Source organism: Apium graveolens, chromosome 10 (assembly GCF_009905375.1).
Source record: "Apium graveolens cultivar Ventura chromosome 10, ASM990537v1, whole genome shotgun sequence".
Lineage (NCBI taxonomy): Eukaryota > Viridiplantae > Streptophyta > Magnoliopsida > Apiales > Apiaceae > Apium > Apium graveolens.
The window spans coordinates 241920292-241992380 of record NC_133656.1 but is presented as its reverse complement, the minus strand read 5'-3'; the positions used below and the strand labels follow the sequence as shown (position 1 = coordinate 241992380).

The window sequence follows — 72089 nt, the reverse complement described above, 5'->3', positions numbered from 1 at the left end:
TATTTCTAATATATAGGATTTTGGTTCCGAGAAATTGGAAAAGCAATTGACCATCTCGGTCACGGTCTCCAATACAAAAACTACTCAGGAAAGGTGCTTACTTTCGGTCTCCAATTTCTTGTTATATCCCTCTAAATCGAAAAATGTCCATACGATTATGTTGATTTTATTATCAATGCCCGTTGGGTTCTTGATGGTGAACAAGAAAAGTAGATCTTGTAAGATGGATGTTATGGATATTGTACGAATCTAAACCGGATAGACCAATACTAAGTTCACGGCGTTGATCTATATTTGCATTTTTCATTGACGGTATATTCCTTACTCAAATGAATAATTGTTTAATTAAAAATTAAAATATTGAACACATATTTGCAAATATGTATTGATTTATTAACAATAATGATTACATGAAATGATATTCCCTTATTCATTATGTCTTGGTTGTCCATAGGAAAATTGTTGTTTTTGTAATTTTTTTTGAATTTTTTAACTTTCACAATCATCAATATTATTATATAATTTTTTTAAAAAATATGTTTTCTTTAATTTATCTTTAAATATTAGGTATTTTTTTGCTAATTGTACAAACAACTAGCTACACCATGTAAATGATGACATGGGTGTTAGGACAGTTGGCCTTTCAGCATGGCCCATAAATAAATCAAGACCCCGAAATTATGAAATGCCAGCATTTCAATAAACTAAAATAAATGGGATCTTGATACCTAAAAAAAGGATTATGAGCAGTAAATCAAAAATATTTTAAGAAGATTGCTACTTCAACAAAAAAAATGCATTATATGAAAAACAAAATTTCAAACCGAATCAAATAAAATTTAGAGCTGGTAAAGACGTGCACCGCAAGCAAAATTATTTCAACCCGAAACAAAGTTACCGAAAATTAAATATGAAAATTACCGAAAATGTAAATAACTAAAAACAGCTAGAGCACTACATAACCATTACATAAAATGTCATTGAAAAATAATAGATAGATAGTGAATAACGCTTTCTTAATCTTCGGTCTTTAAGACTATGTCAAGTTGAGGTCGGATAACCGGCATCAAAGACCTCCGGGCTCTTGGAAATAAGAGCAGTCATAGACATAGGTCCCAAGGTACTAAGCATAATAATATTTGAACAATTGAGCATGATATTTTTTGAGAGGAGCAATTTAAAAATATTATAGAATGGTGAAAATAAAACAAATACGTAGATTTTGCAGAAATTATAATAGAAAAATGTTAATTTTTGGATTGAAAATCATCTATAAACCGTGGTTAACTGTATTGATTTATAATCTCCCTCAGTTAGTTGTCCAAAAAATGATGTGAAGTATAGCTCAGAGTCGGGCGAAGATGTTCAAAATATTCAAAATCTGAAACCAAGTCGGATCCGGTCCAGAAAAAAAGTACGGTCTCAGCTCGTCCCGAGATAGGGACCTTCAACGAGTCTTTTTTTATTTGAAAGTCGACCCGATCTAAAACCTAAAAATTCGTATAAAATTCCGGTTCTGAAAAAATTGGATAGTTGGCCAGATTAAAAGAAGCATTGTTCGACCCAGATAAAAGTTGCTTTATGATAAAATTCTTTTTCTATATAATTTTTTTGATAAATTTTCAAATATATATTATATTATTAGGACTTAGAAGTTGAATACGATATATTTTATTAGTTGTCAATTTGATACCCTCAATAACAATCGATATTTTGTTAGTTGTCGATTTGATACACTAAATATTAGAATTTAAGGTTAATAAATAAGATAGTTAAATGTAATATAAAAAATTATTTGTTTTAGTATCAAATTATTTCTCATAGTTTAAAATATTAGTTCTTTGACAAAAAAATACTCCCTCCATCTCATATTATGTGTCATGTTTTGACTAGTCAATAGTCAAATTATTTAAATTTTGACCGTAAATTATGCATAATATATAATTAAATAATTTTTAAAACTAGTATCATTAGAAAATAAATCTAATTCTCTTTCAAATGTATTTTTTAGTTTTTAAAAATAATATATAAAATTTTGTCAATTTGATCATATATTAGTCAAAACAAGACACATAATATGAGATGGAGGAAGTATATTAATTCATGATATCTAAAACACTCAGCACCACTAAGGCACGGAATATAAACTAGTATTTTATGTATAAAATTCAACTTATTTATTTACGGGCCTAACTTATTTAACTTATCTAAAACACTCAGCAGAGCTAAGGCATGAAATATAAAGGTTTTAGTAACATGCATCCACTTTTATTCATCTAATCACATAATCAACTCTTAATAATCATTATATCCAAACTTTTAAGCATTAAAACTTGATTTGAAACCAAAAACTCAAAGAAATACCAAGTAAGTAACGTGCACTCTTCATCACATCATATTTACACTAAATCACTTCGAAAATCACATTTTTACAAAGTCACCGGCTCCCATTTGGTCACGGCCGGTGGTGGTCGAACTTGAGGGTGCCCATACACGGGTCTCCCTTCGAGTTTTAAACCTCAAAATCATACAATCTATCTTGTCTAGTGTATTATACACTCTTATGTAAGGTTGTGCATCCGGTTTGGTTAACCGAAAACCAAACCGAATAACGGATATTTTTTCGGTTCAGTTAACTAAAATATTAAATTCGGTTCAATTTTCGGTAATGATTTTTTAAAATTTCGGTTTTCCGGTATTTCGGTTTTTAACCGCTGTTAATCGAAAACCGTTAAAATTAACCGAACTAATTTATATGGTATAAAATATTGATTATTAATATTATTACATTTGTACTACTATACTTAATCTTACATTTCTACTATACTTTCTAGTTTCTTTACAGACCAACTGCCGACTGCCAGCTGCCGACCTCCTCTTCATCTATATAAGTTGGTCATCTATATAGTTTAAAACTTTTGACAGTAGCATTTTTGTTATCTTCTGGAGAATAAGAATAGAAATGTAGGTCAGTTAATTGTATGTTCTATGGTCTAATTCTTTCTATTTTTATCCTTGGCTTATTACAGACTTGCAGGAGTAGTGCAACATGTGGCAGAAATGCAGAATCATAGGAGCTCTGGTCTCTGGAGTCTGGAATTTGGACTGGAGTATCAGATTCCAGTTTCATCACCTGCCAAGTGCCAAGCATTGCAATTTCCTTATATTTCAGACTCATATTATATTAGCCAAGTTGTTAAGTTTTGAATGCAAACTAATGTTATGAAGCATCAAAAGCTTATATTTCTGTTTGTTTTAAATTGCTGCTTGTAAACTTTAATTCTCTCATTATTTTTTGGATAAATTTAGCCTTTTCTTTTGAAATTCGGTTTTATATTTCGGTTTCGGTAATAACCGAATTATTTATTTCGATTTCGGTTTCAAATCGAATAAAATTTCGGTTCGGTTTTCGGTAGTGATTTTTCTGGTAATTCGGTTTTGGTTAACCGAATAAAAATTCGGTTATGTTCGGTAATAACCGAATGCACTGCCGTACCCTTACGAACATACACTAAAAAATTGTATTTTTCTTGAATATAACTAAAGAGATGATGTTACAAAACTTGATTAAAAACTTACATGCAAAATGTGTGGTGATAGAGGATTAAAAAGGTGAAGGTTAATGGCAAAATCTTTAAAATCTAGCTAGTATTTGATGTTGCATGTAGGGGGGAGAGAGAGAACTCAGGAGAGAGAAAGAAGAAAAGAGAGAATGAGCCGAGAGAGAGAAAGAAGGAGGAGAAGGTGGGGGAGGAAGGAGTAGTATATATAATGGAGTGGAGGGGCAAAAAGGAAAATTGCCCTTTTTGTTATTCTCTTTTTTTTTATTATCAAATTACTAGGAAATGATTAAATAATAAAAACAACTTTGTAAACCCGAAAATGTCACAAATTCATTTTTAATATGAGTAATATGAAATTATCTCTCTCCCCATATTTTTAAATAAATTTTTGAGTTAATAGATTATTTGTTATGGATTTTTCAAATAAATCTCAAATAATAGAATTAAACCTCGTAAAAATCATTTAAAAAATATCAAATCACACAAATAAATCCAACTATAATTTTTTTAAAAATTCTCCTGAACTAATTTAAGAGTAACAAAATAAATTTTGCACCTTGATCACATTTCTATAATTTTATAAAAAGTTTAAAGATCAATAAAATCCTTACACATACACGAAACAACATGCAAACACACAAGATCATCAAATATACTTTGATCCCCTTTTTAATACACGTTCCGTTCAACTTGACGGCCCGACGACACAACTTAATCCCTTAGTTGACTCATCAAAGTGGAACCAGTTACTTTATGTTCCGAGTTACTATTATGCAATAATGGCAATTGACCACAAAATCATTTAACCTTTTATTTATTCACATAAATCCACATAAACCATAACTATAGCACAAAACCATACTTTATTCATTTAATTACATCGCGAAATTCCCCGTCTTTACATTGGTGAAACTAAAGTCTCATTTTCTCTAGTTACAAACAATATTTTATAGCATATATTTACAGAAAACAACAAAATCGTAACAAAGAACTTTAAAAAGTTAACACTTTTGCTCATTTTCCTTTATTTAATTAATTCATAAATAAATAAATTTCATAGAAATTTTAGAAAATTCAAACAACACATCTCACAAGATAACAAACACCCATATTTCCCAAAAAAATATTTTCCTATACTTTTTCATAAAAAATAATAAGAAAATATTTAATCTACAAAATATGTTACACCAACATAACATATATTGACACACAATGTCAAACACAATAAATCACAAAGTTCCTAATTTTTTCTTTTCTAGGTAGCGCTATAGCCTTCAAATATAAGTATTTAATTTTTTTTAAGAAACATAATTTTTTTTAGAAAAATTGCGAAACGATTTTTTTTAAGAAAAAGATGAGCTATATAATTTTACAATTGAAATTAACCAAAATTAATTTTAAAATCAACTTGGAAATCTAGGAATAATAATCATGAGACTATTCTAATATAAACCAATTTTAGAATATAAAATAGAAACTAAATAATATTTTTTTAAATCATTTCAAAATATATCAAATACGATATGCAAATTGATCGTTGAGTGATGGAGAAAAATACACTGAAGTCGAATTTAAAACAAAACTTAACCTTTGACGGGAAAAATTAAATTAAAAACGGAGGGGAAAAACTGAAATTATGTGTTGGAGGGTGCAAATTAGTTGAGTGTGTTGTTTTGATGGGGCAATTAGATTAAATTGATCTAATAGTTTAGATTAATTTCTAATTTTTATTCTAAGTTTAATTTCTATTTGATCATTTACCTAATAATCATATTTAGTTGAAAATTGTATTTAAGGTTGCACCCAACATACAAAATCTTTTAATTGTAATTATAATTGTATTTGGTTGGAAGTTGCATTTAAGAATCTTGTAATTGTAATTGTAATTGTAATTGTATTTGGTTGGAAGTTGCATTTAAGATTGAATTTGTTAAATTAAATGTAATCTTCTTAGGGATTGTTTGGTTCAGCTCATTTTGATATCATGAGTATCGTTCATTTCAAACTCGTGTTTGGTTAACAATTTTAAAATTAGATACCTGTTTCTTATACACATCCGAAATTAAATTTGAAATCAAATTTGATACATGTGGGTTTGAGAGAGTGGTACGAGGTATAAATCAAATTTCATTATCTAATTTTTATTTATAAAGCTAAATATAATCTTAAAACAAAGATCTTAAATATCATGTTTTAATCTTAAATAAGTTGTGCTTATTTTTATTTAATACAGATTATTAATATTTTATTTTATTTGTTTTAAAAATTATAAATGAACATTGAAATTTTAAGATTTAAATTTTTTAGTCACATATATTTAATTTTTTTGTTTGTAAATTGTGTAACAACTTAAATTCGACATATGCAATATATAAAAGTTTGATTCAACCAATTAACCAAAAATATTTAAATTAAATAGATTTTATTCCAAAACCGAACCAAACACATGATATCAGGAATGATTTCTCAACCATATACGAGTATAACCCGATTAGTTATTCCAAACACATACTGTCTTCTGAACCAAACAACAATTTACTTTAGCGAGTTTATTACTTTACCGGGATTAAAAATACACCGTATCCATTATGTTGAGACCGAAGAAAAATATTATTTTAGCGATGTTATTATTTTATCGATAATTAGTTTATTGAGGTTTAACTGTATTTTCACAAAAAAACATTCTCCTTTACTTTTCCAAAAAAAATAATGAGAAAATATTAAATCTACAAAATCCGTTACACCAGCATAACACATATTGACACACATTGTCAAACACAATAAATCACAATGTTCCAAATTTTTTCTTCTCTAGAACCCCCGAGATCACACCAAAAAATAAATTTATATCTACCACCATCAAAATAATAATAATAGAAAAAAAATCCAAAAAAATAAAATAAATCACAAATTATATTACAACCTGGGGCTTCCTTGTCTGATAAGAGACACACTTGCACTTCTCGCCACCTCCTACAGTTCTAATCCTTCTTTCGACAACAACTACTACATCTTGGCGATTTCCGAGGTATCACTTTTTTTACCCCCAATCTCATTTTTACTGTCTCTAAATATTTGTTTTTAACTTCTCTTTTATAGTTTTTATAGTTCGGGTGATTATACGTAGTTTTTGAATTTTAATTGCATGATGTTAATCAGGGTTTTGAATTTGTGATTATTTAGATTATTTTACTGTAGTTATTTATTTTTAACTCAATGTTGATATGATTTATTTTAATTGTAGTGTTCGTTTTATAGTTGGTGCAATTTTCCGTGATTTTTTTTTAAATTTTGATTGCGTGTTTTGAATTTGTGATTGTTTGTTGTGTGTTGTTGTTTCAACTCCATGTTAATGTAATTCGTATCGAATTAAGCGTTGGTTTCATGTAATTTACGTGATTATTGATTGAGGTTTTGAATTTGTTATTGTTTGTAGTGTGTAATTAATTTAACTCCATGTTAATGTAATTCATATCAATTTAAGCTTTGGTTTCGTATAATTTAGGTAGTTATTGATTTTTAACCATTTTTAAGTGAATGATGTGGATTAAGGTTTTGAATTTGTGATTGTTTATGGTATGTAATTAGTTTAACTCCATGTTGATGTCATTAATTTCGATTCAAGCCTTTGTTGCATGTAATTTATGTAATTGTTGATTTTTAAGCATTTTTAAGTGAATGATGTAAATTAAGGTTTTGAATTTGTGATTGTATACTGTATGTAATTATTTTAACTCCCCGTTGATGTCATTCTTTTTTATTCAAGCCTTTGTTTGCATGTAATTATTTATGTGATTGTTGATTTTTAAGCCATTTTTGATTAAATGATGTAAATTTGGGTTTGAATTTGTGATATAATTGGTTTATGATTACATATATGGAGCCAACGGAAGATTGGGGAAACAAATCATGGATGGTGGTTTGTGTTTGTGGAGTGAATTTCGATGATGGAAAGGAAATGGTGAATTATGATGAGTGTGGAGTGTGGGTGCACACGAGGTGTTCGAGGTACGTAAAGAGCGAGGTATGTAGGAGGAAGAGTTAGAGGGGTGAGAATATTGAGGATGAGGTTGCTGATAGTTTGCTTGGAATGGCGAATAAGAGTGGGGAGAATGTGGGGTCTAGCAGGACGACTTGGACAAGGAGGGTTCTGAGGGAGGAGAGGGCGCATGTGCAAGGAGTGGTTGGTGGGGAAAGCGCGGGAACGGGGATTTTTGGGTCGGCGTTGTGGAGGGCGAGCGGGTATGTACATAAGAAGTTTGGTTTTCCGTATAAGGAGTTTGATTGGAATGACGGGAATGAGACTAGTGGTAATGAGGGTGGTGGAAATGAGATTGGTAGTGAGGGTAGTAATGGGGGAGCGTTGTCTTTGTTGAATAATTATAAAACTGGGGGTGCTGGTGGTAGTGTAAGTTTTGGTGCGGGGAAGAGAACAAGAGATGAAGAAAGTAATAAAAAGAAAGGAGAGGAAGGCGAGGAAGTTAATGACTAGAGCAGCCAGCAGAATCGCTCGAAAAAGGATAGGAGTTCCATAAAATCTATTATGAATTACTCTGGCAAGTGTAAGAAAGAGGATTCACAAACTTCTGAGGATGTAAGTGCTTGACAAATAAACTAAACTTCTCTTCATCGTATAATTTGTGTGGGTGAAATATATAATAGAAAGCGTGGCTGAAACTTGAAATATATAATAGAAAGCGTGATATTTTTAGGGATCTTCTAAATTGCAGAAGGGAGCAGTCCTACATCTAGTGAAAGTCTCATAATCTACAAGATGAAAACCAATCAACTTTATGAACTTTATCATTTACATGGTTGAATACTGAGCTTTTACTAATTGCTAGAATTGTTTTACTAACAGCTGGTCGGTTAAATTCCGTCTGCTTTTTGATTTAGAATTGGATTTGTATTACTTGTGCTAAAATTTCGTGTCAATTATGCAATCATTATAAGTTTATCGCCTGGTTAGCATATTATTGATTATCATCTTTTGATGATTTGTTATGGTAGTCAAGTTGATATCCTATTTATATATTATCTTTGCCAATTAATCAAGAGTAGAAAATGGTAATTTTTACTTTTACTCCACACATATATATAGTATATTCTACTCCTGCAGTTGGTTTATTTTTTCCAGTCTAAAATATATTATACATGTTAATTCTTGATGACACGCTTGGTATGATATCCAAATACTAAGGCTGTGATATGATAAAATGTTCCCAATGATGCTGTAAACTGTCAATTACATTGCTGTCGTGTGAACTCTATATTTGTAACTTTCTTAATCATTGGTGCATATATCTCTCCGCTTCTATACAGAATATAAATTTTACAAACTACTTTCTATTGCTAAACTTTCTGCAAGAGTTGTAAACTGTGAGAATTGTTTTGATCTAGTGCACAAACTACTTGCCAAATAGAAACATGTCAGGGAACTAGGAGCGTGGCTGGCATCTTTTGGGTTTCTTCGATTGGTCCACTGAAAATAAATTAAAAAAACTTTCATGTCCATCAGGTCCTAGTTTGTGCAAATTCAATACATCTGTCCTACGATTTCCCTTTTGTTGATGGGCGAGATGTTTTTTACTCGGGAATTTAATGTTCTCATATATGTAATAATTAATATTATGTAAAAATTTCTATATTTGAAAAAAGTGAGAGTAGAGATTTTCACATTTGTCACTAGTGACAAATTAATGATTTTACCAATTAAGTGTACTGTGTGTAGTTATTAGTAGTCTCAAACTACTTGTTGCAAGATACATGTTTAATCAATGTATTCATGCTAGCTATATATATTTTCCTGATGTGCGCCTATTTTTTAAGCTCAATGTGTATGTTAAACAAAATTGCAACTTGGTTCGATGGATGAAATATCTTGCTTGTAAAAATTACATGCTTTAACTTGGAATGACAGTATCTTATTTTTTTGTCAGGATAATATAGACCTTGATAAGCTGAAGGACAGTGAAAGACGTATTAATAGGATTGATCAGATTAGAACAGAATACCTTCTTGAAAAGGGAAGTGTTGCACCCCTTGTTAAAGATTTGCAAAATGATTATGGTTCAAATGGTAAAATGTCAGTTAGCTGTTCTAAAAAGAATGAAGCACAAGTTGATATAAATGATTCTGTCGGTTTCCCTCGTGTTCAGTGTTCACCGTGTGATGAAAAATTGGATGGCTTTGAGCACGGTCCCGTTCCCCAAAAACTCAGCGACCTTGACAAGCACACTGTGGCTGCTGATTGTCAAATCTATAATGTAGTAGCTACTTCTGAACCCGTTATTTTCCAAACCAATGGGCAATTGGTCGGTTTAGAGAATTCTCATCTATTCGAGGAAAGTTCCTCGGAACTTGAAGAAGTCAGACATACAAGAGAACCATCAGTATCATGTGATGCGACTTTTATTTCTGCAGGTCAGCTTACTAAGGATAAAATAGTAGTTTCTTTAAGGAAATCCTCTTCAACCTAAGCAACCACTTTGCTTTCCGGAACCAAATATTCTGATTGTGATAAGACGTCTGATGCTCAGAATTATAAATTCAGAACTCAACAAAAAGTTGTGTCTGAAAAGAAAACAAGTGGCAAGAAAGACAGTTCTGCTGGTGGTTTTGTTAAGGACAGGGAGAGGTATGAAAAGTCAACGAGTTCTGCAAAAGAGCTTCCAAAATCTTTTGCCTCTTCTGTGAAAACTTCAAACCGAAGCAAGATTTCGGGTTCCTCTAATTTCAGTAAAACCTTGTCTGAATCAAAGGAATCTGTTGATGGAGGAATCTGGTAATAACAAAGATTGAGGTTTCTTGCCGGAACTAAGATCTGTGACGGTGGTTCTTACCAGAAAATTAAGCGATGTATGGTGATTTGTGGTTGGTTTAGGCTGAGATTGATCAAAGTAAGTGGTGGCTCTCTTATCAGCTCTCAACTTCTTACCCTCTCAATGTGCCTATGTACCCTTTATATAGGGATCAAGCCTGACGTAGTTCTCGTAGAACAAGAAATCTAATGGGCTTAGACTTCTTAGTCCTAGGTCCAGTAGAAGCTCATCCAAAGTCCGTCTTCCGCTAGCTTTAGGAATGTCCAACTATGAGGCCCAACCGCGAAGGCCCAAGGCTCGTCCGTAATCGCAGGACTTCATGGATAGTGCATCTCCCTGCGCAAGGATAACACTCCGCTACAGCTATTTCCCTTGATGTACGGACACAGGTATAGCCACGGTTCACCACAAATGCCAGACGCGTCCCTGTCCCCCGAATGAGGATAACCCACCAGATAGCAGGACAAGTGATCCCAAGCTCTTGGGTGCAAAGTATAGGATGACTCCAAAGTTCTCCAATAAGGACACCCGTTGAATATAAGAACAAAGTTCCCAAAGCACACACCAAAGTTAACCCCGCATCCCCAATGAGGACACCCGTCGAATATAGGAGGATGCCTTCATTCATCAGGCATACCCCTGGAGGCTTTCAAGCTTTTCACGGACATCCCCCTCCTTGACCGTCTCAAGGAGGGAATTCTTCCAAGCGTACCTGCAATAAATACGTTAGTAAAAATAACCTCCATTGCTCCTCTCCATGAAAGCTTTGCCATGAAGTCACCCTTGAGAACACATAGAGCAATCACAGGACGCGTCCTCACCTTTATGAGACTTGCACCGTCTCCTCAAAAACCGTCATGCACAGCATTCCACTTCCTATGGCGCGTCATGGTAAATACAGGCGCGTCCTACAGTGTTCATTGCCATAAGATCTCATGTGCCAAACACTTTCATAATCATTGACGCGTCCACATATCTTGGGCGCGTCCTCAATTGACCATGCACTCGCCACGCTCCGTTACTACCAGACTGTAACACATCTCCTCACAAGCAGGCACGTCCTCTGTGCCTGGACGGGTCCTCGTCTTCTACAATGTAATATTGAGCTTGAATGCAATTAGCTCACGTTTGACCCGAGTCAATCCAATGCCAAATTTTGGGTATAACAACTACCCCCCAAATTTCATTTGTAGTTAAAAAAAAATTGAAATTTTTATCCTTGAATCCACAACGAAATTTAGCCCACAAATATAGGATACGTCATATGTTAAAGATGCGTCTTTTATTCTCCTTATACCTGTGGCGTACAGCTGTCATCCACGTGGCCGTCCTTCTCCTATAAATACCCCAGTCACATCAAATCACTATCACCATCCTCCATTCTCTCTCTCCCAGAACCGCCATTACCGCCGCTGCAAGAAGTTAAATCCAAAAACTCGACGATTCCACCGACCATTACTCGATTCGTCCTGCTAAATCCAACCCCCAACTTACGAGGTATGCCAATCTTCAATTATCTCTTAATTTCACCGAGTAAATCGACTAGAACGAGCAAAATATTGTTTATATACCTCATGCTTCTATGAAATGTTCGTAGTTTTTCTTGTATGTATATGTGTATATATCTATAATTGGGTCATACTTTGCCTTTTTTGATTCCATAATTACATGTTTCTAAGTTCTTAAAAAACTCCCCCCAAATTGATTATAATCGATTGAGATTCAACGGCATTGCAACCATATTAGACACACCTTCCCGTCAGGGCGCGCCTTATTTTCCTTTGTTTAAGGCACATATTTAAGCCATTATAACTAAAGGTCGCATAGGGGCAACACTTTACTAGGACGCGTCTGCGTAGTGCATTTCACATGATAGATTCTTACGACGCGTCCTCGAATATCTCTAACATCTTTCTTCTTCTTCATCATTCATTCATTCATTTTTTTTTGTGGACGCATCCTCAATTGTTTATTCCTTCTTTTGCAGCTGGAGGACGCGTCATCTTCATCACCTTTCCATCCGTTCAAAGTTCTCAATAAACACCTTGGGATCTACTCTCCATACTTAATCTCTTTCAAACCCAATTTTCCTGAATTTCACAGGACGAGTTGCTTCCTTAGAGTAGAGAGACACGTCTTCGACTCCCTCAAATCAAAGAACTCTATAATGTCTGATTCCAGTTCTAATTCTGTGGATCATGTCCCCATAAGCTCAAGAATGAAAAAGAAGGGAACTAAAAGGCAAAGAACTCAAATTCTCCATGCTAGGGCCGCCATCGAAGATTGGACAGATGATGAGATTATACTCACCACTAGCCAATAGCCCCAAGGAATGGCTGTTTCAGATGAGGACGTGTCCAATTCTCAAGGCGCGGCTCCTTCTCAGGACTCGTCCCCTCTCAGTGTAAGCAAATTTGAAAGGAGGGTTCCTGACCCCGAGACATATCCTGTGTCCCCCCAGAAATCTGATTCTCCCCTGGAACATTGGGAACCTTCAGATGTTGAAGTGGATTGTAACTGGACAAGACTTGGTGCTATATCTAAGGCAGAGAAAAATGCCAGAAGGAAAAAAGACGGTAAGCTAGCCTGTGTAGCTCTTGACTCTACCGCGACTGACTGGGAAATCCAATGGCATATGAAATACTATGACATGGAGGGCATCTAGGTGCGCCCTCTTCGAACCATGAGGCCGCACATCTTCCACATTGGGAACCAAAGGATCCCAAGAATGGTGCTTACACCAAAATTAATTTCCTTGGGTGTGGGCGCGCCCTTGCATCCATACATTAAGAAAATTTTGAAATGGTACAACGTGGCTCCAGTCCAACTATCACCAAACTCATACAAGCTAGCCTGGGCTCTGTATATTATGTACCATAACCTGAGATTGGGCGCACCCTCGATGAAAGAATTTAGCTTCTTCTACAACATCAGGAAATCAATTCTCGGGTACCACTTCCTGGTTGTTAATAAATGGTTGAACAATAAAGGATTTAATGAAGGTAAGATTAGCCATGAACGAGACTGGAAGGAGCCATTTTTCTACATTTATGATGTCAAAAGGACGCGCGTTCGCTTCAACTTAGAACCAAGTAAGCTCAATGTCTTCGACGCGTCCTCTGAATCAGGGCACGTCTTCCGTTTTATAACCTTCTCTCTTTTCTTTTTGTAACCTATTCTCCCTTCTCTAGACAAAAGGACTCAGAAAGAGCTAACAGGAAGGAAGAACAAGAGAGCAGTGAAGGTATTGTAGTATGTTGAGAAGCATTTCAACCTCAAGGACATGATTACCAAGGAGAATTTGAAGAAAATAGGAGCTTTGTCCCCACGAGTGGGTTCTCTCTACAAATTTCGAGATTTCCATATTGGGAAACCCATTCTCACCGTTTCTGAAAAATTCAAAGGGCTCCAAGCCACAGAAATTATTCAGCCAGACATTAACAAAAAGGTGGACTTAGAGCAAGGTAAGGAATTCTTATACATAAGACGCGTCATGGCTCTAGGACGCGTCACTTTATGCTCACCTTTTTCCTTTAATTTTAGCCTGACTTATAAACGTTACTTTACATCTGCGCTGTCACCTTGGGCGCGCCCTACCCCCGGGCGCATCTTTTTATAAAATTCTGTGACTGCTATTAATATATTACTTATGCCTTTCCATATATCCAAAACGCGTCTTAGTTAAGACACGTCACTTCTCTATGACGCGTCATACTCGCACATATATTTATACATCTTTGCATTCGTTTTACTTGACACCTTTCCCTACACTTACACGTCTTTATCTGTCATGCATGTAGAATTTTATATCATAATATGGGCGCGTCTTGTATTCAGGACTCGTCTTCTTGTACTTAACTAATACCTTTTCGTGTTTATATCACAGATATGGCCTCTCTTCCCAAAGGATTCGCAATTAGGGCCTCCAAAAAGCTAAGGGCCAAGAAACAGGCCCCTGCAAAGGTTGATCCGAAGGCAAAAAACCCCACTCCTGTTGCAACTCCTTCTCCTCCACCAAAGGTAATTGACACTACTGTGGAGGACGCACCTTCCAAACGTCAAAAAGTAGTGCCAAACGATCAAACCTTCGTGCTTCGATACCTGGACGCGTCCTCAGCTGGAGATTTCACCGAGGATGAAGTCAGAGGCTGGACCTTCAGGACAGAGCAGCAGACAGAAGAGGCTATGGTTAGGGCTGCAGCTGAGCTTCACTTGCATGTCAGGCAGAGTGCTAATATGTCTGCAAGGCTCAGGGCGCGTCATGCTGTCACTGATACTACTAAAATCCAAGCCGAAGACAAGGTAAAATCTTTGGAAAAACATATCAATTTGCTTGCCCAAGAAAAAGATGCTGAGATCAAACGCCTGGAGGGGGAGAGGGCGCGTCTTGAGGCAGAAAAGGCCGTGTTAGAAGGTAATGTCTCCTCTTTGGAGAAAATGATAGACAGTGTTATCGTACTGAATTCCACCATGCAGCTGGAGCTTGACACTCTGAACAATGACAGGCTGCATGGATGGACAGAGGAGAAAAAGTTAGTTTACCAGCATGGCTTCAAGGCTGGGTTTGATGAGTGGTGCTCTGGGTTTATTGCAAATGACCCAGAGTATACCTTTTCAAAGTTTGATGCAGACACCCAGATATAGGTCAAGGATTTCAGGGTCAGGGCCGCAGATTCTATCAAAAGCAAGAGAATTTTTCTGGGCTTAAAGGAAGAGGACGCGTCCCCTACTCCTAATCCACTTCAAACTCAACCTCCTCATGTAGGAGACCAAGACAAGCCACATGACGTGCCTCCTGCTTAGGACGCGTTCTATGTTTATTTATGAAGTTCTTTTTTGAACTACTTTAGGGTACGGGCCCTATGAAGCCTTGCAAGTTGTAATGATTTTTTTTGAACTTCATTCGCTTGCACTTTTATGAAGTTTCTCTGCCTTAAATATGTAGATTTTTACTTAAGTATTCTATTCTGTCATTTATAGGGGCGCGTCCTGTATTGCGAACGCGTTACCTTTGACCTATTGTTAATTTTTCTACTATCACAGGTCAAACAAATGTCCGTTGTGGGCGCGTCCTCTCTAGTTGAACGCGTCTTTGTTTGTTTTGGAAAATACATGAGCATGGCACCATGCTGTACCTGTGTATTTAGTCAAGGCACAAAGCACAATGGGGCGCGTCCTAACGTTTTGATGTGCCTCACCTTCATCCGCAAAAAATACTTCATCCTTCAGGCAGGACGCGTCCTTAGCAAGGACTTGTCTTCCTTTTTTAGTTATGTTTTGTCAAAATTAAAAGAGCATCAACCAAGATAACTTGGGCGCGTCCTTGGAAATAGTACACGTCTTAGTTCCATTTTTACTTGAGTTTTATTGTTCCGTTTGACAGCCACTACTTCAACTAACATCTATGTAAAACTATCACTCAGGGCGTGCCCTATGGCTAGGACGCGTCATGCAACCAAGCAAACCAAGCAAATAACTTTTGGAAAATTTCATAAATTTTTATTTATAATGTGCTATGGTGTCAAAAGTGCACCAGTCCCACAGCTACTATCCTCTGTGGGGAAATTATTTCAAAAAAATGACCCTTCAACTAGTTCTAAGGTAAGTAGTACATGCACTACCCCCTAGGCTAGGAGGAATTTATTTAATTCTAGCCTATAATCCGGGCATAGCCCTAAATATATAATAAAAGAGGTACGTAAGGGGCCAAAGCCGCGCATTACTGGTAATACTTTCGGAAATATTCCGCGTTCCACGGTCGCGGAAGCAGCTTCCCATCCATATCTTCAAGGTGATAAGTCCCTTTCCACAAGATCACCTTTATTCTATATGGTCCTTCCCAATTAGCTCCAAACACTCCATGTTGGGGGTTCTTCGTGTTGGGCATCACTTTCCTAAGTACCAAATTTCCCACCTTCAGTAATTGTCCCTTTAGCTTCTTGTTATAATACCTTGCGGCACGTTGCTGATACGCTGCGAGCCTTAGCTGAGAATTTTCCCTTTTCTCTTCCAAGAGATCCAAATAAAGCCTTTGATTAACTTCAGCATCTTCCTCTGTATGATGGTCTCTGCGAAACGATCCCGAACCAACTTCCACGAGGACCATAGCTTCATAGCCGTAAGTCAGTATGAATGGAGTTTCTCCCGTAGTAGATCGTGGTATAGTGTTGTATGACCACATCACCTTCGGGAGTTCTTCGGGCCAATTTCCTTTGCGTTCTTCCAGTTTGGTTTTGAGGGTGTGCTTTATTATTTTATTAACAGCTTCTATCTACCCATTGCTTTGAGGATGATAGACCGCTGTAAACTCCTTCTTAATTTTCAAGTCCTCACATAGTTGTCGCAAGTCCTTGCTATCAAATTGATTTCTGTTGTCAGAGACAAGCTTGTAAGGGATTCCAAACCTGCACACGATGGAGTTGAAAACAAAATCTCTGATTTTCTTTGCGGTGATAGTAGCCAATGGCATGGCTTCCGCCCACTTAGTAAAGTAATCAACTGCAACCACTACATAGTTGACGTCCCTTTTAGCTTTAGGTAATTCTCCGATAAGATCAATTCCCCACATGGCGAACGGCCATGGGCTTGCCATAGGCTTGCCATAGGCGTCAAGAGCGTCGCCGGCATAGACGAGTAGTTTGCAAAGCGCTGGAAGCGATAGCATGCCCTGACAAAATTTGTAGCATCCTCTTTCATTGTTGGCCAATAATACCCTTGGCTCAAAACTTTTATCGCCAACGAGGTACCCCCGAGTGATTGCCACAGATTCCCTCATGTACTTCCCTTTAGATGTAATCTCCTTCTTCTTTATCAACACATCTAAGATATGGTTGATTGAATCCTCTTTTGTACAGAACTTCATCATATATCACGTACCTCGCAGCCTGATAGCAAAGTCGACGAGCCTTAAACTTATCCTCAGGGAGTGTTCCCTTGTGGATGTAGGCCAGAATGGGCGTCATCCATGTTTCCTTGGGAGCTTTATCCACTTGCATAATTTCTATCTCAGGGATACTAGGAATCTCCTGGATTTCAAAGGTGATAGATCCCAACAACACAGCCTCTTGTTGCGACCCCATTTTTGCTAGAGCATCCGTGTTACTGTTCTTCTGTCGCGGAACACATTCCAACCTAACTTCTTTGATGATATTGGGTGCACTATTTCTCAAAATTTTCCATAAATGGCCAACACCCGAGACATAAACATTGATAAAAATATTAATAAAGAATGACACATAAGCGATCAATATCAACCAATTGGAAGGATGAGATAAACATTTATGATGTTAACAATACCTAGTTTTAGTTATGGAAACATAACTAAAATAGTACTTTGTTTTTTATCACGTTTATGGAAAGTTTGATTCTTAAAGTTTAAAGTTTGATTCTTTAAAGTCTAAGTTTAAAGTTTTATCACGTTTATGCGCTTTAAAGTTTGATTCTTAAAATAAAGTGATTTTAGAGTTATATATCTAAGACATGTCGCGCAAGATATTACAGTTATATAACCCAATTGAGGATGCTCCATAACACCTTAGGATTTTAATTATAGATGGTTACTTAACACCCTAATAGTACTTATCACGTTATATTTAAATCAACAAGGATATAAAAGGAAAAAAAATCAGTACACAACTAACTTAACAAGGACCAACCTTACCAAGGGCGAAATGAATATTTGTATTATTTAAGCACAGCGATTAATGTAATTGAGAAATCACTAGTATAAATGAAATTAAAAGTGACATGTGCAACTTACCGAACCATGGTCTTTTCCCACAGAATTTGATGGTGACTGCTTCATGAGCATGCTTGCACCAGTCGGAGAAGCTAACTGGGGTAAACTACTAGCATGCCGCAAGCGTGGCACCCGCGAGGCTCTTGCAGATCTATTAAGCTCCTGATGCAATAATAATGCAAGCTGCAAAATATGAAACAGAAATTAGCAAAACATTAGCAGAGGAACTTCAAGAAAACATGATAACAAAATGCCAGCTTGACTCAGACCTTTTCATCACTTATTGTTGCAGGAGTGTTTAGAGTGCTCGACTGATCCTCTTGTAGTGTGAGGTTGACCTTCGATGATAGTTGACCTTCAACTGTCTTCTATGCATCAACTTTGAAGTGGTAGTTGTATTGTCAATATATGATCCACTCTTAGGTTGCAAGGAACTAGCAGATTCACAAGACACAGGATTACCTATACTATTTTGTAACAGTGATGGTTTAGCAGATCTAAAGGCAATAGATTCCTTTAATTCAGACAAGGTTTTACTGAAATTAGAAGACCCCGAAATCTTGCTTCGGTTTGAAGTTTTCACAGAAGAGGCAAAAGATTTTGGAAGCTCTTTTGCAGAACTCGTTGACTTTTCATACCTCTCCCTGTCCTTAACAAAACCACCAGCAGAACTGTCTTTCTTACCACTTGTTTTCTTTTCAGACACAACTTTTTGTTGAGTTCTGACTTTATAATTCTGAGCATCAGACATCTGATCACAATCAGAATATTTGGTTCCAGAAAGCAAAGTTGTTTCTGAGGTTGAAGAGGATTTCCTTAAAGAAACTACCATTTTATCCTTAGTAAGCTGACCTGCAGAAATAAAAGTCGCATCACATGATTCTGATGGTTCTCTTGTATGCCTCACTTCTTCAAGTTTCGAGGAGCTTTCCTTGATTAGATGAGAATTCTCTAATCCGACCAATTGCCCATTGGTTTGACAATCAGCAGCCACAATGTGCTTGTCAAGGTCGCTGAGTTTTTGGGGAACGGGACCGTGCTCTAAGCCATCCAATTTTTCATCACACGGTGAACACCGAACACGAGGGAAACCGACTGAATCATTTATATCAATTTGCGCTTCATTCTGTTTAGAACAGCTAACTGACATTTTACCATTTGAACCATAACCATTTCACAAATCTTTAACATGGGGTGCAACACTTCCCTTTTCAAGAAGGTATTCTGTTCTAATTCGATCAATCCTATTAATCCTATTATCCTGACAAAAGAATAAGATACTGTCATTCCAAGTTAAAGCATGTTATTTTTACTAGAAAGATATTTCATCCATCAAACCAAGTTGCAATTTTGTTTAACATACGCACTGAGCTTAAAAAAAGGCGCACATCAGGAAAATATATATAGCTAGCATGAATACATTGATTAAACATGTATCTTGTAACAAGTAGTTTCAGACTACTGATAACTTCACACATTACACTTAATTGGTAAAATCATTAATTTGTCACCATTGACAAATGTGAAAATCTATACTCTCACTTTTTTCAAATATAGATATTTTTACATAATATTAATTATTACGTACATGAGAACATTAAATTCCCAAGTAAAAAACATCACATTGTTGGGCTTTGCTGAGCATGCCTAACTCCATATTAGTATGATATTGTCCGCTTTGGGCCGAGCCCGCACGGATTTATTTTTGGGCACCTCCCAAAAGACCTCATACTAATTGGAGTTATCTGGCTGCTTATATTCTAGCAAACTGCCCCTCCCACATCGTACGATGTGGGATAACTCCTAACAATCTCCCCCTTCACATATCGGGCCCGACACCTGTCGATTCTGCCTCCTTCAGTGTGACCAGGCTCCATCTGGCTATCTGCTCCCCCCAGGCCCATACTGGAAGGCCCGTCTGCCTTTTTCTTGAGCTCATTCTGGGGCAAGACCTGAAGCTCTGATACCAATTGTTGGGCTTGCTCAGCAGGCCTAACTCCACATTAGTATGATATTGTCCGCTTTGGGCCGAGCCCGCACGGGTTTGTTTTTGGGCACCTCCCAAAAGGCCTCATACTAATTGTAGTTATCTGGCTGCTTATATTCTAGCAAACTGCCCCTCCTACATCGTACGATGTGGGGCAACTTCTAACAATCTCCCCCTTCACACATCGGGCCCGACACCTGTCGATTCTGCCTCCTTCAGTGTGACCAGGCTCCATTTGGCTATCTGCTCCCCCAGGCCCATACTGGAAGGCCCGTCTGCCTTTTTCTTGAGCTCATTCTGGGGCAAGACCTGAAGCTCTGATACCACTTGTTGGGCTTTGCTGAGCATGCCTAACTCCATATTAGTATGATATTGTCCGCTTTGGGCTGAGCCCGCACGGATTTATTTTCGGGCACCTCCTAAAAGGCCTCATACTAATTGGAGTTATCTGGCTGCTTATATTCTAGCAAACTGCCCCTCCCACATCGTACGTTATGGGACAACTCCTAACAATCTCCCCCTTCACACATCGGGCCCGACACATGTCGATTCTTCTTCCTTTAGTGTGACAAGGCTCCATCTGGCTATCTGCTCCCCCAGGCCCATACTGGAAGGCCCGTCTACCTTTTCCTTGAGCTCATTCTGGGGAAGACCTGAAGCTCTGATACCAATTGTTGGGCTTGCTCAGCAGGCCTAACTCCACATTAGTGTGATATTTTCCGCTTTGGGCCGAGCCCGCAAGGGTTTGTTTTTGGGCACCTCCCAAAAGGCCTCATACTAATTGGAGTTATCTGGCTGCTTATATTCTAGCAAACTGCCCCTCCCACATCATACGATGTGGGACAACTCCTAACAATCTCCCCCTTCATACATCGGGCCCGACACCTATCGATTCTGCCTCCTTCAGTGTGACCAGGCTCCATCTGGCTATCTGCTCCCCCCAGGCCCATACTGGAAGGCCCGTCTGCCTTTTCCTTGAGCTCATTCTGGGGCAAGACCTGAAGCTCTGATACCCCTTGTTGGGCTTTGCTGAGCATGCCTAACTCCATATTAGTATGATATTGTCCGCTTTGGGCCGAGCCCGCACGGATTTGTTTTTGGGCACCCCCCAAAAGGCCCCATACTAATTGCAGTTATCCGGCTGCTTATATTCTAGCAAACTGCCCCTCCCATATCGTACGATGTGGGACAACTCCTAACACACATCTCGCCCATCAACAAAAGGGAAATCATAGGACAGAAGTATTGAATTTGCACAAACTAGGACCTGATGGACAAGAAAGTTTTTTTAATTTATTTTCAAGGGACCAATCGAAGAAACCCAAAAGATGCCTGCCACACTCCTAGTTCCCTGGCATGTTTCTGCTTGGCAAGTAGTTTGGCAAGTAGTTTGTGAGATCAAAACAAATCTCACAGTTTACAACTCTTGCAGAAAGTTTAGCCACTAATACCAAGTAATAACAAGTAAAATTTATATTCTGTATAGAAGCAGAGAGATATATGCATCAATGATTAAGAAAGTTTCAAATGTAGAGTTCACATGACAGCAATGTAATTGACAGTTTATAACATCATTGGGGATATTTTATCTAATCAGAGCCTTAGTATCTGGATATCATACCAAGCGTGTCATCAAGAATTAACATGTATAATATGTTTTATATTGGAAAAAATAACCCAACTCAGGAGTAGAATTTACTATGTTCTATACAAATCCAATTCTAAATCAAGAAGCAGCCAGAATTTAGCCTACCAGCTGTCCACTAAACTGAATGATACATAGTACATGTTTAGTTGACTAAGAACCAGGACAAAACAATTCTAGCAATTAGTAAAAGCTCAGTATTCAACCATGTAAATGATTTTATTTTTCTTAGTTCGTAAAGTTGATTGGTTTTCATCTTTTAGATTATGAGACTTTCACTAGTTGTAGAACTGCTCCCCTCTGCAATTCAGAAGTTCCCTAAAGATATCATGCTTTCTATTATATATTTCAAGGTTCAACCATGCTTTCTATTATATATTTCACCCACACAAATTATACGATGAAGAGAAGTTTAGTTTATTTGTTAAGCACTTACATCCTCAGAAGTTTGTGAATCCTCTTTCTTATGCTTGCCAGAGTAATTCATAATAGATTTCATCGAACTCCTATCCTTTTTCAAACGATTCGGCTGGCTACTCCAGTCATTAACTTCACTACAAGAAAAAAAGGTTAAATACAACTGATTTAAATTCGACTGCGCCTTAATTCGACCGTCGGCGGTCGAAACCTTTGGACACGGCTAAATTTGACCGGCCTCGGTCGAATTTAAACGGTCGTATTTAATCGGTCGTATTTACAGATAAATTCAACTTGTAGCGGTCGGAAAAAAATGGTCGAAATTAAAACGGTCGTATTTAGGAGTTAAATTCGACCAAAAAATAAATTCGGTCGAATTTGTAACGTGGGAAAAAAGAGCGGGAATTTTCCCTCCATAAATTTTTTTTCATATACTAAATTCGACCGCAATCGATCAAAAATTAATTTTGGATTTGGTGGGTAATTTCCCTCTTTTTTTTTCAAATTTTGTGCAAAATGGGGAAATTTCATTTGCACTGAATTTAGTTGAATTTAGTGAAATACAAAAAATGACCATTGTCGGTTAATATAAATGCGATCGTTTTCGGTTGAATAAATATTTTTTTTGAAAACTTAAAAACTTAAAGTAATTAATTTAATTTTAGCTTTATCAGGAAAAATATGCATTTATAATATTCATTTCATGTACAAATATATTTGATAAAGTATATATATTTATATATATTATATATATGTGTATGTGTATGATAATAGTATGTTGAATTTTATATTATAAAGTCTATAATTTAAATTACATGCATTATAATTTTGTGATAAAAATATTAGTGAGCTGGTACTAAAAAAAATCTTAAGTCGTTACAAAATGTAGATAGTTAGATTAAATATGTAGTTACAGGTCATATTTTTGATATGAAATTTTGGTTATATCACTAATATATATATATATATTGACATCCGTACAGTTGGATTGATAAAAAATATTTTTAAAAAATCGAAACACAAATTCAGAACTAAACACTAGTTATTTGTACTGGTCAAACCGATGTTTGACTGTTAAAATGAAAAATCAAATAAAATTATTTTAATTTGAAAATTTGGTTATATCACTAATATATATATCAATTGACATCCATACGGTTGGATCGATGAAAAATATTTTAAAAAAATCGAAACACCAATTCAGGACTAAACACTGGTTAGTTGTACTAGTAAAACTAATGTTTGACTGTTAAAATGGCAAACCAAATAAAATTATTTTGCTTAGAAACGTTGGTTATATCACTAATATATATATCTATTGACATCCGTACAGTTGGATCGATCAAAAATATTTTTTTTAAAAAATCGAAACACCAATTCAGGATTAAACACTAAGTAATTGTACAAGTCAAACTGATGCTTGACTTTTAAAATGGCAAACCAAATAAAAATGTTTTGATTTGAAATTTTTGTTATATCATTAATATATATATTTATCGACATCCGTATGGTTGGATCGTTGAAAAATATTTTTTTAAAAATCGAAATACCAATTCAGGATTAAACAGTAGTAGTTGTACTAGTCAAACTGATGCTTGACTTTTAAAATGGCAAATCAAGTAAAATTGTTTTGATCTGAAATTTTTATTATATCACTATTATATATATATATATATATCTACAGACATTCCTACGGTTGGATCGATCAAAAATTTTTTTTTAAAAAAAATCGAAATATCAATTCAGGATTAAACATTAAGTAGTTGTAATAGTCAAACTGATGCTTGAGTTTCAAATGGCAAACCAAATAAAATTGTTTTGATCTGAAATTTTCGTTATATCACTAATATATATATCTATTGACATCCGTATGGTTGGATCGATGAAAAATATTTTTAAAAAATCGAAATACCATTTCAGGATTAAACACTAGTTAGTTATACTTGTCAAACTGATGCTTGACTTTTAAATGTCAAACCAAATAAAATTGTTTTGATCTAAAATTTTCGATATATCACTAATATATATATATATATATATATATATTGACATCCGTACGGTTGGATCGGTGCAAAAATATTATTAAAAAAATCGAAATACCAATTCAGGACTACACATTGGTGAGTTATACTAGTCAAACTGATGCTTGACTTTTCAAAAGGTAAAGCAAAAAAAAAATTCATCTGAAACTTTGTTTATATCACTAATATATATATATCTATTGACATCCATATGGTTGGAACGATGAAAAATATTTTAAAAAAAATCGAAACACCAATTCATGACCAAACACTAGTTAGTTGTACTAGTCAAACTGATGTTTGACTTTTAAAATGGCAAACAAAATAAAATTGTTTTGATCTAAAACTTTGGTTATATCACTAATATATATATCAATTGACATCCATACGGTTGGATCGATGAAAAATATTTTTTAAAAAAATCGAAACACAAATTAAGGACTAAACAATAATTAGTTGTACTGGTCAAACTGATGTCTGACTATTGAAATGACAAAGTAAATAAATTTATTTTGATCTGAAACTTGGATTATAGCACTAATATATATATTTATTGACATCAATACAGTTGAATCGCTGAAAAATATTTTTTAAAAAATCAAAACATAAATTCAGGACTAAATACTATGTAGTTGTACTAGTCAAGCTGATGTTTGACTTTTAAAATGGCAAAACCAAATAAAATTATTTTGAGGAGAAACTTTGGTTCTATCAATAATATATATCAATTGACTTAATACTGGATTAATTAAACTTAATATTAAATTCCACCATACACTAATAATGGCGAGATTTATTATAAAATTAATCTAAATCACGATTCTATTTTCTTATTAAAATAATGGTTAAAATAAGTTTTTGTAAAATTTTAATTGTTATAAAAAATAATATTAAAATAATTTACCAAAAGTTAAATATCATAAAAATAATTTAAAAATTTATAATTTGTAAGCCCTTAATTAAGTCAAGCCCAGCCCATTAAAAGAAAAACCCTACCAAATTACAATTTTCTATATAATACCATAAAAAACAGAAGCTTTAAGTTGTCGCCTCCTGCATCTATATCTTCACTCATATCTCCGAACCCCCTCACCACCTCTCAATCACCCGTAATCCTGAACTCGAAACAAAGCCAAAAATGGTCACTACAACGAGTCGACCCACACTTCTGTACCGAGTCAACTCACCCCTTCACGAGTCACATTTATCTCTCTCTACCTACTTACAACCCCGCCTCTACCTTCTCCTCAGCTCATCTCACTTTAATAACAAGCTGAATGCGCCAACTAAGGCTTGGCCGGTTGAAGAAGATGCAGAGTCTTATACTTTCCATTATATCGGCGTTTTTCGATATTTCAAGAACGTGGGATCGCAGCGCGTTGGGAGTGTCACGAGTTACGGTGATTGGTGGTTTGGGTTTGTTCTTTGACCCTGGGGGACGCACCCGAACACGCCGATTTGAGCTTCCCGGTTAACCGCCTGAGCTTGTGGTTGTGATTGTGGTACTATTGTCTTGGTCCAAGGTGGTTTCTTCATCGGCGGCGCCAGAATGAGTTTTTATTTAAAGTTCCGGTGGAAGAAGCTAGTGAACATACCGAGAATTCGGTGTTTTCCGATATTTTATTGTTGCCGTGTAGGCATCTTTACCTTTGCAGTGTTTGTGGGGGAAGTGTTAAAGGTACTTTAATGTGCGAGTTATTACCGTTAGTGAAATATGCAATCTAAGTATAAATTGTTGCTATACGTGTCCTTCATTTTACTATTATCTTTAATAAAGATTAAAGCTAACGCATGTATATTCAAGTTCACAGTGTTGGTTGGCTTCACTTTAATTACATTGTGATATTTGTGTGTTGTCTGAGTAGCTTTTCTTGTAATTTGAGTTAAATAATTTGTTGGTGCTTAAAACTTTGAACTTTAGTGATCTAAATTGGTCCAAGTTTATAAGAGTTGAATAATGGGTTGGGTTGCCGGAATATGCCCAAAATCTTGGAAAACTAATCGGATTCCGGAAATTTTCCGGTTTTTGACGAGATTTTTTTTAATACTTTTTTAATTAATTCAATTGAAGGCGGTCGAATTTAAAATTTTATTTTTGATCAAATATGGTCGAATTTAACTTTTGGGGGGGCCTTTTAAATTTTTCAGAAAATTCAAATTTTTGGGCGGGGTTTTTAAATTTCAAATAAAAATTTAAATTCGACCGTCTTTGGTTGAATTTGGCCGGTCGAATTTAAGCGGTTGTATTTATGCGGTCGTAATTAGTCGGTCGAATTTAGTTAAATACGACCGAACTGCTAAATTCAACTCCCTTTATTACAACCGATTCAAAATCAGTCGAAATTCAGTAAATTCGACCGCGCACGGTCGAATTAAGCTAAATTCGACCGATTTTTTTCGGTCGAATTTAGCCTTGTTTCTTGTAGTGCTTCCTCGCCTTCCTCCCCTTTCTTTTTATTACTTTCTTCATCTCTTGTTCTCCTCCCCGCACCAAAACTTACACTACCACCAACACCCACCTCTTTATAATTATTCAACAAAGACAACGCTCCCCAATTACTACCCTCACTACCAAGCTCATTTCCACCACCCTCATTACCATCAGTCTCATTCCCGTCATTCCAATCAAACTCCTTATACTGAAAACCAAACTTCTTATGTACATACCCGCTTGCCCTCCACAAAGCCGACCCAAAAATCCCCGTTCCCGCGCTTTCCCCACCAACCACTCCTTGCACATGCGCCCTCTCCTCCCTCGGAACTTTCCCTGTCCAAGACGTCCTGCTAGACCCCACATTCTCCCCACTCTTATTCTCCATTCCAAGCAAACTATCAGCAACCTTATCCTTCATATTCTCACCCCTCTTACTCTTCCTCTTACATTTCTCAAACTTAAATATTTTCTCGCTCTTTACGTACCTCGAACACCTCGTGTGCACCCACACTTCACACTCATCACAATTCACCATTTCCTTTCCATCACCAAAATTCACTCCACACACACAATCCACCGTCCATGATTTATTTCCCCAATCTTCCGTTGGCCCCATATCTGTAATCATAAACTAATTATATCACAAATTCAAACCCAAATTTACATCATTTAACCAAAAATGGCTTACAAATCAACAATAACATAAATAATTACATGCAACAAAGGCTTGAATAAAAAAGAATCACAATCACAAATTCAAAACCTTAATTTACATACCGTAAATAATTACAAATTCAAAACCTTAATTTACATCATTCACTTAAAAATGCTTAAAAATCAACAATTACATAAATTACATGCAACAAAGGCTTGAATCGAAATCAATGACATCAACATGGAGTTAAACTAATTACATACCGTAAACAATCATAAATTCAAAACCTTATTCCACATCATTCACTTAAAAATGGTTAAAAATCAATAACTACCTAAATTATACGAAACCAAAGCTTAAATTGATATGAATTACATTAACATTGAGTTAAAAATAAATACACACTACAAACAATCACAAATTCAAAACCTCAATCCACATCATTTACTTAAAAATAATCAAGAACCAATAATCACGTAAATTACACGAAAATTAACGCCTAATTCAACAGGAATTACATTAACATGGAGTTGAAAGAACTACACACAACAAATACTCACAAATTCAAACCATTCAATCAAAATTACAAAAAAATCACTTAAAATTGCACCAACTATAAAACGAATGCTACAATTAAAAAAATTCATATCACCATGGAGTTAAAAATGTATAACTACATTAAAATAATCTAAATAATCACAAATTCAAAACCCTAATTAACATCATGTAATTAAAATTCAAAAACTACGTAAAATCACATGAACTATAAAACGAACACTAGAAATGAAATGACTTACATAAAAAATGAAGTTAAAAACAAATATTTACAGACAGTAAAACTGAGATTGGGGGTAAAAAGAATGTTACCTCAGAAATCGCGAAGATGTAGTAGTTGTTGTCGGAAGAAGGAGGAGTAGAACTATAGAAGGTGGTGAGAATTACAAGTGTGTCTCTTATCAGATGAGGGGGTCCGAGGTTGTAATATAATTTGTACTTTATTTTATTTTTTGGAGTTTTTTTTTTAATTTCGATGGTGGTAGATAGAAATTTGTTTTTTTGTGTGATCTCGTGGGTTCTAGAGAAGAAATTTTTTGGAACTTTGTGATTTATTGTGTTTGACAATGTCTGTCAATATGTGTCAATATGTGTTATGTTGGTGTAACGTATTTTGTAGATTTAATATTTTCTTATTATTTTTTATGAAAAAATAGAGGAATTTATTTATTTTGGAAGTATGGGTGTTTATTTTTTTGTGAGATGTGTTGTTTGAATTTTCTAAAATTTCTATAAAAGGTATTTATTATGAATTAATTAACTGAAGGAAAATGATCAAAAGTGCAAACTTTTTAAAGCTTTTTTACGATTTTGCTGCTTTCTATAAATATTCGTAATAAAAATATGGTTTGTAACCAAGTGCGACTTCTGCTTATGCAAAATAATTAAAATTGTTTTTGATTACATTTAAGGGGTCGTTTGGTTCAGAAGGCGATATGGGTTTGGAATAAGGAATCAGGTTGGACCGACATGGGGTTCAGAAATCAATTCTCATATCATGTGTTATTTCGGTGCTGGAATGAAATCTCTTTGATTTAAATATTTTTTATTCATTGATTGAATCAAATTTTTATATATTACATATGTCGAATTTAAGTTGTTATACAACTTACAAACAAAAATAAATAAATATAAGTGATTAAAAAATTAAAATTTTAAAATTTCAATGATCATTTATAATATTTAAATCAAAAAAAATTATTAATAATTTGTATTATATAAAAATAAGCATAACTTATTTAAAATTAAACAACATGATATTTAAGATATATGTTTTAAGATTGTATTCAACTTTATAAATAAAAATGAGATAATGAAATTTAATTTATACCTCATACCACTCTCTTAAATCCACATGTATCAAATTTGATTCTAGATGGGTATAAGAAATGGTATCTAATTTTAAAATAGTCAACTAAACACCACATATGGGTTTGAAATATGAGAATCAGCTAAACCAAACAATTTCTAAGAGGATTACATTTAATTTAACAAATCCAAATGCAACTTCCAACCAAATACAATTACAATTACAAGATTTTGTAGATTGGGTGCAACCTTAAATGCAATTTTCAACTAAATATGATTATTAGGCAAATGATCAAATTAAAATTAAATTAGAATATAAACTAGAAATTAATAAATTATTAGATCAATTTAATTTAATGTCCGATACCCCTTAAAATATCACACCCAACTAATTTGTACCCTACAACAGACAATCTCAGTTTTTCCCCTCCATTTTTAAATTGATTTTTCCCGTTAAAGGGTATGTTTTTTTAAATCCGAATTCACTGTATTTTTCTCCATCGCTCAATGATCGATTTGCATACCATATTTGATATATCTCAAAGTAATTTCAAAAATAATATTATTCAGTTTCTATTTTATATTCTAAAATTAGTTTCTATTAGAGTAGTCTCATGAATATTATTATTTTCAATTTATTTTTAAAATTAATTTTGGTTAATTTCAGTTGTAAAATTGTATAGCTCGTCATTTTCTAAAAAAAAATCATTTTGCATTTTTTTTAAAAGTTTACATTTCTTACAAAAAAATTAAATACTTATATTTAAAGGCCATAGTTTACTGCTGACCGAAAACCGAAGTGATAATTTTTTCCTAATCGAACCGAACCGAACCAAACTTATGCACAAACCGAACTCAATTATTTCGGTTAATTCGGTTTGGTTTCTGAAAACCGAAATATTTGAAAATTTGTCAAAATAATTTAAAATGGAAACAAAAAATAATTCGAAATATTAAAAGAATACATATTATATTATATATGTAAAAAATTGAAGATACATACATTCTAACCAATTTAAGATACATAAAGTCTGTTTTTTTGTTTATATTTACTATATTACATTATATATATATATATAATATAATTCAAAAATATATATTTAGATTTTGGTTATTTCAGTTAAACCGAATTTATTTTTAGATTAACCGAACTGAACCAATATTATTTCAGTTAAAACCGAAAAATGAATTAACCAAAATTTTTGAAAAATCAAACCAAACAGAACCGATATTATACGATTCGGTTCAGTTTCTCGCTTTTGCTCACCCCTAGTACTACCTAGAGAAGAAATTTTTTGGAATTTTGTGATTTATTGTGTTTAACAATGTGTGTCAATATCTGTTATATTGGTGTAACGTATTATGTAGATTGAATATTTTCTTATTATTTTTTATGAAAAAGTATAGGAAAATGTTTTTGTAAAAATATGGGTGTTTGTTTTCTTGTGAGATGTGTTGTTTGAATTTTCTAAAATTTCTATGAAGTTTATTTATTTATGAATTAATTAAATAAAGGAAAATGAGTAAAAGTGCTAACTTTTTAAAGTTCTTTTTACGATTTTGCTGTTTTCTGTAAATATATGCAATAAAATATGGTTTGTAACTAGAGAAAATGAGACTTTTGTTTTAGCAAAATAATTAAAACTGTTTTTGATTACATTTAACAAGGGTACATTTGATTTAACAAATCCAATATTAAATGAAAATCCCAATTAGAGATACAAGATTTTGTAAGTTGGGTGTAACTTTAAATGCAATTTTCAACCACTGATTATTATTCCTAAATTTTCAATAAAGTTGAGTTTGTTAATTTCAGTTGTAAAATTGCGTACATTTTTTCCCCAAAAAAGTCGTTTTGCAAAAAATAATTAAAATTTACGTTTTTATAAAAGAAAAATTGTAATTTTTTTTGAAGGCCATAGTGAAGGCCATAGTGCTACCTAAAGTAGTGATAAGCGGCTCGAAAGAAGTGTAAAGAATGAGAGTTGTTGAAATCAGAGAGAAGACAAAAATAACCTAAAAAAAATTCTCAACTAAAAGTAGAAAAGTGCAAAACAATATCATGAACAACATATTTTATTACAATTATATGTTTTTAGCCCTCTCGTCCACGCTCCAGACGTTTGAAGTACATCTTCAGTTTTAATGCTTAGGAAAATATAACGCTCAATATATATTATCAATAAATTATTTAAACATTTAACCATTCGTCCCCTATCATGTTACAAACTATTATCACTTATCCGTTTTTGTTCACTATTGTCACATCTCTCTCGGTCACATCTCTCTTCTCTTATCACATTTCTCTATTTTCTGAATTTCTCATTGATGTGTATGTGCTGATGCGTGAGTTTTATGAATGTGTATTTTTTGTGGAACTTTTACATTGGGCTTTCTTAAGAAAATAATTTGGACCAATTTTAGGGAGGGTCCAAACCTTCCCTGGTCTTTTACTCCCCCCGACACAGGTTAAAACTAGCATATTAAAAAATCAATCACCAAAATAACATGAGCGGTTAGGATATTATAAGTTTCTTCCTTTTATCCAAATCTCTGAATCTGTAGCCCTCATTAGCATATTCATTTTATCGGTTTTCTTGATCAAAACAGAGGTTACCAATGAGTTATGCATAGTGCTAAATAAGGAACCGCCGAATACACAAGTTACACTTAATATGTAAAATGAGTGCATAAAAATGTTGTGCTCAACCTGAATTACAATCATGAAGTACTAGATGATTGTAGAGGTATACAGTCGTAGATCAATAAAACAACAGTAGACAAGAGCTGAATATGTAACACAATCTAATGTCACATATTGAGATGGAAATTAAGCTTCCACTTATGACGTTAATTTATAAAGACCACAAATGTATAACCATTTATCGACATAAGCCGCTTCCAAAATTTGATAAAAGTGCAAATTAATAGTTGCAGAAGTCACAAAATAATATTGTTTCCATAAAGTAGAGATCTAGAAACAAGTTTACAAATGTTATTATTAGTTCCAAAGTATCGTATAAGGGGGGGGATTGAATACAATACCTACAATCTTTTTCGATTCATTTCAAGTTCTTCGTTATAAGTACGGAATCAAAATAGACATAAAATAATTCAAGGAATATATTATTTTATTAATATAAACGTTGAGGTTTCTAGAATCTAATCAATGAATTGATTAGCTACGATAAATTCAACAACGCAACTTTGTGTTTATAAGCTTAATAAATGAAGTCTTTAATGGAGCACCCGTAAAAACACTTTCTGTTGGCTGAGGAAGATTCCCAAATGAAATTGTATTCATTTTCTGATTTGTAAACTTCAATTCCTTTGGGCAGGTGGCACATTTCAGTCCATTCAAATCCTTGAATTGCTGCATTTATAATTCACAATAACACAACCAAGTAGTTACTTGCGACAAGAGAGAGTTCTTTGGTTGCTACTTTACTTGCGACCACTTGTAGCCTTTTCCAGTCACTTACTTGCGACCTGAACATCACAGGTAGTTTTGCCTTAGCAAATTTCTCCTTAAGCATTTACTTGCGACCTATTTCCCTAGGGAAAAGTTACTTGCGACCTAGGGAGACCTGTGTAGGATGTTTCCTTAATTTCATCTCTAATACTTACTTGCGACCTGTCTTTCTCTGTACAGGTTACTTGTGACCTTGTGCTTCTAGGAGGATGCATATTTCCCAAGTCACAAAGTTACTTGCGACCGGAATCTCCCTGAATGAGATACTTGCGACCAGGATCATAAGCTATTTTTCCTTAGCCAATTTTTGTTCCTTGCAATTTACTTGCGATCTAGTTGTCTTGGCAGTGGATCTTTGACTTAGAAAAATTCTTGACTCTAATAATTGTATTAACATTGATCTTTCTGTATAACTGAATTAAACCCTTTCTAATATGCTGATGCTTGGTGCACTGTTCTGGTTCACAAACAACTAACATGAATTGATTTAATTCAAATTCTTTTGTAATGTTGAGCTGATACACCTTGGTTGATTATTCAGTGCTTCAATCACTGAACCCCTGATCTTCAATACTTTAAATCAAATCATTTCAATGACACTGGAAGTCCTTTGACATCTTATTCTTCATGGAGGCTTGAACATGTTAATGAACTTCTTCCCATGACTTGATTATGAACTTAAAACATCAATTCCATCTTTTGATTCTTTATATATATCCAGTCTTCATTATTAGGGATCCCGTGTTTCATAATTTAATATTGTTTATCTATTTCTATTTCACGTTGAGTTATAATTCCTCGATTACATATTACATTACATTATGCTTTACAATCTCCCCTATTTGATTGTTAGAGTTTGACAAGCGAATCCCTAAAGATAACTCAACTGACAATATGAAAAAGTACAACCTCAAAACATATTAAGATATTAAATACATTCTGGATTACATATTCAATTCCAGATTTCTTAAATTACAAATTATAAAGAAGTGTTCCTCTAGCTTGAACGGATAATCTATGTCTTCTTTGTTTTTGTTTTCTTGAGCTTCTTACCTTGACTACCTTCTCTTTCTTGAATGGATTGAGTCTGATCAGACTTTCCCTTTGTAGCTTTTTATCTAGGACCTGTTGATTTTGTTGAGTGTGGGAGAGATGATCCTTTAATTCTATCCAGAAGGTCATTCAGTCTAGCTTGGACCAAATCACGAGCTTCTATTTCAAGTGCTTTAATGGGAGGTGGATTATTCAGTTTATTAAGTATCAACTAGAGATACCTGATTTTGGAGCACTTAGGAATAAGTTCAAACAACATGATAGATCTTTTTGACATTATGAAGACTGTTATCCTTTTAGGATGTCCTCGTACTCTTTTGGTGTCGTTAATCGATTCTTCTTCCACTACCTCATCAAGTATTCATATGATTAGAATTAAAGCAATCTTGTCCTTTTTACATGTGGATAGTTTGACATCCATCAAGGCTTGATGTATTGATTCTAATCCGCTTATTCTGAAATCATTGATCTTAATCTTTGCTTTGTTAATCTCAAAGACTAGATCCCCTTCACTATAAGTGTCGATGATAGGTTCACTATCTTTCAGAAGATTAATTTATGGCTCTCCATTTATGAACACCATCTCATGATAATCTCTTTTAATTTTCTTCACGTCCTTCTCTGTCTCCCCGATCATTTTATCATTGATCTTGGAAACATAAAGAACTTCAGCAGCTCTAAATCCTGCTTCTGATTTTTTGACTCATGGTGCCTCCAATTTTGCTCTTTTGCTCATGAGTTGACTTTCCAGGAAAGTTGACTTTCCATCTGCAAATACTTTGATCACGAATGGGTAAGAGAATGCTTGAGGAGACACATCCATCATCATCTTATGAAGCTTGTCTCTGAAGTATTAATTCTCATTCATTTTCAACCAATGGATTTTTGATGCTAAGAAAAATAGTTCCACAATATTTAGCTTCTTCAATACACTAGTAGAGATCTTTATTTGAAGTCCATCTCTGTGATTGACAGTGATTTTCCATCCATTCTTAAGAATATTCACAGTGGTACCAGTGATTATCCTATTGAACTGATCATAGAACTCATGAATACTGGGATAATCCTCTATGTACTTCTCCATAATGTTTAGAAGATTCCGGTTGTCAAGGTCTAACTTATGATAGTTTTCAGATTTTTCCGTTTTACTTTTATCTCATCCCTTTCCTTTCCTCTCCTGTTAGCCCGAAGATATAATTCTTTTGCTTCTCTTGCTTCCCTTCTCTGTATAGCTCTTTGCACTCTAGCTCTTGATCTTTCAATTTCTCCTTGAATTTCTTCATAAGATCGGTTGAATTTCTCCTGTAATCCATAGAACAAATAGTCATCCAAGAAGGCATCTTCATCTTCATATTCCTAGTCCTCAGAGATAATCTTTCTCTCCTCCATGACCTCTTCTTCAAATCTATGTTCATACCCCTTAGGAACATCACTCTCGTCTATCTCTCCTTCCTCCAGTTCATACTCCGAGAATAGGGGCTTTGGAGCATATATCTCCGACAGAAGATTCCTCTGAGTTGTAATGACTTTGCTGAGATGTTCTTGTTTTGATATTGATTGCTCCCCCTGAGTTGTAGAACTCTTCTCAGCAGTATGTCTTTACTTTAGTAACACCCTTTCATCAATACTCTCCTCTTCTTCTTGAAGCTCATCTCCAAACTCATCATATCCAGAATCAGCTGCTTGAAAAGCATCTTCAATTAAGTTCACATCAGCAACTACTTTTTCTTGCTCCACCCATTTCTACCCCTCAGTTGTGTTATGCTTCAGGGCTGGGGTTGATTGAGCATGTAAGATCAAGACAGGGATCTCTTGAGTAGGTGATTTTGAAACAGACACTTGCTTACTAACTAAGGTCTTTGGCCCAGTACTGGAAAAAGCTATTCCAGAGGAGACAGGGATTGGCGCTTGCTTTCTAACTGAGATCTTTGGCTCAATATTGACAATTGTTTTTCCCTTTCCTGAGTGAGAGAGAGATTGCTCCACGAATTCCTGTAAACTAGCAAATGATGCTTGTCGAAGGTCAGGTTGTTCAGAAAGATATGCAATCTGGTGATCCCTGATAGACAGTTCATCTTTGAGATATTGATCCTTGAGAGCCAGTTGTTCTTTGAGATAGCTATCTTTAAATGCTAACTGCTTTTCAAGGTAAGATTTGGTTACATATTGTGACATGTCTATAGTTGTAGTTTGGGAGGTAGGTGTCTCACGGGCTTCTCACAGTGTATCACTCAACACTCTATAACTCGGTTTAGTGGTTTGTGTTTCACTCACCCTTATGGATACACTCCGCCCATAGCTCCGAGATCCAGAAGATGTACCTGCAGAAAGCACTGGAGCCATTTTTTAAGGAGGTCAACAATGGTGCAATGGGAGTTCGCGATTCCCGATCCTTGTTCAAGACAAGTTGCATGTCATCATGAGATGACTGGTCAAGAGTTTGAATTTCTGGGAGGATCACTGAGGCTGTCATATTTGGCATCTGTTCCTCAGCTTCCTCCAGTGTCGGTGAAGTCACTTTCTCCATATGCTCACCAGTTGAATCTGGTTCATCGCAAATGGGTTTCCGATCCGCACCAATATCGGATCCCCTATCCAAAGATATATCCTGGGTTTTTAGTCCGGGGGAGGTAAGTGTTGTGCTGTATGTGGAAGTGATTACAACACTCTCTCCTAACACCTGTGAAGGCAGTTGATCCATTGAAGGACCTCGAACATGATATTTTAACCGTAATATGGTTGAATTCCCTGTTTCCGTCAATACATCCTCACCAAATAACGCTCTTCTAATTGACTCATGTAAAACTTCAGGAGCTTGAAGATTTGAGTGTGTATTTGACTTATTACAGGATGTCGTGGCCAACGGGCAAATTTCAATAGACCCACCTTGTTGAAAAGATGGATCCGGCCGATAACTGTTTATGTGCTTTTTCAGCCATTATATCATTTTGGGAAGATACATGGGAGGTTACAGTTATCTTAGTGGGGATACTGTTTTGCTTCGTTGGAGACAAGGTTGTGGGTTCACTCAAAGTACTTTCCTTATTTGTTGTATCGTGTGCAGTTTCTCCCTCTATACACAAAGGATCCTTATACGACAGGGATTGGGATAAGAGAGTTTGAGATGTATTTATGGGCTCTAGAGGGTGGTTATGAATTTGTGGGAATACAAACTCACTGCCTCCTGATTATAATTGCTCTCGGGCAAGTTGTGTGTGAAAGTCACCAAGATTAAGTGAATCAGTGTCAATCAAATCATCAAAAGTAGTACTCATAGAAGTTTCATTCATACCTGTGAATTCTTGCCTTTAAATATTGGTTGATTTGGCTCAGCTTCTTCTTGATGTTCAGCAGCTTCAGGTTGAGAAACCTCTAGAAACCTCTTCTGACTGTTCAGCACATAAAGGTTCTTGGTCAACATCCATTGGTTGAGCGTTAGGATTAGGCCGAGGATTTGCTTCATATTCAGCCTCTGCTTCTTGATCATCCTCATTTTCAGCATCAGGTTCGTGATCATATTTAGTCTCAGAGACAGGTTCTTGATCAATGGAGTCAAAGTATTTTTGCATGAATTCCGTCACATGAATAGGGTTGTTATTGGAAAAAGGAGTTTGTCTGAACAGTTTACCCACCATTTTTTAGGACAAGACTTGTGAATTTTCCATATTGTCTGTGTGAACCTAGGCCTTCTGAGCTTCTGTGAGCTTACCATTGAGAACAATCTTGAGCTTAATTCTCCAATACCTTTTGCATTATCAGACGACCAAAGTTGATTCGAAGATTATGAGCAATAGTCACTCCAACTAGCCTCATGAAATGTGATAGTCCATGAAATCCACCAGTCTTCGGAGACAGACAGAAGAAAATAAATGTTGAAGAATAAGTTCCAAGGTTTGGGTAGATGACTTTTGTTGAAGTGCTTGGGATACTTGTCATTAGGAATGGTGCTTCTTATGGCTTTGAAGAAGCTAAATACTTCCCAGTCCCTTGGTAAATAACTGAACCCCTGATCTTCAATACTTCAAATCAAACCATTTCACTGACATTGGAAGTCCTTTGACATCTTATTCTTCATGGAGGCTTGAACATGTTAATGAACTTCTTCCCATGACTTGATTATGAACTTAGAGCATCAATTTCATCTTTTGATTCTTTGTATTTATCCAGTCTTCATCATCAGGGTTCCTGTGTTTCATAATTTAATATTATTTATCTGTTTCTGTTTCATGTTTAGTTATAATTCCTTGATTACATATTACGTTACATTATGCTTTACAGTTATCGACATCAATATTTTTTTTCAAAAAAATACCATTAATATCTACTGGAGTAGTAACAATGAAGGCGATAATAAAAGCAGAAGTTGCGGTCAATAAAGTAGGGATCATCGAAACATCAAACTTTTAATAAAAATTGTTTTTGGTGTTGGTTATTCAATTATGGAATTGACCCCATTTGCTTTCGCTTTTATGTCTTTCTAAAATAGTTATAGCTTCCGTTATTATTTTCTTTTTTCTATCATGAAATAAAATTGCATTATAGGCCAAAAGCCTAAATGCATCGAACGCAAATGATATAAAATTGTGTTGATTATTCTTACATCTGATCATACTTATTAATTTTGCATTAGAGGTCTTGGTTATCACTTGAGCAACTATAAACACCTCATTATCAAAATCATTTTACAGCAATTCTTATAAAATCAATATAAGTATATTTTTTCGAATTATAACTATAATCGATAATATAATCACATTCAATAAGCGGTCTAACTTTTCTTTAACGGTATGAAAACGTCTACTCTTATATATTTTTTAATTCAAAATCTATACCCTACAAAAAAATATCATGCAAAACATATACGAGCATGTAATAGCCATGCTCAGAACTTTGGTTGCATTAATAAAGAGATCACAAGTCTTTATAAATGCAGCCAATAAAAAGTACGAGCATGTTTTTAAGCACATAAATATTTTTGTTTATCGGTCTAAAATAATATATAAATTATTAAAAACATTATTAAATTGAAATTGATTGAATGGTGTAGTTTTCAGGACACATGATCCTCGAGTATTTTGTCAAATTCATATTTGTAAGTATTAGATGTAGAGAATATTATCCTGAATCAAATTATTTTCCAACGAAAATTTTGTTGCATTCCTATTATATATGATTCTACAAATCGATTTTATATTGTATAATATTTTATTTGAAAAAGGCCTGAGTAAAAGAGATCCGACAAATTTTGCATGAGAGACATGTGGTGTGTTTGGTATTGCTGTTGCAGACAGCAACATCAGCTTTTCGCTATTTGGTAAAATTTAAAAGCTATTTTTCGGAAAAGTTCTTTTGGCCTAAAAGCTGCTGTTAGAGAAAGCAAGTCCCACATGCTTTTAGAAAAAGCTGCTTTTCAGCTGTTGCGGGAAGCAGATGCTGATTTCACCATCAAACCTTAACAAAAACATCATTATTTTTAATTTTTTGCATCAACACATATACATATCAAAAAAATTACCAAACAATCATCTGATTTTTACAACATCACTTTTTTCAGCAACACTTTTTCTAACAGCACATCAGTTTTTAACAACAATCCCAAACAGAGCCTTGGACCATAAAGGTAATCTGCATCTTCACGACATGTGATTTAGGATAAACGAGTTTATAATATTTTAAGTACTGCAGGTAAATTAAATTAGGAGGTAAATTAAATTAGGCAACTCTTAGAAAGTTGTTTCATATATAGTTTCTTTTAAAACATATATGATATAGTTTACAATTTAACTTCTAATCTAGATAGTTGTTTTCATTTTTTGATTTACACATTTCTAAAATCGGTAATGAATCTTTAGTTATCATGATTTTTCCAGTGCCTTCTAATAAGAAGATACTGGTAAGTACTTCTATTTCAAAGGCAAAATAACTAAGTCACTAAGGCATAAATAGAAAATATACTTCTTATTTTATACCTTTTTAATTTTTTATTGTCCTTGAATGATGCACATTATATAGCAAGTGAATTATAGATTCTGTTATAATTGTATAATACAAATGGAGAATAATTAGTTGCAATCAAGTAAAACATAATGAAAAATTCAAAATGACAATAAATTACAACTTAGCGTGCTAAAAAAATATATTATCAATTTTATTGCAATATCAAGTAATCGCTAAACTCTAAGTTTAAGCAACGCTCAAATATTCAATAGTATTTGTCTTTTCATAATTCACTAATAACCAAGACTCGAACCCAGGACCTGGAACAGACCACACCAGACCACTAAGTTATTCCATCTTGCTCATATACACTAGAATCTAATTTTTATAAAAATTATAGTACTAACAATCGAGGAATATCAAGAACGAGTTAAGTATTTCATGGTCATGTATACTGTATATATCACTGAGGATTCATGAGTTTAAATACCATAACACAAAATATCATAAAATTCAGTGATATATATCAAATATGATAACATATAAGCGATCAATTGAAAATAAAATATTGAATCAATAGACCGGTTGAAAAGGGAAAATTAAAGTAAATGACATACAATTACATATTCAAATCATAGAAATTAATTTAGATAATCGACGAGTATTGCTAATTTGAAGGAAGCTAATTGATTTAGTTCTCCTCTCAATTAAAGATATTAAAGGCATGTTTGGAAGGTGTTACAAAATCACTAAAGCAAATGGTTTGAATTTTATTAATAATATTGTATTGTTCAAAGAAATTATATTTAAGTTTCAAGTATTCTTCGATTAAAATCAATAACTAGAGCTGTTTAAATTATTAAAGGGAGATGAAATTGAAAGTGTAATTTATCATACCTAGTAATTTATTATACAAATGAATATTAGCATTTGAATGGTATATTCAGTCTAGGGGTGTGCATTCGGTTAACCAAAATCGAAATCGAATTTTTTCGGTTAACCGACATATACCAATTATAGCTACCGAAAATGGAACCTATACATGATACCCATGTATGCCGAACTAAACAAAGAGATATAAATTGATTTTATAAATTAATTATAAGAAAGTATAAATTAATATAATATAACAAAATATTTTAAATTCAATTTTTTTACTAAATCTAATAATAACATAATAATGCACGTCAATATATGAAAAACTGGTAAATTAGATTGTAAAGTTAATTTTTCTAAATAGTTGGGTGATGAAGTATAAATTAACAAATACTCGAATGATTTTTCGTAAAAAAAATTAATTGAGTTCGAGTTCGAATCGAGGCAATTTCGAGTCAACCTCAAAAAACTCGGCTCGACTCGAGTTCTTTTATCAAGCCTGAAAATACGTACAAACTCGAGCTCTATAGTGAGTTCGAGTCGAGTCGAACTCATTTTATCGAGTCGATTTCAAGTTAGCTCGGTTTAGTTTAACCTATAATTGAGCTTAATTAACCGTGTTAAAAAAATTCATGTAATAGACTTGAATATGACTCTCTCTCTCTGAGCTAGTTTAATATAGTCACATACCACTTTGCATTTGATGAACTTTGAACCCTCCCTAAAAGGATCTCCTTTGGTATACAATTCAGGTTAATCTCTCCCTTCGAATTTTTCCCAGCAATGGCCAATTTTTTCTGAAGTACCATAAGGGGCCCTAATTACCATGTCTTTTTCTCTGTTTTGGACTTTCAGTGTGTTAAAATAATTATAAGCTAAACTTTGATTATTATTTTAATAATATTGATTGTTCATGGAAGCACCTAGAATAGACCTTTGAGATTCAAGACTTTTGAGTTCATGGTCTTTTGAGTTTATGACCTTTAGCTTTTCATGTACCTAGGGAGTTGCATAGTCTAGTAGGTTCTATGGAGGCCTATAAATAGGACACTCTTTCAAGCTTTGTAATCATCAAGTTTTATATAATCCTTTGAGTAAAATACAAGTGTGAGTTTATATCTCTTTTGTGTGAGTTAGTTGTGTGGATTATTGAGAATAAGTTTCTTCTCTTTAATCTCCAACTCTTTTATACTTAAGTTCCTACAAAGTGGTATCAAGAGCAAGGTTAAGTGATATCTTCCAACAACAATATGTTGCAACCTCAACTTCCACATTTAATGAGAAAGAATTACAATCAATAGAGCATTCAAATAAAGGTGTTATATGGATCTCAATATGTTTGGGAGATAGTTGAAAAGGTTATGAAGAATCGGCGAATCAATTCAATCTCTCACCGCAACAATTAAACACTTTAAAGGAGAACCGAAAGAAGGATAAGAAGGCCCTCTACTTTATTTATCAAGCGGTGGATGAAGTAATTTTTGAGAGAATTTCAATGGCATCAACATCAAAGGAGGCATGGGACATCCTCAACAAGCCGTACAAAGGTGAAGAAAAGGTAAAAATGGTGAGACTTCAAGCTCTAAGAGGTGAGTTTGATTTACTAAAGATGAAAGAAAGTGAAACGGTGGAGGAATTTTATAATCGAACAGTTTTAATTGTTAATTAACTTTGTTGGTAAGACTGCACAGCTGTATGAACAGTTACGTGATAACTCAATATGAGAACAACGCTAGAATATGACTAGTAAATAATACTACGTCTACACAAAAAATCAGAAGAAATGAAGACAAGGCAAATACAAAGAATCAAAAGATTAGAAGAAAGCTTGAAGTCTGTTTACAGGTAACTGAAAGAAGTTCATTAATATGTTCATGCCTCAGTGAAGAATAAAGGTTAAAGACTTTCAGGATTTTGAAAATGTTGAAGATTCAGTGTATAAGTGTCAGCAGAAGATTTCAGTGTATTGGCATTGATTGAAGATAGACAGTGTATGAAGTATAGGAATCTGAAAAATTGAAGGCATGGTATATACATAGGTTAAAGAAGACAGCTGCAGTTTTGAAGTTATTCTCACTAAAAGGCGTTCATTTATATGTTCAAGCGTCAGTGAAGAACAGTACATGAAGCATTCAAGATTGTAGTAGCAATGAAGATGTTGTCTAAGTTTCAGAAGGATTCCAGTGAAAGTACATTTATTTATTGACAGTCAATGTTCGAAGCGATGAAGTTGTTACAAGCTTAACAATATAATCGGGAATATAATAAGAAGACCTGAATCGAAGCTAGTCGTCTGTGAACCAGACCAGCTGCACTAGGCGTCAGTGATCTGTGAAAGGAATTTGAGTATTATTATTAGAAGAATTGTTAAGTGAGGATTCGTATCTGAAGATGAAGGTTATATGGTTCAGACGAAGACTCAAGAGAGAAGACTTGAATACGGGATAGTTTAAGGGTTAAAGCGATCTACGAAAACTAAGTCAAAGTGATTACTACCTTATAGTAGGAGTCACCCTGATCAGTGTCTTGGATGTCAGAAGTAATATCTTGGAAATACAGTTCAATATTTAAGTACAGGAACTGATCTTGACTTGGTACGAGTCTCATGGAAGAAACAAGAGTAGAAAGAAAATTCTAAGTGCATGTATGCATACAAGAATCGCAAGTAACTCATACAGGAAATGTTTCTAAGGCAAAAATTCCCCCTTGGTATTCTAAGTCGCAAGTAAGTCTTGCACTACTACAACATGGGTCGTAAGTAACTAATGCATGCCAATAAACTAAGTAAAAATCCTCCTCCTAGCTCCCTTGGTCGCAAGTAACTCATGCAAGATATTTTTCAAAGGCAAAATCCTCTTCTAGGTACACTAGGTCGCAAGTAACTCTCCCTATGCATGTTTTAGGTCACAAGTAACCTCCTACAAGAGCTTTATGGTCGCAACTAACTTCCAACTAGGGAAGAAAAGTCACAAGTAACTTATATACTAGCTTCACATGGTAACAAGTAACTTGGATACTTAGAAAATGCTAAGGCAAACTCCCTTGAATCCTCTAGTAACAAGTAACTTATTGGGTTGAAATTTGCTAAGGCAAATTTGTCCCTCTAGTAACAAGTAACTTGTTATGTTGAAAATGACTAAGGCAAAATCTCCTAAAATCTCCTAGCTTCCCAAGGTCACAAGTAACTCTCAACAACAAAATTCATTGATTTTATTCATTTGATTTATGTGGTAAAACAAATGACCACGTAATTCATTTTGAATATAAAGTCTACACAAGAGAAGCATATCAATTTATTTGTTCTGAGTTTTTATCTTCTTCAACAATAAAAATAAGAGCCGATAAAAACAAGTAGCAAATACTTATAAAGAAGATAAAGCATATTGTATATCCGTTTAACTTCTCACCGGAGAAACGTTATAATGCTCAGTTTAACTCTTGTATATTCTTAGGGGCATTATAAACGTTATCCGGTAATTGAATCCTTAGACAAACATAAAGATAGATCATTGTATATGATTTGTTTTGTAATATCTTTGTAGAAGCAAGAATATTTTTGTTCTTGGATTGTAGCCGGTAAATTTATTTACTGGAGTGTAGCAACACCCCTCGCGGATTTATATATGAATATATATTTCACCGAATATCTTGTGTTCGTTAATTTATCGTCCTAATCACTATTCACCTCAAGAACACAGAACCATTAACCGGACACTAAAATTTATATCCACAAAAAATTTGAAAGAATTTTTTTAATTTAGTGAGTATCGTATTCAACCCCCCATCTATGATACTTCGGTACCTAACAAACTTCGTGTTAATGGAGAAGATATTTCGGATAAAAGAGTCTTGGAAAAAATTCTTCGTAGTATGACTCGAAAATATGAGCATGTTGTTGTGGCTATAGAAGAATCAAAAGATTTAAATACTTTCTCTCATGAAGAATTATTGGGCTCACTACAATCTCACGAGCTCCATATCAAGCAATTTGGCTCCTCTCCTTCCGAGCAAGGTTTTCAAGTTCAAGATAGTAGTCATGGTGGTTTTAGAGGAAGATGATCATTTCGTGGTCGAGGACAAGGAAGAGAAAATGTTCAAAGTGAAAATTTTAACTCATATCAAAGAGGAAGATGAAGAGCTCGTGGAGGTTTCAATGGAAGAGGAAGAGGTAATTATTTTAATTTTCAATGCCATTATTGTCATAAAATTGGGCATATGAAAAAAGATTGTTATAAAAGAATTAATGATGAAAAATATTCCATTTTTCTACATGAGGATGTTGAGGAGAAAGATGAAAGTATGCTTCTTATTAACAATGTTCAAGAAGAGTAACTTGATGATGTTTGGTTTATCGATAGTGGTTGTAGCAACCACATGACCGGAAATAAAAATTGCTTTGGAAATTTTGATGAAAGCGTCCAATGAGAAGTCAAGACGGGTAATAACAATAGGCTCATCGTCAAAGGGTGTGGAGATGTTCCAATCCAAACAAAGAAAGGTACAAACTAGATCTCTAGTGCTTATTATGTTCCCGATCTTAAGCATAATCTTTTAAGTGTTGGGCAACTTTTAAGAAAGGGACATCATGTGAATTGTGAAGATGATTTTTGTGAGATAAGAGACAAAAAGGCCTTCTTGTTGTAAGAGTCAATATGACATTAACTAAATGTTTCCACTGGGAATCCAAAATGAGTCTCTTCCATGCTTTTCTAATATTGTGAATGATAAGTCTTGGCTTTGGCATCTTCGATATAATCACTTGAGTTTTAGCACTTTATCCAAGATTTGTAGATCATATGGTGAGAGGCATCCCCAAATATTCAAAGACAAGATCAAGTGTGTGAATATTGGGTTTTTGGAAAGCATCATCGAGATCCATTTCTAAAAGACAAGGCATGGCGAGGTAAAAAGCCATTGGAATTAGTACATTCGGATTTGTGTGGACCCATGCGCACAAACTCTATTGGAGATAGCCGTTATTTCCTCACTTTTATTGATGATTATAGTCTCAAGATGTGAATTTATTTTCTCAAAGAAAAATCTCAAGTATTTGAAGTTTTTAAAGATTTTAAAGCATATGTGGAGAAAGAAAGTGGTCGTTATTTAAAGACACTACAATCCGATCATGGTGATGAATATATGTCCGAAGAATTTGGAAGTTTTTTGAAGAAGCATGGAATTCTCCATCAACTAACGGTTCGTTCAACCCCTTAACAAAATGGGGTAGCCGAGAGTGTATGTTAAAAATAAAAAGATTGCCTAAGATGATGTTTTGGGCTGAAGCGGTGGCATGTGCTTGTTATGTTCTTAATCGTGCACCTACTAAAAGTGTACAAGGGAAGACTCCACAAGAAGTTTGGAGCCACAAAAAGCCACTACACCATAGATGGCCTACAGCAACACCCAAAAAATATTACAACAGGCCAAAAAAATGTTACCATAGCCACCCAAAAGACCTAAGATAACATAAAATTTAAGTTAGCTTTTTTTCGAGTTACCTTTGGCCCCTAAGGTAACATTTCCTTTGTCCTGGTGCAACATGGACTTTTGTGTTACAATAGACACCAAAGGTAACATCCATGTATATCTATGGTATCATATTATGTATGTTACCTTTGCACTTTGAATTTATAAAAAAAAATAGGGCCCACTTGTGGGCCCCATTTTTCATAATGATTTGTATTATATTAATTTGATAGGATTTGTTTGTAAATAGAACATATATACCATTAACATATTTTTCATACATAAAAAGCAATACTACATGAAATTATGCTATTCGAAATCGACAATCCCAAAATATCATTACATACCACAAAATGTATTACATCCAAACCAACTGAAACATTCAAACCATCACATGTCTAAAACTACGACAACAACAATTATTTTAACTAAACAAAATAGTTCAGGTTCTTTACTAAACATTAGGAAAAAAAGATAAACTTAAATAGTTTGTTGATGTCCATTGATATGTCAGCAGGGAACTTGACACCGCGATCAATCTGTAAAGTAAAGACTTAAATATTAGATGTGTAGGGAGCAGAGGAAATTGATATCCAATTAGGTGAGTGTGATTGATTGAATGTTGTGTGCTTTCTGGCAAGGGCACAACTCGCACAAATGGTTATACAGAAGTGTAAACAATGATATGATGACTGAGAAAGTAACTTTAGATTAAGGGTTCAGTGTTTATGGTGGACTTACTAATGAAGCCGATATTGGTTTGTGTAATGAACTTTTATAACCTCTAACTACAACTTTCTCTGCCATTTGGAGCCGTGATAGTCTGTCTGGCCCCCCAACATTCAGAACCAGTTGCATTTCATTACATCTTGGACATAACACAAACATAGTGTCATAACAAACATAAAGATAATAAAAGAATGAAACAATGGAAAATGGACCAATTCAATCATATGCACGAAGGTAAATGAGTGATGTTATAGTGAATTGTGACTAAAATTTAATGCAAGTTATATAGTAATATTTTAACAAGGCATTTTCATGTACAATAACCACATTATCAATCAGATTAGCTACATGATTAGCTACATGTACCATATAGTCCATCATATAATACATTTCCGTACAATAACAACATTATCAATCAGATTAGCTACATGTACCATATAGTCCTTCACCTAACAAGGCAAATAGGTTATTTCCGTGTAACTCAAAAAATTGTGGAACGTACAAATAGAAATCAAAGTTAAGCAAAAAAACTCATGCAACCACCTTTTTCTATAAATTTTTCAAACCTGGGAAAAATTCAGCAGATGGGGAAATAGACTTTTGTTAGGATTTGTACTTGAATATTATCTGCATTCTAAGAACTGAAACTTTTAAAGAAGCTAATATAGAAAGTCCAACAAATATTTAAGTACTGTAAAATATAATTTGGCACTAAAGCCACTATTTTACACAGTGCAGGTTGGATTTTTTGTGTAATCTAATTACCTCCTCTATAGAAGTAAATGTTCTGATGTCCCTTCCCTGAATCCGTTACAACCCCCACCAAGTTTCTCTTTTCCAAGTACAACTGTAGAACATATAAGTATTCACTGAACTTTTGTCTATATATGTAAAATTTCTTTAAAATACTTTACATATATCAACAATTTGGGTCTACCAGAGCAATTTAGAAGTTTAAGTTTTAGAATCACTTTAATACTAAATAATATAAATTGTCAGAAGTATACTCTTACACCAGTTCGAGATGGAAGGTATGTTGTATACCAAAAATCCCCCTATATCTTTCTAAATAAGCAAATATATGAAGAGATACATGTTGAAAATTCTATAGACAAAGGATACAGAAGACCAGTTTATATTTTATTTAGCATCATTTATCTCTAAAAGTCAGCTCATCACCTAACCTACCATTTAGTTCTTGAAAATTCCCAAAAAGGGTCAGACTTACGCACACAGGTAGTACACGCACCCATGCAGTGCACACACAAAGAGAGAGAGGATCTATTCACAGTTTACTTGACTAGAGAACAAGGTATGGCTCAATGAATAAGGTTCTGTACACAAAATTATACTAGTACTTCAATAAGAAGTCAATTAAACTGTTTAGCTAATATTACAGCTGTCATAAATACCCGTTCATGTTTGTTCTCCACAAGATGTATTTGTTGTTTCTCTAGGGAAACAAAACTAAGAGCAATGATCTTCATATCAAGAGGTCCTTTTCCTTTGTTCTGAATTAAAAGTGCGAGCTCTAGAGATTCTGAAACACGGGAAGGAGACATCAAATAATGAACAAATTTCAAGCAAGGGACTAGATAGTAATAAATTGCAAATACAAAAAATACAAACACCAATTTCAAGAGCATGAACGAGAAAACCGTCGCTAAAGGCCCACAAATAAAACTGATCCATCCATCTGCCAAGCAACCGGTAGAAATTGTCAATTGGATGAAATTATTTAATTTTGCTGACCCACTCCTATTAAATCATTTTATACTGGAAAAGATGCAATATATGACTGCAGGGTAATGGTAGTATCTAGGTTAAATTTTATCTAGAAGATTAGAAAAAAGTTTGTAAATACAGACTAAGGGGTGACAGACCAAGGGATGAGGGGTCTCCACTTACTAAATACTTCTAAGCAACAAGGTTTTATGAAAAAAACTCAGTTAAATACTTTGAGTAATAAGTAATTGCTAACAAGCATCTACAACAGACAACTAGTCATAATTAAAACACCACGTTACTACTCACGGAACATAGAGTAAAAACATTCATACAAGATGCTGTAAAATTGACTGCTAAGTTTCAATAAAATTAACAGTATCTCCTTGTAGATTAGCTCATCTTCTCCACATTCTTGTATCTGCATTCAATTATTCAAATAGATAGTTATAAAATTATCCATAGTCCCGATGTCAGGTATATATGTTAATCAACAAATAGTCTTCAAATAAATGTACCTAAACATCGGGTGTACCTCCTTGAAATCAATGTAACTGTTGCAAGTAAATGTTTAAGCTTGAGCTTACCAGTCTGGAAACTTAGATTAGGTCAAGTAAAATACCATTATATTAGGTTAAGAGAGCATAACTATTAATCTGATTTATCTACACATTATCAAGTGCACACACAACTATAAAATTATTAAGGATATTCCCTTGTAGTAGAGGCATAATGAACCCATCAAGCTGCAATAAAAAGGCATGATACATTAAGAAAGAGCTGAAGTTTACAAGTCAACCTGGGAAATTAGTAGAGCTCTGTTTAGATGATTTAAATGCATTACAAAACTCTTGCAAGATACTTTTCTACAAAGAAAAAGAATATCTAACCTTATTTTCAATAAGCTCCTCTATAATGTATCTGTTCCAAACATATTGTGGGTCAGACTGAAACACACATATGGACCCCAAATTAGAAGCCTGTTTGAATATATGATTAAAGTGCTAGCCTGGTAAGAGAATATATGTTTAAAAAATAGTCCAAGAAATGGGAAACTCAATATACAAATTACGACCAATGAGAAATCAATAAACCAAGGAACCTCTACACTACGCCATAGATGTAGAGGTTCATTCGGGAAGTTCTGTGTGCATTTTTCTTAACTTTCCTTGTTATGTCACCTGATATTTACCTAATACATATATCCCTGAGGATCCTCCAATTGAATGAAGTGAAGATCGTGGTGGTTTTCCTGCTCTTAGAGGAGAAAGGCTGAATTGATGAAATGAACAAAGAAAAAGTAATATTAAAAGATTGTAATAACATTGCAAATAACCATGCAGAACTGTTCAACATATCATACACGTAAATCTGTAGAGGTGTTGCAGGAAGAGCAAAACTTTTTTTCTGCTCTGCATCATTCTGGACCGTATTTAGCAATAAGCTTCTATTTACAGCTCACCTTTCCTGTCCAGCTTCTCCTTCTTCGAGTTCAACTTCTGTTTCTATTAAAGTAAAGCCTATGTCGGAACTCAGATACAAAAATCAGTAATATACTAGGTTATGCATATCACTGATTTATGTCAACATGGCACAAAAAGGAAAAAAACCACGAAAACTATTATTTTTAAGTAATGAACTGATCAATGAAGGGGATCAAACTGAACCATAACTACTCAATCAAATATAAAAAGTGAATAAATTTATAAAGCACTTAGCTTTAGGGGCCACCACAATATGCTTCAAACAGCTGAACTGGTATGTGTTGTTTCATTAATCTCCATTCCTGAAATAATAAGTGCAAAACATTTAAATACCAGGGTTTTGGCCTTCCTGATAGTTCAAATTTCATAATTCCCTAGATATGTTACTCTTACTGGTAATTTTAATTTCGATACTTAACTGCCATATCATATTAATGTACAAGCTACCAACAACTTTAAATGCCAATAGCAAGCTAGTATCTCCTCCCTGGCTATGGGTAATACCTGTCGAACACAAATTGCAATTGTTTCCATTTTAGTGATCTCAGCATTATGGCCTTTATAGATATATGTAGAGTAAAGTCACATAGGTATCTACAAATAATAATAACAGATTAAAAAGATTTATTAAGTTTTGGAATTAGTTGTAAAACATTACTCCTTACATTCTTGTCATGCCCTGCACCAGCTAAAAGCTTCCCCTCTGGAAAAAAATGGCAGCATGTAACTTTGTTTCTGGTCCGTATAGAGCCAAATTCTTCAAATGAGAATCTTGAAAATAGGGGTGAAAACATGATAGAGTCAACAGCATTATGCAAAACAGTTCACTTAATAGAAGTATAAAACATATTCAACAAGTATATCATTACCTTTGGAAGACTCAGTTTAGAAAAATTAATAAATTTCACTTGTATTATCCAATTTTATAACACAAACCCCAACATCATAAAGCAACCAACTGCTTGAACCTAACAATTGACCAACGTCTATAAAAAGCTTAATTACAATCATTACTCTTATACTTTAAAACAAGCACATTAGAAAACAAAAATAAATCAAATAAAAAACTATAAAACAAAAAATTTACAGAATTTAAATAGATTTATATATATAACAACAATCCTAACCTAAAATTTAGTAGTTTGCAGGTCTCTTAACTAGTCATCGACTCGTACTATTTATTTTAAAGAGTTAAAGTTCATAAAGTTGTAAGTGTAATTACAGAGTTCTTTTGACTGCAAGATACAAACACATAACATAAAATTTAGAAATCTGCAAAATAGACATGGGAGAGCAGGGAAGAAGGGAGAAAGGGGGGCAAAGGTAGTATATTCATATACACATAAAATGAGAGAGAGAAAGAGAGGTAATACCTTAAAGTAGAACCCCAATTCCAATTTAAAACCCTAATTTTGTTTGAAACTCGAATTTGTGAGATTTTATCAATATAAAATCCTAGCTTGAATAATTGATCTCTGAGGCAGTAGTTTAGAATGATTAGATTCGATTCAATTGAATTTGAGAGAGAGATAGCATGTGAGAGGAGAGAGCGACCGAGAGAGAGGGAGATTCTGGAAGTGAGAGAGTGTTTTGACTTGTCTACAAAATTGCCGCTTCTCCAAAAATTTTAAGCCTATTTTAGCCCGCCTGATGAGAGCTAAAGCCCAACATTGCTAATTTCACTTTATTTTTATTTTTTAATAAATTTTTAAGTTTAATTAGTGTTCAAATTTTTAATTAATAAAAAAATTGAGTTACTATATACTACAGTTTAGAAAATATAACAAAAAGAAAATATTTAATCAATCTTAGCTAATATTAATATTAATGGTTAATTATATATCAAATTAAATTAATTTTGAAGTCAAATAATTATATATTGTTAATTTTTTGTAAAATCTTACTTTTTTATCCATTAACACCCTATTGTAATATGAGTTTTCACATGTTACATTATGTAACACTTTAGAACTATAGTAACAAGTTACAAAGGCTATGGTAACATTAAAAATACTATGTTGCGGTAGGCTAAGATGAACATAGCTAAGGTAACATAATTTTGTAACATGCATGATTAAACCATTGCGATAGGCCATCTATGGCGTAGTGAGCCATGTGTCTCTCACTTCCGAATTTTTGAAAGCATTTGTTACTCTCATGTACCCGATGAAAAGAGAGGCAAACTTGATGATAAATCTGAAAAATGCATCTTTGTTGGTTATAGTGAAGCTTCCAAAGCATACAAATTATACAATCCTATCACAAGGAAGGTTGTAATTAGTCGTGATTTGATCCTCAATGAGGAAGTTTCGTGGGAATGGAAGAATGAGAAAGAAAGATCAAGTGTTTTTCGTGATGATGATGCATTTGATCCAGTTGATGAAGAAAGCTCCACTCGACCTACTCCACCATCTAATTCTCCTCCAAACTCATCATCATCATCCTCAAGTTTCGAATCACTATCTAGAAAGACAAGAATTATTGTGGATCTATATAGAGAAACAAGAAGAATTTTGAAAGATGAGTTTGTTGATTTTGCCTTATATGCAAATGCGGATCAGGTGTCTTTTGAAGATGCCGCTAAAGAAAATAAATGGAGGCATGCCATGGATCAAGAAATTAATGCAATCGAAAGAAATCAAACATGGGAGTTAGTTGAAGCTCCTAAAGTAAAGAAATCTTTTGGAGTCAAATGGGTTTACAAGAAAAAGATGAATGCACAAATTGAAGTTGAGAAACATAAGGCGCGATTGGTGGTCAAATGTTACAAACAAAAGTATGGTTTTGATTACAAAGAAGTTTTTGCTTCCGTGGCACACCTTGAAATAATTCATTTGATACTTTCTTTGGCCACAAAAAATATGTGGAAAGTTCACCAAATGGATGTCAAATCCGCTTTTTTGAATGGTGAATTTCAAGAATAGGTGTATATTGATCAACCACCGAGATATGCGAAGAAGAATGAAGAAGATAAAGTCTATCGGTTGAAGAAGGCTTTGTACGGCTTAAAACAAGCCCCACGTGCATGGTATAGCCGTATATACGAGTATTTTGTAAAGATGAGATTCAAGAGGTGTCCATTTGAGCATACACTTTACATCAAGGAGAATAAAAAGAAAATTCTAATCATTGGCTTATATGTGGATGATTTGATTTTTACGAGAAATAATCATGATGATATTGAAAAATTCAAGAAGAATATGATGCAAGAATTTGAGATGACCGATTTGGGTTTACTTCACTACTTTCTTGGTATTGAGGTAAAGCAAGATGAAAAAGGATTTTTTATCTCTCAAGAAAAGTATGCAAAAGATTTGATGAAGAAATTTCGAATGGAAGAGGCGAAACCATGTAGTACTCCGGCTGAAGTTGGCTTGAAATTAAGTAAGGATGATGATTCTAAATTTGTTGATCCTACATTTTATAGAAGTCTTGTTGGGAGTTTGATGTACTTGACCGCCACTCGGCCGGATATCACATATGGTGTTAGTTTGATTAGTAAATTCATAGAGCAACCAAAGAAGACAGATTGGGAGGCCGGAAAGAGAATCTTGAGGTATGTTCGGGGAACACTTGGAGATGGACTTTATTATCAAAAGGCAAATAACTGTAAGGTGCTTGGATATTGTGATAGTGATTGGGCCGCAAGTGTTGATGATAGTAAAAGTACTTCGGAAAATGTTTTCTTTGTTGGCTCTTGTGCAATTAAATGGATATCAAAGAAACAACAAGTTGTGGCTCTCTCAACAGCGGAGGCGAAGTATATTTCTTTATCATTAGCTAGTTGTCAAGCATTATGGATCACACGGGTGTTGGAGGATCTCAAGCATGCCGCTAAAGAAAGTCCAATTATTTATTGTGATAGCAAGTCAACGATAGCACTCACGAAAAATCCGGTATTTCATGGAAAGAGCAAGCACATAAGAATCAAATATCATTTTATCCGAGACTTGTTGAAGAAAGGAGAAGTTGTGATTCAACATTGCGACTCACAAGATCAAATTGGTGATATCTTTACGAAACCTTTGAGGTCCGACATTTTTAAGGAGTTGAAGAATAAACTTGGCACGGGAAAAAGTTTAGCTTAAGGGGGGAAGTTAAAATAAATATAAGCTAAACTTTGATTATTATTTTAATAATATTGAATGTTCATCGAAACATCTAGAATAGACCTTTGAGGTTCAAGACTTTTGAGTTCATGGGTTTTTGAGTTTATGACCTTTAGCTTTTCATGTACCTAGGGAGTTGCATATTCTAGCAGGTTCTATGGAGGCCTATAGATAGGACACTTTTTCAAGTTTTGTAATCATCAAGTTTTATATAATTTTTTGAGAGAAATACAAGTGTGAATTTGTATCTCTTTTGTGTGAGTTAGTTGTGTGGATTATTGAAAACAAGTTTTTTCTCTTTAATTTCGAACTCTTTTATACTTAAGTTCCTACCTAGTGTACTACGTTCTTTACACAAGGTACCATTTCTAACATTTTTAATTTTTTCGTACAGCTTATGTTTGATCAAATGCTAAAAGTCATAATTACGCATTGTCGGACAAACGGAATGCCTCTTTTATTTTCAAAATTTATATATAACTAGCAATCTAGAATGATCCGATAACTCGATAATAACGGTCCAACACATATATAACTCCAGATACTCAGTCCGAATTGATAAATATAAGAAAAGAAACACCAGAGAAATAGAAAAAATAAAGGAGCTAGAGAGTCCTGTGGCACTGCCTCTCTCCTGGCCTGTCAAAAAATCGAGGCTTCAGCATGGCATGTACAAAGCAACATTTCTAGGATCGCAGAAACACTTCCTGCTGAACTAGCTAAAACCGGAACATTGCCTGAGGTAGTTGTAGTTGGTGTTGGAAAAGTAGCACTAGTTCCACCAGCTGTCGCAGGTGGCACTGAAGTACCAGCTGGTGCGGGAGTAGCTGATCCCGCGCCAGCTGCAACAGTACGGCTAGTTTCATTCCACCACTACAATGACCAATTACACCGCAAATGAAATAATGTTTGCACACAGTTTTCAGAGGGATAGTTGTCGATCCAGTGTTGTCAGCAGTAATTGAATTTCCAATAGTGCACGAACTGTAATCGCTTGAACTTACTTATTCATGTAATTATCTGCTTTAACAACCACTATATCATTTGTCGGGTCCATATTAGAGTCATCTTTAATTTCTTAAAAAACGTGTTAGTCAAACCAAGTCACAAAAATGGGACGGACGGAGGGAGTTGCAACAAACAAATAAAGAGATCAATAATTTGAGAATAGGGAAGGTACTAAAATTGTTTTTATTTAAAATCGAACTTTGATAACATGTTAAGTGAACACGATAATTTCAAAGAATACGGAAAATACCGGAACTGGTCAACATGTGACAAAGTAAAGCACAGTACTACAAAGTTAGTAATCATACAGAAACTGAAGGACCAAATCGCTACATGCAAAAATGGAGCATCTACGGTCTACCTAACCTATCTCTAGGCCCTATCACATGGGACTTCCCAGAAATGGTGCCAAGATATATTTTCCATGGTGAGTTATTGGTTTGCAGGGAATCTGTGTAAACATAATTTTCTGACTTAAGTGATGGTAGCCAAACATTATATAAGAACAATGAGGTGGTGGGGGGACAAGCATACAGGAAAACTACATGTTAGGAAAATAAAAATGTCAGGGATGTCAAATTCTGGAACTTAAAGTCAAAGATAAAGTTTTATTATCAGATCCACACTAGACTATATCATTTCTGTTAAACTTCCATACTTACCTCATCCTCTATACACCTTCCTGTCCTGCATATCCTCTCAAAAAGTTCCCCGCCTGCAGCATACTCCATGACTATAGCCAGATGAGTTGCGTTAACAATACCTAAAAAGAATAAAGAACAAACATTTAAAGACTTCAACTCACTAAACCAGCTCCAGCATCACTCCTTACTATTCCACCACTATGCATTTTGGTACCAAACCGAAGTGAAAAATTCAGAGGGTCCCCTACCTAAGAGCTTCAAAGTATCACTAAACTACTACAATTGTTTATGCTTTGTTTACCATTAGCATAAAGAAGCTGAAAAACAAGTAGGTATCCAAGTGAAGATATAGGGTTGTTTAGTTGGCTTCAGTATTATAGAGACTTGATCCCTCAGTGGCTCAGCCTAATGTTATATACATCACAATCTTTTTCTTCAATTTAAACTTTCTCATATTAACTTCAAACGAAAATGTTTCTCTATCTTGGAGTAGAGGTGGTCACATAGGCATGTTTATAGGAAATTCTGCATTTCATTTCATAGGCAGTAAAATAAACTCCCTGAGCCCCTTTCCTCTGGAAAGAAAGACTAGAACTTGATTAAGGACCAACAATTTGCTTTTCAACTAATCAAAACCATGTATAATAATTTAATTAGTACTTATACTACACAGTTTACCCAGAACACACTGCTACACCAAAAATAACTACAACATTCTAAATCAGAAAGAGCATCTACAATCACACACACACAACACACAATTATATTCCAAATAATTCTAAAAATTAATTTTATATTCCACAACACACAATTATATTCCACATCTATAACTACACTAAGATTTTCTAGCTATTCCACATTAATTTCAAAAATTTTAAAGAAATCGCAATCCTCTTTGATCCTAATTATATTAGGATGCTTCAAAGACCTATGATTCATAATCTCTCTTTGCACATGCTCATCAATCTGCAAAAGTAAAGAACCATCAAACATGCAAAATTTTCTTAAACTACCAAAACCAAGAACATATTAAATTAATAAATAAAAATGATTACAAATCACGTAAACGGACAACAAACTGCGTCGCAAGAACTCGAAACAAAAGAATATCAAACTTTCACAAATATAAATATGAATTCTTGATCATAAAAATATTTAAAAAAACAAACCTTTAAGCCTTTCTCAATGAACTTAACAGCAAACAACTCCCTAGTAACCTTATCAACAACAAGCTTGGCCGCACCAAAATTCCCAGACCCAATATCTTTTATTGTTTCATAACGCTACATTTTTTTAACTAATCACTACAAGAAATATGGCTATTTCCGACGGAAAATTTGCGACAGAAAAAAAATGTGCGCCCAACTTACGACCGAAAAAATTCCTTATGTGCTCGCTAGCATCTCATTTTTCATGTTATTTAATTTGGCACTTCTCAAAGCCTCGGTTTCCATACCCTTTTTTGCGTTATGGCTTTCTCTTGGGTCAACTCCAGTTTTTCCATGTACATGACGTATCAGCATATATGATGAATACTATAATGTAGAAAAAATGTTTTTTTTTATGATATGCTTATGGAAATGGATGGGTGACTTGGTGACTATGAAAATATCCTTTTTTGTATGTGTTAATCAGTTACACTTTGATTAGGTGTGAAGTTGGAATCCGAGAGCTTCCTAAAGAATCTGCTTCGGGTAGGCTAAGAGGAAGTGACAATGTGTGATATTTTAATGTGCGAGAGGCTGTTTCTTGAGGTCTGGATGAGCCAATGGAGTCCCTTTTTTATGAGGTTCTTTGCTGCATTTGGTGTCATTCGAATGCAGGTGATGGTTTTGTCTCAGGAAGTTCGAGATGCTGTTGTTTTATCCGGTGTTAGCTTGGTTGGAGGATTTCTCTGATTGGATTTGCTTTGCTTCTGGTCTCTATTTGGAGTCCTTGGTTTGGGTTGTGCCTTTGATTAGGCTGTATCCTGAGTGATGTTTCTGTTCCTGGACATTGTATTTTATTTGTTAATGAATTCTTTTTGGTTTTTGTTTTTGTATTGCCTAGTGTTTTAGGTGTGTTTCGTTTCTTGTCTTTTGGTGGTTTGTTCCAAAAGATTTTAACTCTTGGTATATCCTTCTCTTTTTAATCCTCATTTACCCCAAAAAAAAAAGTTTCCATTTTGTGTTGAGTTTGTGATTGCATTATACAAGTTTAGAATTCAAATTGGAAGCCGAAAATGGCTGAAAACTGAAAAATTAATATTTAGCCCTTCTAAAAATACATACTTATGACGGTTGTTCATCACATATTCCTTCGTAAATAGGTCCCAATTCCTAACATACAACGGTGTATTCCGTCGTAAGTTACTAATTTACGACTTATAGATGCTTCGTAAATTTATATTTTATTTTATAAATGGTGGGCCCCACTTCCCTAACTTGCGACGTTTCTCTTCATTTTGTGACGAAATGAATACTTTTGACGGAATAGTTACTTATGACGAAATATGTACTTGTGAAAAAATTGGAACTCGCGACATAATTGATACTTGTGACGAAAATCTGAAGTTAAGACTAAAACAAATGTTAATTTTAGAAATGTGAGGATAATTTCGTCATTTTATATTTCATCTGCTCTGAAAATTAAAAGTTTGTTAATTAAAATGATAATATTTGAATAATTGGGCATGATATTTTTAAGAGGAGCAATTGAGAAAGATTTTAGAATCGTGAAAATAAAATAAATATGCAGGTTTTAAGAAATTATAATAGAAAAATGTCAATTTTTGGATTAAAAATCATCTTTAAACCGTGATTAACGGTGCTGATTTATAATCTCCGTGGGTTAGTCGTCCAAAAAATAAAGTGAACTATAGCTCAGAGCCTTAGAAATCTAAGACCAAGTCCGATCCGGTCCGGAAAAAAAAGTACGGCCCGGCTCGTCCCGAGATAGTGATCTTCAACGAGTCTTTTTTTTTATTTGAAAGTCCAACCCAACCTCAAACCTAAAAATTCGTGTAAAAGTCCGGTTTTGAAAAAATTGGATAGCAGGCCAGATTAAAAAAAAACTCGGTTGGCGTTGATAAAATTCTCTATATATATAATTTTTTTGATAAATTTTCAAATATATATTATATTATTAGAACTTAAAAGTTGAATACGATATATTTTATTAGTTTATAATTTGATACCTTGAATAATAATCGATAATTTGTTAGTTGTCAATTTAATACAATAAATATCAGAATTTAAGGTTAATAAATGAGATAGTTAAATGTAAAATAAAAAATTATTTGTTTTAGTATCAAATTATTTCTCATAGTTTAAAATATTAGTTCCTTGACAAAAAAATAGTAATTAATGAAATCTAAAATAATCAACACAGCTAAGGCACATACTATAAACTAGTATTTTATGTATAAAATTTAGCTTATTTATTTAAGAGCCTAACCGAATGAAACTCATATTTTAAATCACGTCCTAATTGATCCAGACTTATCCATTTCTACAGACCTTATAGACTTTTTACAGAGCACCCACATATTGTTGCATATGGACACTTTTACGTTTTACCCTACAACTTCTGTTTAAATTGTTATATATTCGTGTTCAACATTATCAATATTTATCATGTTATCTTACCGGACTAGTAGGTACAATATATTAACATAATTAAAATATTAAAATTAAAAAGTATTATCCAAATTATTGAAATACAATACAGGTTAATAATGCACTTAAAATTCGACTTGAAATGACTTTTTTTTTTTTTAATTTTTATGATTTATAATTCTAACATAAATATTCAAATGATTTAGAACAAATTATAAAATGATTTAGTTCAGCAGAAAATATTTGTCAATGATGAATGTATATTAACAAGTACAAATAAAGAAATAAATTAAGTTTCGCAAGTAAAAGAAACAAAATAAGTTGATGGTATCTGTACTTTTCTTTTAAATGGGCCAATGGATGTCCCTGGATCTTTAATTTTCAATCTGCTTCACCCATAAAAGTGGAAGACATACCAATTTTGTGTGGCCCAACAGGAGAGCTGTCCACGGTCCGGAATGCTTCAAAAAGTAATATATAATAATATTTATTTCAGCAATAAAAATGAAAGGTAGATCAATTTTGCGTTGCCCAACCGGAGAGATGTCCACGGCCCGCCGAGATGCTATTAAAAGTATCATATCATATTGTTTAATTTTCTTTCTATTGAAAATATGCTAACCCAAAATTATTTAAAATTACCGAAAATATAAATAACTAGAATGTAGTAAATCTCTAACTAAAAACAGCTAGAGCACTACATAACAATTACTTAAAATGTCATTGAAAAATAATATATAGATAGTGAATATCGCTTTTTTAATCTTCGGTCTTTAAGACTATGTCAATCTGAGGTCGGATAACCGGCATCAAAGACCTCCGGGCTCTTGGAAATAAGAGCAGTCATAGACATAGGTCCAAAGGTACTAAGCATAATAATATTTGAACAATTGAGCATGATATTTTTTGAGAGGAGCAATTTAAAAATATTATAGAATGGTGAAAATAAAACAAATACGTAGATTTTACAGAAATTATAATAGAAAAATGTTAATTTTTGGATTGAAAATCATCTATAAACCGTGGTTAACTGTATTGATTTATAATCTCCCTCAGTTAGTTGTCCAAAAAATGATGTGAAGTATAGCTCACAGTCAGGCGAAGATGTTCAAAATATTCAAAATCTGAAACCAAGTCGGATCCAGTCCAGAAAAAAAGTACGGTCTGGCTCGTCCCGAGATAGGGACCTTCAACGAGTCTTTTTTTATTTGAAAGTCGACCTGATCTAAAACCTAAAAATTCGTGTAAAATTCCGGTTCTGAAAAAATTAGATAGTAGGCCAGATTAAAAGAAGCATGGTTCGACCCAAATAAAAGTTATGATAAAATTCTTTTTCTATATAATTTTTTTGATAAATTTTCAAATATATATTATATTATTAGCACTTAGAAGTTGAATACGATATATTTTATTAGTTGTCAAATTGATACACTCAATAACAATCGATATTTTGTTAGTTGTCGATTTGATACACTAAATATTAGAATTTAAGGTTAATAAATAAGATAGTTAAATGTAATATAAAAAATTATTTGTTTTAGTATCAAATTATTTCTCATAGTTTAAAATATTAGTTTTTTGACAAAAAAATATTCCCTCCATCTCATATTATGTGTCCTGTTTTGACTAGTCAACAGTCAAATTATTTAAATTTTGACCGTAAATTATGCATAATATATAATTAAATAATTTTTAAAACTTTATTATTAGAAAATAAATCTAATTCTCTTTCAAATGTATTTTTTAGTTTTTAAAAATAATATATAAAATTTTGTCAATTTGATCATATATTAGTCAAAATAAGACACATAATATGAGATGGAGGGAGTATATTAATTCATGATATCTAAAACACTCAGCACAACTAAGGCACACAATATAAACTAGTATTTTATGTATAAAATTTAACTTATTTATTTACAGGCCTAACTTATTTAACTTATCTAAAACACTCAGCAGAGCTAAGGCATGAAATATAAAGGTTTTAGTAACATGCATCCACTTTTATTCATCTAATCACATAATCAACTCTCAATAATCATTATATCCAAACTTTTAAGCATAAAAACTTAATTTCAAACCAAAAACTCAAAGAAATACCAAGTAACGTGCACTCTTCATCACATCATATTTACACTAAATCACTTCGAAAATCACATTTTTACAAAGTCACCGGCTCTCATTTGGTCACGGCCGGTGGTGGTCGAACTCGAGGGTGCCCATACACGGGTCTCCCTTCGAGTTTTAAACCTCAAAATCATACAATCTATCTTGTCTAGTATATTATACACTCTTATGTAAGGCTGTGCATCCGGTTCGGTTAACCGAATAACCGATATTTTTTCGGTTCAGTTAACTAAAATATTAAATTCGGTTCGATTTTCGGTAATGATTTTTTCAAAATTTCGGTTTTTCGGTATTTCGGTTTTTAACCGCTGTTAATCGAAAACCGTTAAAATTAACCGAACTAATTTATATGGTATAAAATATTGATTATTAATATTATTACATTTGTACTACTATACTTAATCTTACATTTCTACTATACTTTCTAGTTTCTTTACAGACCGACTGCCAGCTGTCGACCTCCTCTTCATCTATATAAGTTGGTCATCTATATAGTTTAGAACTTTTGACAGTAGCATTTTTGTTATCTTCTGGAGAATAAGAATAGAAATGTTGGTCAGTTAATTGTATGTTCTATGGTCTAATTCTTTCTATATTTATCCTTGGCTTATTACAGACTTGCAGGAGCAGTGCAACATGTGGCAGAAATGCAGAATCATAGGAGCTCTGGTCTCTGGAGTCTGGAATTTGGACTGGAGTAGCAGATTCCAGTTTCATCACCTGCCAAGTGCCAAGCATTGCAATTTCCTTATATTTCAGACTCATATTATATTAGCCAAGTTATTAAGTTTTGAATGCAAACTAATGTTATGAAGCATCAAAAACTTATATTTCTGTTTGTTTTAAATTGTTGCTTGTAAACTTTAATTCTCTGATTATTTTTTGGATAAAATTTGCCTTTTCTTTTGAAATTCGGTTTATATTTCGGTTTCAGTAATAACCGAATTATTTATTTCGATTTCGGTTTCAAATCGAATAAAATTTCGGTTCGGTTTTCGGTAGTAATTTTTCTGGTAATTCGTTTTCGGTTAACCGAATAAAAATTCGGTTCTGTTCGGTAATAACCGAATGCACTGCCCTACCCTTACGAACATACACTAAGAAATTATATTTTTTTTGAATATAACTAAAGAGATGATGTTACAAAACTTGATTAAAAACTTACATGCAAAATGTGTGGTGATAGAGGATTAAAAAAGGTGAAGGTTAATGGAAAAATCTTTAAAATCTAGCTAGTATTTGATGTTGCATGTAGGGGGGAGAGTGAGCCGAGAGAGAGAAAGAAGGAGGAGAAGGTGGGGGAGGAAGGAGTAGTATATATAATGGAGTGGAGGGGCAAAAAGGAAAATTGCCCTTTTTGTTATTCTCTTTTTTTTATTATCAAATTACTAGGAAATGATTTAATAATAAAAACAATTTTATAAAACCCGAAAATATCACAAATTCATTTTTAATATGAGTAATATGAAATTATCTCTCTCCCCATATTTTTAAATAAATTTTTGAGTTAATAGATTATTTGTTATGGATTTTTCAAATAAATCTCAAATAATAGAATTAAACCTCATAAAAATCATTTTAAAATATCAAATCACACAAATAAATCCAACTATAATTTTTTTTAAAAATTCTCCTGAACTAATTTAAGAGTAACAAAATAAATTTTGCACCTTGATCACATTTTTATAATTTTATAAAAAAGTTTAAAGATCAATAAAATCCTTGTACATCCTTTTAAAAACATTTTAAAAAAAATTCCAGAGATCTCAGATTTGAACACACATACACCAAACAACATGCAAACACACAAGATCATCAAATATACTTTGATCCCCTTTTTATTACGGGTTCCGTTCAACTTGACGGGCCCGACGACATAACTTAATTCCTTAGCTGACTCATCAAACTGGAACGAGTTACTTTATGTTCCCAATTACTATTATGCAATAATGACAATTAACCACAAAATTATTTAACCTTTTATTTATTCACATAAATCCACATAAACCATCACTATAGCACAAAACTATACTTTATTCATTTAATTACATCGCGAAATTCCCCGTCTTTACATTGGTGAAACTAAAGTCTCATTTTCTCTAGTTACAAACAATATTTTATAGCGTATATTTACAGAAAACAACAAAATCGTAACAAAGAACTTTAAAAAGTTAACATTTTTGTTCATTTTCCTTTATTTAATTAATTCATAAGTAAATAAATTTCATAGAAATTTTAGAAAATTCAAACAACACATCTCACAAGAAAACAAACACCCATATTTCCCAAAAAAATATTTTCCTATACTTTTTCGTAAAAAATAATAAGAAAATATTTAATCTACAAAATACGTTACACCAACATAACATATATTGACACACATTGTCAAACACAATAAATCACAAAGTTCCTAATTTTTTCTTCTCTAGGTAGCGCTATAGCCTTCAAATATAAGTATTTAATTTTTTTTAAGAAACTTAATTTTTTTAAAAAAAATTGCGAAACGATTTTTTTTAAGAAAAAGATGAGCTATATAATTTTACAATTGAAATTAACCAAAATTAATTTTAAAAACAACTTGGAAATCTAGGAATAATAATCATGAGACTATTCTAATATAAACCAATTTTAGAATATAAAATAGAAACTAAATAATATTTTTTTTAAATCATTTCAAAATATATTGTTAGGAATGTATGTGCATTAGTTTGATGATATGTTTAACAAAATACTTAAGTAGAAATTTAGTGTCTGTAGCCTCAACGGATAAGACCACTTTGGCTATCCATTGATGGTGTAGCTTTACTTAGAAATAAGTCTAGTGTTGTAGCATATTTCAGTCTCTGTATTTAAAATGTAATTCTTGGAAGTTGAGAGAAACTATGAGTCATGTTGACTACTAGATGATATGCAGATAGGAAGGCCAATTGTAAATACTTCATGCCTTGTAATTTTGTATAAGTGAAGTGGTATCAACGGATGACTTAAAGACCTTCAACGGATGAGAAGCTAAGCTTCAACGGATGTCTCTAAAGCTTCAACGGATAAAGTCATCAACGGATAACATCCTTCAACGGATGAGTGCATCAACGGATGAAAGCTTCAACGGATAACATCCTTCAACGGATGAGTGCATCAACGGATGAAAGCTTCAACGGATGTTCTGATGATTAGCCGTTGATAAGGGGTAGTTGTACCTACAAACAGAGGCACATGGGTTGATAGAGACAACTGAGATGTGGTAGCCGAATTTCAGGAACAACAGAAAAAGCAGCCGTTCTTCTCTAGTACAAAGATGCAATAGTCAACAAAGTACTGGAGTGAACAGGAAAAGAAGCAAGTGAAGATCTTATTTTATTACTGTATTTTATATTGTTCTTCACTTGTACACTTGGTAATATATAAACCAAGTAGAAGCTAGTAATTAGAAGAGATTTTTTCCAGAGCTGTTTAGAAAACTATTGAGAGAAAATTCATCTAGTTTGTACTAGGATGCAGTTGTGATCAACATTGTTTAATCACAGATTTTCTAAAATACCATCTCTGGTGGAACAACAAATCCACCAGAAAAGTTTTTAAGGTCTGTTGTGTTCTTTACATTTGTGCTTGAATATATATCTGTCTGTATTAGCTTAAAGCAATTCACACACTTGTTCTTCTTGAACACACAACTTTCATAAACTGCTCAAAACTTGAAAAAGTTTTGAGATTTACATTCAACCCCCCTTCTGTAAATCTCATTGTTAGTCCACTAGGAATAACAATTGGTATCAGAGCAGGCTCTTGACATACAAAGAGTTTAAAGATCTTGGAATCTAACAAAGATGAGTAAGAAGGATATTGGAGTAAAGATCCCAGTTCTTGACAAAGACAGTTATCACCATTGGAAGGTGAAAATGCACCTTCATCTACTCTCCCAAGATGAAGGTTATGTAAACTGCATTGAGAATGGTCCTCACATTCCCCACAAAGTAGCAACAGTTGCTACAGCCACAGTTGCTGTTGGTCAATCCATTCCAAAACCTAGAGCAGAATGGACAATGGAAGACACAGAAGAAGTCCACAAGGATAAGAAGGCTATGAACATTTTGTTTAATGGTCTTAACATGGATATGTTTGATAATGTGATAAATTGCACAACTGCCAAAGAGGTTTGGGACACAGTTCAACTACTGTGTGAAGGTACAGAACAAGTGAAAGAAAACAAAATGCAGCTTCTCATTCAACAGTATGAATACTTTCATTTTGAAGAAAATGAATCTTTAAATGAAACATTCAATAGGTTCCAAAAGCTGTTGAATGGACTGAAGCTGTATGGAAGAGTGTACCAGGTGAAGGATTCAAATCTTAAATTTTTAAGATCCTTGCCAAAGGAATGGAAACCCATGACTGTCTCCTTAAGAAACTCTCAAGATTATAAGGACTTCACTCTTGAAAGATTGTATGGAATCTTGAAGACTTATGAACTAGAGCTGGAACAGGATGAGGTATTGGAGAAGGGGAGAAAGAAAGGAAGTTCAGTTGCATTGGTAGCTGAAGATGAGAGGAAATGCAGACAAGAAACTGCGAGATCTACATCAAACTCCAAAGATGGTATAAGAAATCAGGAATCAAGCAAGGGGAAAGAGCAAGTTGCTGAAAATGAAGACAACTCCAGCCAAGATGACTCAGATGGTATTGATGAGCATCTTGCATTTCTGTCCAGAAGATTTGCAAAGATGAAATTCAAGAAAAACACTAGAACCACTAAACGTCACAAAAACACTGTGGACAAATCCAAGTTCAAGTGTTTCAATTGTGGTATAAGTGGACACTTTGCAGGTGAGTGCAGAAAGCCAACTTCTGAAAAGAAGAAATTTGAACAAGTAGATTACAAAAAGAAATATTTTGATCTACTCAAGCAAAAGGAGAGGGCTTTCATTACTCAAGAAAGGGACTGGGCAGCTAATGGAGATGAAGAGGATGAAGATGTGGAGTATGTCAACCTTGCTCTCATGGCTGATTCTGAAGAAAATGAAGTTAGTTCATCAAGCAATCAGGTAATCACTACTGACTTAACACAGCTTACTAAAGAAGAGTGCAATGATGCTTTTAATGACATGTCTACCGAATTGTATCATTTGCGTGTGTCTCTTAAATCTCTTGCTAAAGAAAATAGTAGGATTAGAGAGAACAATCTGTTTTTAAGTAATAGAAATGCTTTGTTAGAAGATAAGATGATTGACCTAGAGAAAACAAAGTTGCATTGTATATCTGTTGAAAATGAACTAGCTGAATCTGTTAAGAAAGTAGAAATACTTTCCAATCAATTAGAGAAAGAGCAAGAGGTGATTAAAGCCTGGAAGACATCTAGGGATGTAAGTGCTCAAATTGCTAAGGTCCAAGGAATTGAATCATTCTGTGAAACTGCCTGGGATAAAAATAAAAAGAAACTGAAATTAATTGATGGGCTGTCAACGGATGTGGAATCAACGGATGATGAAAGTTATCCGTTGAAGGAAGAAAAGGAGCATCCGTTGAAGGTTCCTCAATCAAAACAGGCAGATGTTTCTAAAAGAGAGAATCTAAAGAAACTCAACAAAAAGTTTGGTTCAACTTCAAAGAACTTTGTCAAAGAAGAAGCAAGCACATCCAAAGATGTCAGTAAGGTGAATGTAGGGCACATGACCTTAGAACAGTTAAATAATAGGCTCAAGATGGTTGAGGATAAAAAGGAATCTAAAAGAAAATCCAACAGAAATGGGAAGGTAGGAGTTAATAAACACAACAATTACACACCTGATAGGTATGCTCCTAGAAAAAGTTGTGTGCATTGTAGTAGTGTTAATCATCTATCTGCTAGTTGTAAATCCATTAAGAAGACTCCCATAAATGTACCCTCTTCTATGCCTAATATGTCTGCATCACCTCTGCATGCTATGCCTGTTATGTCTCAACAAAATCCTTATGCACATTTTGTAAACATGCCATATTTTAACAATCCTTATCTTGCTGCATTTAGTATGCCTCAAATGCCATACAATATGCCCATATGGAATAACATGTTTGCACAATCAATGCCTAATAATTTTACAAATGTGCTAAATGATTCTGTGACTAACCCTACACCTCAACCAACTACATCTAAGACCAAGGTTGACTCAAACTTACCTAAGTCTAAAGATGCAGGAGGAATGAAGTCTAGGAGAAAGGCTAACAAGAATGGACCCAAGGAAACTTGGGTACCAAAATCAAATTGATTGATTTTATGGTGTGCAGGGAAATGGAAGAAATCTATGGTACTTGGACAGTGGTTGTTCAAGACACATGACAGGAGATTTCTCCCTGCTCACAGAGTTCAAGGAGAGAACTGGCCCTAGCATAACCTTTGGAGATGACAGCAAAGGGTTTACTATGGGATATGGCTTGATTTCAACAAGGAATGTCATCATTAATGAAGTTGCATTAGTTGATGGTCTCAAGCACAATTTACTGAGCATCAGTCAACTATGTGATAGAGGGAATACAGTTTCCTTCAATTCTGAAGCCTGTGTTGTCACTAGTAAGAAAGACAACAAAGTGGTTCTAACTGGAGTTAGAAAAGGAAATGTGTACATAGCTGACTTCAACTCTACAGATGCAGAATCCATTACTTGTCTCTTCAGCAAAGCAAGCACAGTTGAAAGTTGGCTATGGCACAAGAAGCTATCTCACTTGAATTTCAAGACAATGAATGATCTAGTCAAAAAGGACTTAGTTAGAGGAATCCCTCTAGTTGAATTTTCAAGGGATGGTTTGTGTGATGCTTGTCAGAAAGGCAAACAAAGGAAAGCATCATTCAAAAAGAAGCTTGAAACAACAATTGATGAACCATTACAGCTGCTACATATGGATTTGTTTGGACCAGTCAATGTATTGTCTATTGCAAGAAAAAGATATTGCTTAGTGATTGTAGATGATTTCTCAAAGTTCTCATGGGTCTATTTTCTTGGATCAAAGGATGAAGCAAGTGAAATCATTATCAATCACATCAGGCAAGTCAACAATCATCCTGACTTGAAGGTTAGAAATATCAGGAGTGACAATGGAACTGAATTCAAGAATTTGACATTAAGGCTGTTCTGTGAAGAAAATGGAATCATGCATGAGTTCTCAGCTCCAAGAACACCTCAGCAAAATGGGGTTGTTGAAAGAAAGAACAGATCTTTAATTGAAGCTGCCAGAACAATGCTTGAAGAATCAAAGTTACCAACATATTTCTGGGCTGAAGCTGTTAATTGTGCCTGCTTCACTCAGAATATTTCTTTGATCAATCAAGCTAAAGGCATGACTCCTTATCAGTTGTTCAAGAGAAGAAAACCAACTCTAAACTTTCTTCATGTCTTTGGATGTAAATGCTTTATACTGAGGAATCAATCTGACCATAAAGGGAAGTTTGATGCAAAGGCTGATGAAGGGATATTTGTTGGTTACTCAGCTGGAAAATCTTATAGGGTCTACAATCTAAGAACCAACATTGTTATGGAATCTGTGCATGTTGTGTTTGATGATAAAAAGATTGATGGACTAACAGATGAGGGACATAATGAGAGACTCAGATTTGACAACATTGAGATATATTGTGATGATAGTGAAGAGGAGACTGATGGAGATGACACTTCAAAAGGGATTCAAAACATGCCCTTGGATAATGCACAAAATACTGCATCCGTTGATAGAGGCAATGCAGTATCCGTTGAAAGACATAGTGCATCATCCGTTAAAGTACAAAATGAAGCATCCGTTGATCATAGTTCATCAACGGATAATCGATTTACATCATCAGTTGATAGAACTCCAAGTTCCCTGCAAAGGACCAACAACTCAGGGGGGGTTTCAACTAGTCAACACTCTGTCTCACATCATGACAATACTGAGGCCACCTCATCTAGAGCACATCTTCCACCACAAAGGAAATGGACCAAGAATCATCCCTTTAAACTGATCATTGGTGATGCATCATCTAAAGTGCAAACAAGAAAAGCCACTCAAGATGAATGTCTGTATAATAGTTTTCTGTCTTAGGAGGAACCTAAGAAAGTGGAAGAAGCTCTATTGGATCCAGATTGGATATTAGCTATGCAGGAAGAGCTGAACCAATTTGAGAGAAACCGAGTATGGAAGCTGGTACCCAAACCAAAGAACAAGAGTCCTATTGACACAAAGTGGGTATTCAGAAACAAGATGGATGAAAATGGCATTATCATAAGGAATAAAGCCAGACTGGTTGCTAAAGGCTATTCTCAGCAAGAGGGAATAGATTTTGATGAAACATATGCTCCTGTTGCAAGACTTGAAGCCATCAGAATATTTCTAGCCCATGCAGCCCATGCCAATTTCAAAGTCTATCAAATGGATGTCAAGAGTGCATTTCTAAATGGGAAATTAGAGGAAGAAGTCTATGTAAGTCAACCTCCAGGATTTGAAGATCCAAATTTTCCAGACTATGTGTATTATCTGTTGAAAGCACTCTATGGACTGAAGCAAGCACCTAGAGCCTGGTATAAAACCTTATCAAAATTTCTTTTGGAGAATCACTTCACTAGAGGTACTGTTGATAAAACTCTCTTCTTTAGGGATGTTAATGGCTCTAGTATACTTGTTCAAATTTATGTAGATGACATAATATTTGGCTCTATAGATGATAAACTTTGCAAAAAGTTTGCTAAGCTAATGCAAAGTAATTATGAAATGAGCCTAATGGGAGAACTAACCTATTTTCTTGGTTTACAAGTTAAACAAGTTAGTGATGGAATTTTCATTAGTCAAACTAAATATATTTATGATCTTTTAAAGAAGTTTGACTTAATGGAATGTTCATCTGCAAAAACTCCCATGGCCACTGCCACCAAACTTGAATTAAATAAGACTGAAAGGTCTGTGGATATTACAAGTTATAGAGGCATGGTTGGTTCACTTTTATATTTAACTGCTAGCAGACCAGATATAATGTTTGCTACATGTCTATGTGCTAGATTCCAAGCTGATCCTAGGGAGTCTCACTTAATTGCTATCAAAAGGATTTTCAGATATCTCAAGGGTACACCAAATTTAGGTATTTGGTATCCTAGAGAATCTGGCTTTGATCTAATTGGTTATTCAGATGCAGACTATGCAGGTTGCAAAATAGATAGGAAAAGTACAACAGGCTCCTGCCAATTCCTGGGAAACAAGCTTGTATCATGGTTTAGCAAAAAGCAAAATTCAGTCTCTACTTCTATAGCTGAGGCTGAATACATTGCTGCTGGAAGTTGCTGTTCTCAAGTGTTATGGATGAGGAACCAACTCCTTGACTATGGACTTCATGTTGATAGAATTCCTATCTTTTGTGACAACACAAGTGCCATAGCCATAACAGAGAATCCTGTGCAGCACTCAAGGACCAAGCACATTGATATCAAGTACCACTTCATTAGGGAGCATGTCATGAATGGTACAGTGGAACTACATTTTGTTCCAAGTGAACAACAAATTGCTGACATATTTACCAAGCCACTTGATGAATCAACATTCACAAGATTGGTAAGTGAGCTAGGTATGCTTAATTACTCTTAAAATTCATGTCTTTATTGCAATTTGAATTGAAGCCTGAAATATATTAGTTGCTAAGAACAAATTTGACTTTTAACATAGCTTATTCCATCAACGGATGTTCCCTATCCGTTGAAAGTCAAAATTGCTCTATCAACGGATAATCATTATCCGTTGAAAGACAAATACATTTCTGGAATTTTTATCCATCAACGGATAAAACTGAAGTACCTTTCAACGGATGACAATTTGCCTTATCCGTTGAAATGTCACATCAATCGATTCAGGTGTTTAACAGCCGTTGATTCTATTCTCTTAACCGTTGATACTCATACATACATCTGTATGTATTGGTTTTAAAGGTAGTTTTTAGAATACTTACAGTTTATTCTTAAAACGGCTGAAATTCACTAACGCATATTTATTGATAAATCTTTATTTTATATTTTTGTTTATTAATTTGAGAAAGCATATAAGTCCTTCTGATTGTTCATTTTTACTTTACGCTTTCTTAAAATTTCAAGCATTTACCATTTTCTCTCTGCAAAAACTTCAAGTTATTCTCTGCAATTTCTACTCACAACAATGGCACCAGTCGTGAAGATTATGTCTCAATCTGGGTTCATCTATGAAAAGAACAATTTCATAGCTTTGGTAGAAAAGAATGAAGCCCACTCAGACTATCACAAAATGATGGACTTCATCAAAAACTGTAAACTTAGCTATGCAATGCTGGAAGCCCCAACAATTTTCTGTGAAGTAGTTGAGGAGATTTGGACAACTGCTGAGTTCAGCTCCATGGATATGACTATCTCCTTCACTCTCAAAGGTAAAACTCACTGTATTAACTGTGATGATTTACAAGCATGTTTTAAATTGCCTGAGAACAATGCCATGACACCACACACTGATAGTGATGTATCCAGCATGTTAGATTCCATAGGTTATTCTCTTAACTCTGCTAATTTAGGGAGTATTAGAAGAAAAGGCCTTAGGAAAGAATGGAGTTTCCTTGGGGATGCCTTTATAAAGGTTTTCTCTGGGAAAATTAGTAATTTTGATGCCATAACTTCATCTCTGGTTAATATGCTCTATATGCTTGTTTCTGATAGGTATTTTAACTTTAGCAACTATGTGATGCTAGAATTAGGTACTAGATTAGGTAACAGA

General features: G+C 34.1%; 2 protein-coding genes and 3 long non-coding RNA genes across 5 annotated transcripts; all 5 read right to left on the bottom strand.

Moving 5' to 3' along the window:
- Positions 1-16103: 16103 nt before the first annotated feature.
- On the bottom strand, positions 16104-16490 carry LOC141692229 (uncharacterized). Its single transcript, XM_074496958.1, has one exon. It carries the CDS (start codon positions 16488-16490, stop codon positions 16104-16106), a length of 387 nt encoding a protein of 128 aa, XP_074353059.1.
- Positions 16491-26564: 10074 nt separating this feature from the next.
- LOC141692228 (uncharacterized) lies at positions 26565-27242 on the bottom strand. The gene has a single exon (XM_074496957.1). The coding sequence runs from the start codon at positions 27240-27242 to the stop codon at positions 26565-26567; it is 678 nt and encodes a 225-aa protein (XP_074353058.1).
- A 19105-nt stretch (positions 27243-46347) lies between these two features.
- On the bottom strand, positions 46348-47511 carry LOC141690269 (uncharacterized). The gene is made up of 3 exons (XR_012562706.1): positions 47443-47511; positions 46690-46816; positions 46348-46487 (listed from the first exon to the last, which is right to left on the bottom strand). It is a non-coding gene; the product is annotated as an uncharacterized LOC141690269 (long non-coding RNA).
- A 1234-nt stretch (positions 47512-48745) lies between these two features.
- Positions 48746-49956, bottom strand: LOC141689384 (uncharacterized). The gene is made up of 5 exons (XR_012562364.1): positions 49766-49956; positions 49595-49674; positions 49293-49349; positions 48921-49201; positions 48746-48823 (listed from the first exon to the last, which is right to left on the bottom strand). It is a non-coding gene; the product is annotated as an uncharacterized LOC141689384 (long non-coding RNA).
- Positions 49957-50053: 97 nt separating this feature from the next.
- Positions 50054-50654, bottom strand: LOC141690260 (uncharacterized). The gene is made up of 3 exons (XR_012562700.1): positions 50552-50654; positions 50306-50390; positions 50054-50188 (listed from the first exon to the last, which is right to left on the bottom strand). It is a non-coding gene; the product is annotated as an uncharacterized LOC141690260 (long non-coding RNA).
- Between the last annotated feature and the right edge of the window lie 21435 nt (positions 50655-72089).

What these genes read in the sequence shown, in the direction of transcription:
- LOC141692229 (XM_074496958.1), bottom strand. Translation starts at nt 16,490, where the DNA reads ATGGTCCTCGTGGAAGTTGGTTCGGGATCGTTTCGCAGAGACCATCAT.
- LOC141692228 (XM_074496957.1), bottom strand. Translation starts at nt 27,242, where the DNA reads ATGGGGCCAACGGAAGATTGGGGAAATAAATCATGGACGGTGGATTGT.